The following is a 72089-nucleotide window of genomic DNA, read 5'->3' as shown; positions in this document are numbered from 1 at the left end:
AGCTCCCTCTATCAAAGTATGAACCTGTGTTTGATCTGTTCTATAAATTAATTAAAATTTTCTGTGCTGTATAATAATTTGGTGCAAATTAGATGGAAATGAGATAAAATATTAATTTAGCTATCTGGGGAATCTGCCTGGAGGGTTTTTTAGTCTTCAGTCTGGCTCAAAACGCCGTCCATATGGCAATTATGTACAACAGTGTTATGAGAGGATTGGGCACATGCCTAGTGGCAGAAAGAAGCCTTCCTGTGACATACTGCTGCCAGGATCTGATAGGAGCAGAGGGGGGATAATGAGGCTGTTGTAGGGCTTAAGAGCACAGCCTGCCCCTGGGGTAGCATATCTTCACAGCAGGGGCTTCATTGTTGCATGCGCTCCCAGCGATTAAATTCATTTTCATTCCTCTCCGTAAACTTTATCAGTACTTCCGCTGTGACTTTGGACGACTACTCCTTTCACGTTATAAGTCTAAAATGTTCTTCAAGCCTCTCTGCACCACGCTGATGGTCTCACTTTGTTTTCCTGGATTCGTGTATTTATTTTTGTATGTTATAGATTTACCGTTTGTCTAAGTGGTTTGATGTAGTCAGTTTAGCTTTCAGCATTAGATGGCAGTGTGAAACTATTTTGGCATGCAGGGCTATAGAGAAATGCGAAAGCAGTGCTCTTTCATACATTTGAGGCCCATTGAAACGGCAGACGCATAGACTGTCGGGGGGCGACATTGGCTCAGGAGGTAAGAGCAGTTGTCTGGCAGTCGGTTCGATCCCCTGACCGGGGTGCGTCGAAGTGTCTCTGAGCAAGACACCTAACCCCTAAATGCTCCAGACGAGCTGGTTGGTGCCTTGCGTGGCAGCTAATCGCCGTTGGTGTGTGAGTGTGCGTACCATTTAGCATTTGCTGTCAATGTCACGCAAGCATAGTTTGAAAATGACTGTGTGCAACAGTACCAACAGGGGGGGATACTGCACAGGGCCGTCTCCCATGACGCTCTTCTCAAATTTTCCCTGGAAGCATGCCTGACCTTGTTTGTTCAGTTGACTGAAACTTTCAAGCTACCCCTGGGAACTTCAGGCCCCTAGGCAGAGCATGAGGAAAACACACAAAACGCAGGATAAACATATTCTAAATGTTATTTAAAACAGCTACGAGGACGTGTCACTGCAGCAAAACAGAGGCAGGAATATTATGCGTGTCAGTAATGCGGAAAGACAAAAACAAAACAGTATCAGAATGTGGTGTTCAAGAAAAAGAAAATGCAGCATAGGAAAAATGAAAGTGTAAATGTTTCAGAGTAATTTGCTTTCTTTGTGGCAGAAGCGAATGGAGCTGGTTCTCAGAAATGAAACTAGTTTTCAGTCAATTAGTTGGCACTAGACATTTGGTTCCAGCATATTGGACACACACCTGCAGTATAAGCCCCAGGCAGAATAAAACTTCAGAGAAACCCAGATCAGGCAGAATAATCGAGTGGCTGTGCTAAATTGCATGTGGGCATTCAATGGAGGTGTCTCAAAACATCTAAGCTATGTTCCACAGCCGCATTAATTTCTACAGTGTTAAGAGTTGATGTAGAAAGGAAAAGCATTGCAGGGCTCGATTGCAGAGAAACATAATGATTCCTGTATTTTTTGCACACTGCTTTAGGTGCAGATACATTGTGTATCCATTTGAAAGTTGCTGGAGAGTATGCATTAACAATTCTGTCAAAAGAAAAAAGAAAAAAGATTGTTTGAGTCAATGGGGGTTTGCATGATTTTCATAGGAACAGTAAGAACAGTAAGAACCTTCATTCAAGGGAGCTTCAAGTCAGTAATGGCACAGGACTATCAATTACTGCAGAAACAGTACAATGTTTAAAACTTATGCATCAAAAGATGAGCAAGTAGACATTCAGTGACCTCTTTATTAGCTTTTTCTTGACTTATTAGGTGTGTTTGTATTCTACTGCTGTAGCCATTCCAGTTCAAGGTTTGATGCATTGTGCCTTCATATTATGTTCTTCTGCATACCACCATTTTAACACATATTAGTTAATGTCAGCTTGGCCATTCTCCTCTGACCTCTCACATTAGGCATTTTTACCAACAGAACTGCCTCTGTAAACTCTAGAGACTGTTCCGCATGAAAATCCCAGGAAATCAGCACTTTATTTGAGATAAAAGTAATTTGATCACATGTCTTCCCCATTCTGACGTTTGGTCTGAACAGCAAATGAACCTCTTGTCCATGTGCCCATGCTTTTATTCATTGAGTTCCTGCCATGTGATTGCCATTAGATATGTTCCTTAATGAACCGGTGTGCAGATGTACCTAATAAAGTGGTCACTCAGAGTGTTCCCTATATATATTTAATGCGCTTAATGACCCGATGAATTTTTGTTCAGCGTCAGCATTCAGCCATAACATTTCAATGAGCCAGCATTATGGACTTTCTTTCCTGTGTTCGGTTACATCATCTAAGAGGCTAGAATATGCATCGCCTGCAAACACCAGCGGAATAAGCAAGCCTGGCTTCGCTCACCTCAGCAACCCTGTGAAATTCCTCCGCTCTCGTCCTGTTTTGACGGTGGATAGGAGGGCAGCGCGGCCAAGCGAGGAAGAGCAAACGGAGGAGCCCGCCCCATGTGGGTTGAAGCCCTCCCGCTGAATGGCCGTCTGCAGTTTTCCCATTAGCACGGAGGTGTGGGTTCGCAGTCCGGATGCCGGGAGACTCGGGTCAGTGCTCACAAAGCCCTGTTTGTTCCCCGGGCCGGAGGGCTCCCTGGGTACCTTTGGCTCAAAGAGAGAAACCGAACACAAAAGCAGTTCAGTGACTGGTTACTGGAATTTCTCTTTGAACATTTATTTTCTGCTCTCCCCCTCCGTGTGTCCAGTGGAAACATTGATAGAGATGTGGCTCACCTCAAAAGAACAGAAAAAGCAAACAAATACTTTTTTTTAACCAGAGGACACAAGGTCACGAGCCTATGTGGAACTTGTTGGATTAAGATTTCATTCCATTGCTATTCTATGTACTTTTTAAAAAGACATTATTCTTTTTTGAGATGTCAAAAGGCCATTTATTGAATTTGATGTTGTCAACCCACCTCCCAATTTGTTCTTAGAATCTTTGTCAATGTCAGTGTGCCTCTTTTCTGGTCTTGTGAGAAGAAATTTGGAGGGAAAGCCATCTATTGCCCCCTTGCAATGTCCAAAAATATAACGAAAAAAAGTATATGTCCTTGAGGAGGAAGAGTTGTGTGAGCCATCAGGAGGTCGTGGATATGTCATGCTTGTCACCATCTGTTAAGTGAAGGTCTAGGAAGAGTATTAATATTATATAGCCTACGGATGTTTTGGGGCTGTCTTATCAGCTCTTTCTACCCACCTCTACATGGAATCTAAAAAACATCCCACTGCCAGCATATGTAAATATGATGTGCTTCTCAACCTTTGGTGAAATGCACTGATTGACATAGAGACAAATGTCTTTTCATTGTGTCTTGTCACAAATGTCTTGTCTTTTCATTTCACCTCAGAGAATGTTATGTGGGTATACAGAAGCTTAAGTCTAAGCAGTGACTACGTTCAACCCCAATGTCCCAATCCCGACTAGTTCACAAGGGCCAAGTTTAATCATGATTGAAATAATTCAGTTCTGCTGAACATAGTTCCACGTACTGGATGATGTCAACATTGTGGCAATTGGGAATTTCCCAGGCAACATGATGTCCTATGAGGTGTGTTGTATTAAACTACAGCCTGCTAACATGATATTGCAGAGAAATGACACTGACATTCTCTCTTATACCACTGAGAGCTGTATCATACAGTATGTACTCAGCCCAACTTATTAATATAAATATAAATCACTGAAAATTATTATTCCATTAAAGTTATTTATGAAGCTGTCCATGTTATTTTAGAACCATGGCACACTCTGGGAAAGAAGCAGTATTGCTAGCTTTTTACTCCATACTGATATTCACTGTAATCTTTTGCAGGAAGTTATCTGGCTGGCTTACATAAAGCTTGAATTTAAATCACGACCATGTTTCAGTTTTTGTCACAACTATTTACATTTACATTCATCATATGTGAACAGACAATTTCATGTCTTTTTTATTGTCAGACTCTTTTCCTATTCCCCTTCTTCACATTATTCATCCATGAAGATTGTGGATGGAAAGCCTGGGAGAGGAATAGAGTGTTGGAAGGACACAACACTCTTCATAAATTATACCCCCTCCCCAGTTCTGAAACAGTCCAACACACTATAAACAAACCTTTCAGAAGTGAAAAGTGTCTGGTTCATTTGGATCTGGCTTGTTTGATGTGTCTGCTTTAGTAGATACACTGATTTCTGATAAGGCTACTTCAAAGAGGCTTACTCAACCCACCACACGAGTCAAAACTGGTTAGGAACAGTCTGCTGAACAGTCCAGTTTTAAAGATGACATTAATCGCACATGTATTTATTCCTTCAAATTAAGTTTGGTTAGAGTTAAGAGTTTAAGAGTTTGGTTAGAAGCAGTAATAATCCAGGGAGTCCCTCCAGGCATACCCAAATAGGTCCAATATGAGTGAACAGCCTATGACAATCTTTCAGACCTGTCTTACCCAAAATACTTTACTCAGTGTGAACTGTGTCTAACAGTGACACTATTGTTGTCAATTTACCTGAAAGGTATGACACATAGTGTTAGTGTGGGCCTGTGTGATCAAAGCAAAAAAGAAATCTGAATTTTGAATTATAAGAAAATTATTCAGTAATGATTCTGCTCAGAATAATCAGCTTGTAGGGTTGTGTGGGCCAAAAACAGCAATGACACCCAGGAAAAAAAAGGAAAGTGGAATTATCACTCTTTAGCTGTGATCCAGCTCCATTTGAATTATTAATAGACAGCTTCCTAAAAAATGGCTCACTAGTATTCTGGCATCACTAATTAGCAAATAAATACACATTGGCCTGGTTTCAATCAACATTTGTGCTCTCACAGCTAAATGCAAGTTCACATTTTTCTTCACAGGTAGTTTATTTAGTGAGTGCAGCATTCACCAAAATTTACTTTCTTTAGCGAGTTCAGCAATCACCAAACTATACTTTTAAACTTTGTTCGTGAAGAAAACCACAACATTTGCAATCACGTCAAAGTCATCTTCAGGACAAATGTTGGTCGGTGTGCTTACTATTTATAATCATTTTCAACAATTACATAAAAATAATGGTCAAAGTACAGTCCTACAATACTAGATTGTCACTTGTGGCATCAGATGTCAACGGCAGTTTGCTGCTGCGTGTCAGCTTGATTGCCGGTTATGCTATTGCATGACAATCAAGCTGCAGTGAGGATGGCTCCAGTGACAACCCGTGTGCGTGTCTACTGTTTTTCACACATTCCCTACGAAGGAATTACATTTTCAGACAGTCCCTGGAGTGCTGAGAAGGACCATCTCCAGTTCATTCATTGAATTATCGGATACCGCTGCTGGGAACCTGCCACAGCTTCTGTAATGTGGTCTGGGCGGGTGATTATAAAACCGTCTCACCTGGGCGGGAAGAGATCTATGGGAAACAAACTCGGCGAGTGAGGGTGGAGTCCTTCTGCTCGCTTATTATTTCAATTAAACCCAGGAGGTTCAGGAGGGTGCGTAGGGGGAGGGGGGGGGGGGGAGAAGCAGCATGTAGTGCTGCTGTGTTTCCATTACTCCCATCTGCACCAGTGGACTGATGGCACATGCTTGTTTAACACCACAGGAATCCAATGGGTTGTGGCTGACTGGTCTCCATTTTATTTTGACTTATATTGCTCTTTTTATCAGTAGGGAGACATATACTTTATTGTCCCAAAGGAAATTTGTTTTGGACACAACCTGCTGTATAAAATAACATGTAAAACACAAATACAGTCATCAACCCCAGTTGCACTTGCCCAACTCATGTGGATCCAAAACAGCATGCATAATTACATATAGAGCACATGAATAGCACATGAATACATTCATATGAAGCAGATTGGTGCAGGTTTTTATGGTGTTTAGGGGACAAAAGAGTGCTTATAATGGTGGAGCCAAGACTGGGGAACCTTGAAAGGTCTACCTGAAGAGAGGAGCTGGTCCTTGGTCAGAAATAATTTTCTGCCTGATTCCTATGCCTGACTCCTATAATCTTCAAGGCTGTCTGTATGATGCGGGTGATCTGAGCTTTTAGCTGACAGGTTGCCAAACCATGCTGAGATTCCGTAGCACAGTAATCTCTCTACTACAGCATTGTAAAACAGAAGCAGCACTCTGGTATAAGCCACAGATTCTGAGCTTGCACAGGAAATGCAGTCTTTGTTGAACCCTGGAGCAAAAAAAGGGAGAAACCCAGAAGAAGGAAACAATATATGGCTTTGGACACACAGCCTTTTCACTTTCTGGTTGTGTGTTTTGATAGAACATCCCACTGGCCTTTCTTGCTTATGCTATCTGGGCCACTTTGATTTTCTTTCTTTATTTAACACGGACAGTACATATTGATCAACATGAATATTTTGCGATGCGCATGATTTTGCCAAATGGATAATTTCCATCTGCTGTCCCTGGGCAGACTTATGTTAAAACATTGATACCAACACAGACCAGACAAGAAGCCATAGTACAACATTAAAAGCACATAAAAACAAGCACATGGTTCTTGTAAGCAGGCATAAGCAAGACAGAAGCAGGCACATGCCAAGAAACAATGGAGCATGCATATATTGTATACGTAGATGGTATTACAGCATTAAAACTTTAAAGCAGCACAAAACAATGCATCACGTTGCCAGGCAAAGATAACAAAGACGCCACAATGTAACACAACATGTGTAGTTTAGTACTGACATAACAGACCAATATGGAAAGCATATGTATTTGCACGTCATGTTGACAGTCTTGATTATCCAGTAACCAAATGTTTACATTTCTGGTGAATGTGCCAATGTCAGTCAGGTCTGTCAGGTCTGAAGGCAGGGTGTTTATATTTGGTGCTAAGAGAAGGCTGATTGACTAAAATCACTTTTTCTTTTTGTTAATCACTTTTCTTTCCTAGTATGCTATCACCTCTTGTGGAGGCCCTAGTGGACCTATATGCCATCTCGTCACAAGTTCTGGAGCAACACCATTAAGGATTTTAAAAATGAAATATGCATCTCCAAATTTCACCAGATTTTCCTAATTTCGGAGGTCAGGCTAAATTACAGTGATGGTGTCTGTTCTACCATTGAATATCCAAATCAATGCATGTCTACTAATTTTGCTTTCAGATCTGAGAGATGTTATACTTTAGAGTAGTTCATATGCGGTCAACATGGCGGTGCAGTGGAGAGCACTGTCATCTCACAGGAAAAAGGTCCCAGTGTTTAGAGCCTCCATTTTCTCCCCATGACCATGTGTTTTTTTTATCCAGGTACTCCAGTTTCCTCTCACTCAGACATGCAGGTTAGGCTAATTGGAGCGTCTAAATTGCCCATATGTATGCATGACTGAATGGTGAGCATGCCCTGCCATGGATTAGGTGTATTCCCATCTCTCAACCAATATATGCTGGGCCCCAGCCAACCCCCTCTCCACCCCCCACCCCAACTCTGGCACACTGACCTGGAACAAGCAGATTAGATAATGGATGAAATATAAAAAAAACTAAATTGCATCAATCTCAATCCCTTGGACACGAGCATACCTTAAAGGCTTACACACATCAGAATTCTCTTCCTGGTTTCAGTTTCTAACACGCCCATAAAACACAAAGAGCAATGACAGTAAATAACCAGTAAATAACTTGATCTAGTAGTTGATAACTAATTAATAACTCATTTTGATGATCAACAGGGTTCTAAAAATGTTTTGGCTCAGTCTCAAAGAGGCAGATTAGGCGGGCTCAGAGGTTTATTTTAGCAACGTCATCCAATAATTATGCAAGAACATACATCATGTGGAAAATCATTTAACAGCTTGAAAAAATAGCAGTTAGACCGAAGGATATGCATACTTCCACCAAAATTGCACTTTTTTTGCTTGAATCAGTATGGAACACAAATTGAAAGCTCCATGATAACATGAAACATTCAAAAAACACAAAGATATGCATGTGGGCCTTCAATTTAATTCCAAGCCATGAGATTTCTCAGGAGGCCTTGCAATCATCAAGTATTAGTCCACTTCAATGAAGCTGGAGCTCAAAATAATTACCCTCATATGAGCAAATCTATTGCTGTGATAAGACTGAACATGGTGAGTTTAACTGCAGTATCACATAAATATGAATTTGCCACCAACAGATGAAATCCTGTGACAATCTGTTAAATGTTTAATTCATATCTGATGTTCATCTCTCCCGCTGATCAAAAAGAGATGTGTGGCCTCAGTTAAAACCCAAACAATTTTTTTCCACCCACTTAAAGCCTCTTTCTGACATCAAAAGAAACACTGTAATTACCTCTATGGATAGCTACCATTTCAGACCGTGCAGTCACCATAAAAACAAAATCATATTTCACATTTATTAACCATTTCTTGTGCTCTGAATGCGATACATATCTTTTTGCTATACAATCTTCACAACAAAAGTGCAACAAGCATTTGTACATACTGTATATACAAAAAACTGTGGATATAAGAAGAGAAATGCTAATGCAGGATTTATTAAATATATACTGTTTACACAGAATATTTTTGTACATGTATTTCCTTCAGCTGAAACTAGCATTTTGCAAAAAGACAAAATCCTGATAGAAATTAATAAAGTACAGCCAGGAATAAAGTAGGGCTTTATTAGTACATCAAAAGCAACATTTTGGGGGAATTATTATTTCCAGACATATAATTTTCATCATAATAAGACATTTAATTATTGTCCTAGCCTTTGTGTGCTAAAAAAAAAAAATCATGGTCTTTTGGCTTCAAAATGAAAAACACCTACATCAGTATTCAGACATACGTACGCAAATAGCTGGCACTTACTCATTCCTATTTACAGTACATTCAAAACTAAAACAAAAAAAACATTTAGAATGACATGATACTTCAAGGGATTTGGCCTGATGTTGTGAGTAATTTGGAGGTCTTACACAATACCTAATATGCGAGCCACCCACCAGCGGCAGGGCATAATGACCCTGCAGGCTACTCTGCAGCCTCTGTAGTCATAGGGCCAGGGCCAGTAGCCGCCCAATGGCTCACATATTCTCTGGCAGTGGGTGTGGCTGCGACGGCACTCTGTGCAGCAGATTCCTTGATGGTCCAGCATCGGATCGAATACCATGGTCCCGTCCTCTCCCTCAGCATTGCGCTGTTGGAAGCAAGGCAGAAAGCTTTGGTCACTGCTGAATAACATTGTGTGTGTGTGTGTGTGTGTGTGTGTGTGTGTGCACGCATACATGTTTGTGTTGCTTTCATTGCTCTGAATAGACCTAACCCTATAGTTGTTTCTGCTTATTTCCAACCTGGTATAGTGAGAACCAACAGCAAAAACAACACAAAACATGCAAACACAACTCAGGCTATATAATAAAAAAAAACAACATCCCACATGCCTCTGTATGATCTGCGCTCCCGTATTGTCTCTTGCCGATGTCTAGGGGTTATCACAGACAATAACAGATGTGACATAGGGGGTTGTTTCTCCCACTGAAAAGGAGGCCATTGAAAATGACTTGGGGTGACAACCATTGCCTCTGTGGATGACCTTAGCAGCTGAGCCTCTGCGCACAGCTGCTCCCTATAGCAGGCTTATTCTAATGGAGCTGGGGCAGAGTCTACTGCCCAGAACGCAACATGGCATTGTAGACCACTGAACTCGCATTGTCACCATTGCTTGGGGCTGGTGACTTTCTGCCTTATTCGAACGGACAGTCTGAGCAGAGAGCTTCTAAAATTGACCCCAGAAGACTTTCTATGCCTCTGCAAACTTTTCTGGAGTAGAATTCAGTGCACCAATGGTGCTTTTAAACTACATGTCTACAGACAAATATCCACGAACCTAGGAACGAGTGTTGCGAGCGTTGCGATATTTGTAAATTCGGCAAGCTTACTAATAGCTTGCTTGTTGCTACCGATAACGAACTGGTATCGTTTTATAACTAGATACGTATTCTTCGTTTGGATAATAAGCAATAGTATACAGAGTTTCAGTGATCGCTTGTCTGGAGTGCAATTTCGGCAGCTACAAGTTCCTTTCCTTCTCTTTATGTGTTCAATCATTGCAGTTGCATCGTTTGTGGTACACTATTATACCGTATATAGCCAGCTAGTTCCATAGCCAAATAAGTCGCTTGCTCATAATATAGTTGGTTAGCTAAAGTGAAAACTTAAAAAAGAAAAAACATATAAATAGTGTTGTGCAGCACGCTAAAGTCAACATTTCATAAAGTCACTGTCTAAAACAGTGCATGTTGTGGATTCAGGGTATTTGTTGCTGCAATTCCTTTCTTGACTGTTAAAAGTCTGAAATTACATTGTACCTTTAAGGTAGACTCTTTAACAGAGTCTGTGTTGAAAGTAACACAAAATGTGTTGTCCTTAACTTGACATGGAGGTGTGTTGCAAAATAACAAGTTGTATATAAAATAACATGTTTTATTTTCAAGTTTTAGAGTAGGCTACAGGCAATATGAAAAGCTCTCATCTGATTGGATGTTTTGCATGTTGCTCGAATAGTCATTGAACACTCACATGGTAGGGATTCTCTGGGTTGTAGGTCCTATCGTCCTCATCATCATCATCGTCGTCATCCTCACCCGTAGCTCTTTTGGCTGTTGCATCGAGCCCGCGGGTCACAGTATTCCTTTCCTCCGCTGCCTCCTCGAATTCCTGCATGTCATAGCTGTGGGGCGCCGACTGACGCTTCGCCCGCAAGACATCCCTGCGTTTCCTCTGTCCGTCTGAGACCACAGAAATACGAAACTATGGAAGGCGCTTAACTATACCCTCCATCTGCCCTTTCCCTCCTGCTCGGGCCAAATCTGCTTGTGTTGCAGTCAGATGCAACTTTTCATCTCATTGTAGAGTGCAGGGCGTGGGTTTTTTGACAGTGACAATTTTTGTTGTTTGAATTAATATGAATATCCATACTGTTAAACAGTGTAGGAATTACAGCCCTTTTTATATACAGTCCCCCCATTTTATGGGACCAAACGTATTTGGACAATTGACTGCTCAGATGTGTCTTGGCCATTACTTCATGCACAAGAAAGCTAATAAGAAGTCTAGAGTTGATTATTTTTGTGTAATTTTGGTGTCTGTTGCAGTTTTTGCTCAACATTAGGGCCAAAAAGTGTCAATGCTAGTAAAGCAGGCCAATGTGAGGTTTGAAAAATCAGAATAAAGTCAGACTAAAATCAACTGCTTGATATATTGTTATGATGACTTTATTTCATGCTATGTTAATATTTACCCTAAAATGCAGGGGAAATGTATAAAATGGGCTAGGCAGATGTCCTAATATGGATAAATACCCACAAATTAAAGCTGACAGCAATGCACCTTATTCATATTGCTTCATTTCAAATCCAATGTGTTGGAGTACAAAGCCAAAAAAAAAAAAAATTGTATCACTGTCAATACTTACGCACTCTATTTCACTGGTGTGTTATGGGACAAAAATGTTTTTTCTACAAATGTCTGTTTCCTTAACTGTCCTGTCTGTTTTAATCAATATGTGTGTATTTATTGGGATTGTGCAAAGCCCAATCTTCATATTACGCATCACACATATTTTAGTACAAATGCTCAGTGTTAAATCAACTGATGTTGCATTTTACTCTGCTGGGGTACGTGTGAAATGTCTCCTAGTTGACCAATACAAATTCTGGTAGTTTTTTCTGTGTGAGTAGGCCTCTGCGTCAGGTCATAGTGGAAGTGTTCTGAGTGACTTACCTGGTTCAATAAAAATAAGATATGTGGAATTACCTTTTGGGTATGTGGGGCGGAGCCAGAAGATGGGGAGATCTCCGCAGAGGTCCAGGATTTTCGTGCTAAGGAAACTGCTGTCTTTCAGAGGCTGGTCCCCCGCCACCCAAATCAGGGACTCCTCATCAAACTTGACTGGCATGATCTCATCTTCCTGTAGGGAAAGGAATGCACCTCATGTTGAGCGAGTTCAGTGATCTAAAAGCACTGGTTTAAATAGGGCCAGTGTTTTGGCTGCAGCATTGGGATGTGTTTGTATGGATGGGTGATCTAATGATTTCCATGTGTAGATTCTGTGCATGTGAAACTGGATTGAATGCTGGTATACAGAACATGACTCTCACATTTGCATAGCGCTGCATTTGCTTGTGTCGTGTGTGTATATATGTGTGTGTGCATGTGCATGTCTTATATTTTACAGTAAAAAGAGCAAAACTTAATAGAAAAATAATGGAAAGTGTTGAGCATGCTATAGCAAACAACAAATACTACCTAAATATGTACACTAGTTAGTTCATAGATACTGGCGTACGTTTAACTTTTTTAAGTGACAGGAATGTGTGTGAGAATTTCATCCAACTTACCAAGTCAAACATCATTGCCTCTTTGTTCAGTGTCTCCACTTCTGGTAGGTGAGCTTTGGGTTGCGTTTTAATGTAGCACTTCTCCCCTCCAGAGAACCGGATTCCTGTGATTCCCTATGACAACAGTCAGCAGAATTAAGCTCTGAAATGTCCAAATGTGCCATCCCTGAACACTCTATTTTGATGTGGGAGAGAGCAGGGGAGGTATAAATCCTCTCTTCTCAAAGTCATATGCTGCCAGCAATGACTTATTTGCACTATGATGCAACATCTGAGCTGCCATCATTCAGCTAGAGTTGTATTCTCTGTTTGCACCCTCCCGATCCATGAAAGGAGTCGCTTTCACATGAAGAGAGCAGGATTATTCCACCGATCTGAACCTCCCCCTCCCATGCTGATGCTTATCCCAATTGTAGACTGCTTTTGGGGGTAGCAGGCCACAGTGGGCAGCGGAAGGACTGGAGCTCTTTGAAATGTTCAAAAGTAAACAATTTCTCATAGGTCTGTTTTAATAATAACCTAGTAACATCTATTTTCTATTATATCTCCCTGTTTTTACACACACCCACACGTACGTGCACACACACACACACACACACACACAAACACACGCACAATTACAACTGAACTAGTATATATATCCATATTCACAGTCCTGCTATTTGTTAGAAATATGAATTTTAAATATGAATAAACTCACAATGTGGAAATCGTGAACTTCCACGGCTTCCTCGTCCCCGCTTCCAGTTCGGAATCTCTCCAAATTATTTCTGGCATCAATCTCCATGGAACCTTCCTCAACTTTTCCATTGATGCTCATGCTATAGTGAACGTTGTAGACCTGCCGAGGGAACCGCCACAGCATGTAAAACATCATTATTTTGAACTTAGTTTGATCTATTGCATTCACAAATCGCGTTCCACTTCAACGAATAACCTGTTAATAATAGCAGCGATTTTAAATTGCGCCATAATTCAATGAGACACTACACAGGCTACTTAGAAGAAAAGGGATTGAAAAGGGGGAAAGTTGATAAGTTTGGGATAAGCATGAAAAGAAATAGTTAGGAAAGTTTTGAGTTTGGGTTAAGAGGCAGATTATGGAAGCCTAATGAGCTCACTTTCCGACCCCACGATAAGGATACAGTCCCCATAGACCCAATAAATGCAGGAGGGAAGACCGGGAAACAACCAAACACTTTTAGGTTTTCGCTTCATTAAAAAATATATATACGTATATTACAGCAAATATTTTTTCATCCAGAAAGAAGATACATGTCTTTCCTATGACTATAGACCATCAGCACAGTTCTAGGACATTCCTGCCAATTACAGTTCAGTTGAAAGTAACGGCTGTGAAACTGTTCCAACGGGGCAAGTTTAAACAGCTCTGGGGCAAGTTGAATCAGTGTCTGAAATGTCGGAAGACAGACTGGAAAATGCTTTGTTTTAATACAAGTCAAAGGTTGGTGAATCCAGCATTTCTTACTGGTTCCATTTTTCATCTGATAATTGTCCTGTAGAAATGGTCTATATTTTGTGTAGACTAACCGCATATGGCAACATTAATATGTAATGAATGTCTGGGAAGAAATGCATGAATTGCTAAATAGGACCAAATAAGTGCATGGTACAAATAGAATATACAACATTACAGCTGTGGCTGATGCATTTATAATAGGTGGGGGCAGGTTGGAACACAGCGTTCCAACATGCCCTGGCTGTGCTAGCTGTACTGCATGGCTCACAGTCTCTGCTTGCTAGTGAAATGTGCCAAAATTATCCTGCTTATATATACTGTATTATACTATACTGCATTCTTGCGCCAATGCAGCTATGCAAAATACCCATGTTTCAACATGCCCCGTGTTGGTTTCTGCCCCAGTCTCCACTACTTTGGAAATTCTCTTACATGCTTGTCGTTGATTTTCCAGAAATAAAAAGCACCAAGTGCTCCGAAAAGCAGAAGTGCAGCTCCCGCAATAAAGACCACTGCTCCAATCTTCAGAAGACGTCCACTACTAGATGGTTTCATCGTTACCGCCGTGTATGCCTTTGAAACCAAGAAATGAAATTAGTTCGCAAATGCATGGCGGCATGGACGGACAAAAAGAGTCAAATTATTCGTAAACTGCCGACAGAGAAGGATAATGTTGATTTGTATGCCGATACTTGCAAAAAGTTATTTGGAAACGCGTCGCCATAATTGGGTAAACTTAAAACTCCCACAATGTGCATTGATTTCCCTCATTTACTTTGGAATAACCTATACTTATCTTCAGAAAATGACATGGTACATATTTGGTCGTTTGAAGAAAACTGCTATATGGCGAAAGTATTTTAAGCTAATTTGCGTTTCTTTCATGGGAAAACGTTTGCTAGTTTCCCATCGCATAATGTTTATAATTTATAATCTGCATGTTGCTATTGAATAAATTTCAACTACTTACAGGTGGCATACTCTGTTCCACATCCTCTGGTCCAGCCATAGCTATGGGGATTTTCTCTGAAGTCTCTGCCATGGCTCCGTGAAGACTTCTGGTCAGAGCTGTCCCCTTGTTCACTTTCTGAACCTCCCCACTAACGTGAGGAAAATGCGTAGTCGACACAGACTGTGAGAATCTATCCCTGAGAAACGAAATGCTAGGTTCGTTCGCCCATGAGGAATTTACCCTCCACTTTTGTGTCTCTGGTATGTTTAGGAGGAGGGATGCGTCTTGTACATCGTCATGCAGGTGCCAATTTCGTTGGCATAGCATTTAGATCATTGTAAGGCCGCCCTTTCATGATTCTATTTTCAGATTTGTTATAGCGCAAGATGTTAAAAATTAGAAATCGATTATTTTCCACATCAAAGCATTGGGACTGACTGGCACACAGTCACAATTGATATATTTTGACACATAGACGGTCTGTGTAAACAGGGAATTTGGCTCTTCCCAAATTAGTGTTAGTGAAAGGTCACACAGGGGTATAATGTCGGCTACATTTCTATGCCTTGTCATTATTATCCAGATATGTTGTTGTCCTTATTAGTCCGCGCTTATTTCCCCATGCTGCTCTTCATTTAATATTTAGAAACGGCGCTTGTTGAGCCAAAAGACACATTTTACAATGTGACCTTTTAAAAGCAAGCCAACTGAAACAAGTGTGCATAACGATATGCAATCAATGTCCTGGAGAAACATGATGCAGTTTTCTTCTTTCATCTAATCTAAATGTAAGATTCATGCATAACAAATAACAATCAATTCCTGTGTTCCCATCCCAATCCCAATTTGTGCATGAATTTTTCCACACATATTGTTACCTAAAGCTATCATATATTAGTGTGACACAATTTTGTTCCTTGGCTGAAACATAAGTGTATTGGCTTCTCATGGTGTGTCGACAGTTGAACTCACCAACTGACAAAATTGTAATTGTTTTACATATAGGTTAAGACCTTACAATGAAGATCTTATTCATTAAGTAAGCCATTTAAAGTTGGCAGTTGAACAAGCTGATAATCAATGCAACTGTATCCCATTAAACATTCTGTTTTGCCTGCATCTCTGCCAGCCCAATATATGGTATATATACGCTAATTGGCACTTTTTAAGGAATGCTATACTAATACTGCGTAGGTCCTCCATTTGCTCTCAAAACAGCCTCAGTTCTTTGTGTCATGGATTCCACAAGATGTTGATAACATTCCTTTGAGATTCTGTTCCATGCTGACATGCTTGCATCATGCAATTTCTGCATATTTGGCAGTGTGCATGTGCATTCATGCTGTAAATCCCAAAGGTGTTTTATTGTATTCTGATGACTGGGAAGGCCACTGAACATTGAACTCTTTGTCACGTTCACGAAACTAGTTTGAGACAACTTTTGCTTTGTGACATTATTATACTGGAAGTAGCCATAAGAAGATGGGTACATTATGGCCAAGAAGGGATACACATGGTCAGCAACCATACTCAAATAGGCTGTGGCATTCAAGCGATGATTGATTGGTATTAATGGGCCCAATGTGTGCGAAGAAAACATTCCCCACACCATTACACCACCACCACCAGCCTGAAGACAAGGCAGGTTGGGTCCATGGATTTATACTGTCGGTGCCAAATTCTGACCCAACCATCTCTATGCCTCATCAAGATGAATCAAAACAGGCTATGTTCTTCCAGTCTTCAACTGTCCAGTTTTGGTGAGCCTGTGCCCACGTTGTGCATTCTGAGTTGCTTTTCTGCTCACCACAATCAAACAGAGTGGTTATCTGAGTTATCGTAGCCTTTCTGACAGCTCATACCAGTCTGGCCCTTCTATGTTGACCTCTCTCATCAATCCGTCCGCTGAACTTCCGCTCACTGGATGTTTTTTGTTTTTCGCACCATTCTGAGTAAACTCTACAGTCTGTTGTACCCCAGGAGATCAGAAGTTACAGAAATACTCAAATCAGCCCATCTGGCACCCGCAATCATGCCACAGTCAAAATCACTGAGATTATTTTTTTCCCCAGCCTGATGGTTGATGTGATTGGCTAATTCGATAAACACAAGAATAAGTAGGTGTACTCAGTAAAGTGCTTCGTGAGTGTATGTGACTTATATAACTTATGTAACATACATTGACACACTGCATGTATGTGCATACTTAAACCTCAAACACAGGTTTTTTTCAATAGAATATTGAAAAAGAGTATCTTCTTTAGGGCCTGTAGTGCCTTTTTCAATGTGAGTGCATTTCTGACATGCCTAAATGTAACTAAGAATGCAATTAACTTTTTGTCATATTTACATAAACAATGGTTGTCATACATAAACAATGGAATTTTACAGATTTATTTAAAATTGTTGTTTTTGCAGGTATCACATTTATATCACAATTAAATTGACCCAACTCAACTTGATCCAGGTCAAGCAATATAAACACCAATTATCTTTTTGTAAAGATGTTAATTTTATCCTTCAAATCAATAGCGCCCCCCACTGTCTGTGTATTAACATGCAGGTAGGTAGATGCAAAGGAACTATCATGTGCTATCATGTAGATGGGCTGAATGTTGCTAAACTACATTCATTCATAAATATAGAGTGATTTGTACTGAGAGTCAAGAGTAAAATGATATTTCAAGCTTTATTTATACAAATATAAAACAAACACTGTCACATATTGCATTCCAAAATGTTCACACTGCACAGTAAAATGTTCAGTGTCAAATAAACTTTTACAGTGTTTTTATGAGTCCACTATGGCCAAAGTGAACTCATATGAACTCTGTGTGGGTGTTATCAGACTGATATATTTTTTTATAGCCTTAAAGGCCCATAAGCATGAAAATGAATTCAGGCTCCTTTAAATAGTAAGCATGCGTTTGAAAATTGCAAATAATACATTAGATTAGTTTACATATATTTAGCCTTTCATTGTTGTAAAAATATGCTCTGTATTTACAAAATCTTTAAAATATACATAGTATGTTTAATAAAGTCCGACTGCATACAATCAAATAACGACTTACAGACATTTTCAAATGTAAACACACAAATATTAACCTATATTTTTTTAGTAAAGACAAATACATCAGTTAAAACCCTGCTTCGTGGCATCATTTCCTATTTATTCTCAGTAATCTTTTCATTATTGATTATATTAGACGTGATTGTTGGAGCATTGCATTGTCGGCGCATACACTGGGATTGTAATCTCGTTCATTTCTTGTACCCTGACAGGTCGTGGTGTAGAAACTAAAACATAATCGTGTTCCCTGTGCAGAACCTTCTCGTAGACGCTCTGCAAGCCCACCGTCTTCGGTATGTGTGCCTCGTAATAGTTGTCTCGTCTTAGACTGTCACGTGGTAGCGATGCCGTCTTGTCGAATGCGGGGAGTTGCTGTCCGTGAGGAGGGTGATTGGCGTTGGGGCTCACTGCCGATGGGATCCAGCATCGGTCCGAATGGCCGAGGACCTTACACTCACTCGTGCACCCCCACAGACCTGGCAAGGGAATGACAAAAACGCATAAACAAGTGCCATAACCTACTGAAATGGTGGACACTTTCAGTCATCAGGACCAGATGCTTTAACCCTTGTGTAGTCTAAACGTTCTGTATACTCCCCTTCTCCTAAGGGTAAAAAATGACCCGCCTTCACTAAACCCTTAAACTTAAGCAGCTTAATTTAATTTATATTTTTCAAATTTATTTTGCATGAAGAAACAACCTGTCACTCATCATAAATAACTTTGTTGTCAAATTTAAAGTTGAAAAAATAGCATTTTGGGGGTTTTCTCAGATGGTAAACATAGTGGCGGGTCATTTTTGACCCTTAAGACAACAAAAGGGTTAAGATTCCAGTTGCCTTTCAGTAAACAGCTAACAAAACAAAATAATCGAATAATCACAGAAATTATACTGAAATCACACAATACTAAATGCCATGGATGCAGCTCCGAATTCTCAGGCCTGGGACAAAACATATTGAGAGCCCCCCAATATAATTTGCAACAAGTTAAAAATAGATACACCCCATATCCTTGGGCCCAAAATGTCCCAGTTGTCTCCAACCCTGCCTTCCCTCCCCCGAATCTGCTGCCCTGCTAAATGCAGTCTAACTAAAAAAATATATGTGTATACATATGCATTTAAACAACATTAGCTCTGGAGATAAGAGCAGTTCTCTGGCAGTCAGAGGGTTGTCGGTTCAATACCGCCCTGGGTGTTTCAAAGTGAGCAAGACACCTAACCCCCAATTGCTCCTGATGAGCAGGTTGATGCCTTGCATGGCAGCCAATCACTGTTGGTGTGAATGGGTGAATGAGAAGCATCAACTGTGTTAATGAATTGTAATCCTTACCACTTTGAAGATAACCTGGAGGACCGTGTTTTTTGAGTCCGTCTCCACTGATGTCAGAATCGCTGTCGTTGAAGTCGCTGTCACCTTTCCCGCTATCTTTTCCACTGAACTGAGGGTCCCTTGCTGAGATCGTTGTATACGAATTCCCCTTCCATATTGTTATTGGTCTGACAGCTTCCTTTCTGTACCCAGGTAGTGTGGAATAGCCCTGTGGAAAGACAAAACATAAATATAGATATGGCATGACATATAACATCAAGATAAAATGATCCATGTTATCTCTAAAAGCTGAGTCAAATAGGTATGGAATAAACACTATAATAGAATACTATAATAGAATAATAGATTGTCAATATAGATTTCTTTCACAGCTTTTACAGTTGGATACCTAATGAAAATAAAACAATGCGTATAATTCAGAATGTAATAAGCAGCAACAAACCTCAAATTTTGAGACCCTTGTCCTATTTTCAGACTCATAGACATGCGTAGTTTGGCGGTCCTCTTCACACAGGTTACTGGCGGCCGCGTTGGAATGCGTCAAGGGTGAATACGGTCGGACTTCAAACATGTCGGTGCCGTGACCAGAGATCAATGAGTCGCCGTTGTTTTTCGCTCCTTCCAAGTGCGGTATGTTCACTTCGTCTGGAAAACCGCCACTATCCTTCTGTCTTTTGCGGCGATTGCAGGTAGTCGCGATTAAGATTATGGCCAACAAAAGGAGGGAGCAGCTCCCAGCTAGAATGACAATGATTATGATTGACGTGTCCCACTGCGCGGGGTCTTCCGCAGTGTTTTGTTTGACCATGGTGTGGTCGATTGAGGGAACCCCAGATGTGACATTGAAGTGAATTGTAGCAGTGGAAGCCAATGAAGGTCTCCCGTTATCACTCACAGTGACTGAAATTGATAGGGTCTCATTAACACTGAAATGGATTTCATGATTTAAATGGATTTGCCCCGTGACTTTGTTAATGGAGAATAAGTCGTCCGCCTCCTCCTTGGTAATAACGTAGGACAACTCTGCGTTTACACCCTCGTCTGCATCCCTAGCCTTTACCTGGGTAATAATGTAACCTGAAGGTGCATTTTTTGGCAGACGTATTTCAGCAGATCCATTATTCAGGACGGGTTGTGTAATGGTGGGTGCATTGTCATTTTGATCAACTATTTTTAGATTTATGACAGTGCTACTGTGCAGAGGAGGCACACCCCCGTCGATTGCCTGGATTCGAATATCCAGCTGCTTCATGACCTCATAATTGAAACTTCTCAGTGCGTAGATTGAACCTGTAGCTGGATCAAGAGATACGAATGTTGAGGCTGGAGATCCCATAATATGAGTATCCGAAAGCTTGTAAACCACCTTACCATTGTGCCCCAAATCAAGGTCCTTAGCCACAACTGTGGTGATGTACGCTCCTGGAGCATTATTTTCTACCACCGAAACTTCATACACTGGCTTGCTAAACAGAGGGGCGTTGTCGTTCTCATCACTTAACTTAATCGTATATTGGGTTATGGTTCTGAGCGGCGGGGATCCCAAATCTTCGGCTACTACGGTTAAATTATATTCGGCTATCCTTTCTCTGTCCAATGGCGCCGTTGTAACGATCATATAGCTGTCTTCATAAGCCTGCTGAAGTTTGAAATGGTCGTGTCCGTATAGCGTGCAGTGAACCTTCCCGTTAGCGCCAGAGTCTCTGTCCGAGGTGCTGATTAGAGCCACAAAGCTGTCTTTGGCTGCAGCCTCGCTGATGTATGCGAAGCCGGCTGTGGTGGAGGTCATGGGGGTAATACTGATTTCTGGGGCATTATCATTCACGTCTTGTACGTGAATAATTATTTTACAAATGGAAGGGGTGGGATTGGGACCTAAATCGGACGCCTGTACGTCTAATTCGTACGTTCTCTTGTTCTCGAAATCGATGGGGCTTTCAAGTGTTAATCGTCCGGATTTACGGTCCACTTTGAAAAGTTGCTTGATTTCAGAAGATACCTGATTTCCAAATCCATAGACAACGTCACCGTTTAAACCCTCGTCAGGATCAACTGCGTTTAAATCCAACAAAAGGAACCCAGGCGGCGAATTTTCAAGTAGATCAATTGAGAAATTGTTCTGGTCAAAAATCGGTCTGTTGTCATTAAAATCTAGAACTTTGATATTTATCCGTGTGGAACCAGATTTGGGAGGGTTCCCGCCGTCGGTAGCAACAAGCTCGAGGGCATAGAAAGACTGGGTCTCCCTGTCAAGCTCTTTCATTAGCACCAGCTCCGCATATTTAACCCCGTCCGCTCTGATCAGCACATCAATTGTAAAATGACTGTTCACTGAAATTTGGTAGCTCTGAATATAGTTTGAGCCCACATCCTCGTCAACGGCAACATCTAAGGGAATTCTGGAACCCACTGCTGAGTTTTCAGAAATTTCCACGGTAGATTCCTTGTTGGGAAACTCGGGAGAGTGGTCATTGATGTCCTTGATTTCCACTTCGACGTGTATTAATTTGAACTGTTCTTTGGAAAAGCTAACAACATCAAAGGAAAGGAGGCACAGAAACGTGTGCTTACAGATTTTCTCTCTGTCAATCCGTTCCCCCACTGTAAGCTGTCCATCGCTTTCTCTAAGTCTGATAAAAGAAGCGTTGAATTGTTTCATCATCCTGAAACTGATCTTGTTACCCAACGAGGGATTTATGGAGATATCCTTGGCGAGATTTCCGATTACCGTGTCGGAAGCATCTTCTTCATAGGTTTGGTATTTCATCGTTTTTCCCTCACAAAAAGTCAAGACAACCAAAGCGTACACTAAAATAAATACGAACGCCCATCTTTGCTGTATACTTAAAATACCTATCGTTCTCGTCGGAACCATGTTGTTATTGAACTAAACACACCATGTAGCTTAACCTTTTATCAAAACAAAGCACTTGTCAAGTTGAATTTGTGCTCGACACACGCGTATCGCTAACCAGGAAAGAAAGTCGCAGCATAAAACGCGCTCTTCCCCGTTCCTTCTGCGAAGCCTTTCACACAAGTCCAAAACTTGGAGGGGCGGGGTGGTTTATAGTGAGCCGCATGCAAATGAGATGAAGCGTGACCAATCCCCCGCTTTGAAATTAAGAAACTGGGCTTTTAAGAGCTCTAAGCCTATTTCAGAATTCCTTGAATGAGGAAAGAACTTGGCAACGGGAAGAACAATACAATGCCTGTTTTCATATTTTATATGGGCCTAATTTGCATTCGCCTTTAAATTATGTATCTCTATGTCTATAATGTCATTATTGCTAGGCCTATTTTTCATTTATTTAAAAGAGACTGTCACCGATCATTAAGGCCTATTATTATTATTATTATTATTATTATTATTATTATTATTATTATTATTATTATAGTAGTAGTTGATAGTTAATAGTAGTAGGCTAGTGGCAGTAGGCTCATGATAATTAAAATTAATTGTGACTTTGAATGACTGAGATGGTAAGATATTGCATCTATGTTTAATTTTCGGACAATAATAGCACACACAATTATGTTCTTTTACATCCTTATACAGCGATAGGCCTACTCATCAATTGTAAAACTTGTTTTGTTAAAATTGGGCTTGAGTGATTTACTCGTCTCGTGGTCGGGGCTACAATTTTCTATATAGAGGTGTCTGCTGTTAGGCAGTTTTAACATGCATGTCACTGCTAATGCGGCTTTTCTAACCTTTCCCGCTAGCAAGTGAATAAACTCCCGTTTCCAATAGGATTTAGCCTAAACGCCAGAAGATTTAGGCGAGATTTCTATAGTCAGATTATATCAAAGGCGTATGAACCCCTCGTTAGCAGTAGCGATATAATAGCATAGTGGGGTATCCCATTGGAGGCATCAACGTCTGTATTATTAGAGCATGGCAACCTATAAGGAGAGAAACGTCCAACTGTTTCTACAGAGCACAGCTCTTAAATTGAATATAATGAACGAGCGCCACATGCTGCTATTGTGGCACTTCTTTCAGCTCTTATCACTGCTGTATCTCTGTGACTAAACGAATTAAGGGCGCTGAATTGTGCAAAGATTTCGAGTTGGTATTATAATGCAGATCGTCACAACTATATTTATGGATTTTCTGTTTTGCTTCCCGGAGGAGGAGCACTTGCCGCCAAATACGGCAAAATATCAGTTGGCAGGAACTAACTGCAGCTAATGAGTCCATCTGCACACCCAAGAGGCAAGAGTAGTTAAAATACCTGTAACCGAGACAACCAGGCAAAGGCCGTAGTGCTTTGGAATTGGAAACGAAGGTTTTAATTATTTATTTATGTATTTATTTAAGGAAGTAGCCTAATAGATTTTGAGAGTCTCGTATAGTCTCGTGATTTGGACTGTATATCGACATCAAACGATGTCATAGGCATTGTAGCAGTTCCAAGAAGGAATGGAAACCAGTCTATATGTGAATGCAGTATATAGGTTAATGAGGATTTTACAAATAAAATAACAAATAACTCCAGATTCTTCCTGACAATGCGTTCGGCGTTCACTTATTGTACCATTTGCCTTCTTCCGACAGATGTCGCTTGCAATATACGAGGCTACAATTTAATAAAAAGATTGCTATCAAAGAAAGAATACAGTGCTGACTCTCCTCCGGACGAATGAGATTGCTTGTGAGAGATCTTGTGCTTATTATCTCTTTAGAATGGCAGGCAGACTTTCTCCGACTGAGTTGCCTTTTGTGAACTGGCTTTAGAACTTCAGCACACAGCAATTCCCTCACGTGATCACTGTGTCAATCTTGCCGTCTGCACGCGAGTTGTACAATAGTACAATTAGACAGAGCCAGGGACATCTAGCTTTTATTCTTGGAGTGCATTTGCATTTTTCTTAAAAATGGGAAAAACCCCGGCCATTGTTGCGACATTTGTTCTCATGATTGCCATGCGGTGGCGTCTAAGCTGTTAGTAGTTTTTTTTTTTTTTTTTTCTTGAGAAGGCTAAGCCTTTTGGTATGATAACGAGCTGATTCCCCCCTTTGTCGCCATGATGAGTGATGGGGCAATAGGGCTTATACGACCTATCCATGAATGGATATTGCGTTTTGGTGAAATCGCCCGTATTCAGAATCTTGCGTAGCCCCACTAACCTCTGCATACTTAACTCACGTGCCACCACACCCTACCCTAATTGACCCTTTCCATACAGCAAATTGCGGTGTTTGTGCGAATTAGGGTAGGCTACTTACAGCACTTTAAAAAAGGTAACCTATACCCCACCTTTTATGATACACTTGTGGACTTCTAAATATGCACTAAGCAAAGCAGCAATTGTTGTCAGCTGTTAAGACATATTCTAGCCTGTTTAATTTAGTCAATATAAAACTATATTTACGAAATTATAAATCAAGAAGGGAGTGGGCAATATATTTGACAGTATGCTGATGCCAGGCGAAATTAAAACATTTTTAAAATGAAATCCATCTGATGCCAGCTGACATTCAATATTGACATGGTATTGATAAGTTCATATTGTCACAGAAAGGTGATTAAAATGTCAATCCACATTTCACTTCAAGCTACCTATGTATTTAGTGTGAAGAAAAGAAAACTCCTGGCTGGAGTATAGCTTTTTACTACAACCATCTGTTGCATGCAAGTGGGAATACTTGGCCAGGGAAGACCCAACCAGAAGACATAATGCCATGAATAAGCAACCACATTTAAACAGTCTGGAAGTGTAACCCAAAAATCTGTCTGAAAAGCACACCCTCTTTTCTTCCAGTTCATTTCCAGCATTATCCAGAGAGACAGCTTTTTGTGTTTTATCACTGCAATCTGTGCTGACCACCCCGCCAGGTTGCTAATGATTTTCCAATGATGATTTAAGTTCTCAGATTCTTTCATTCTTCTGCAGCCTGTTGAATTGTATCACGCTTTGTCTAATTTTCACCTCATTGATTTCATTGCTTTGGCTTTTTTGTGAATGCTGCAGTAGGGACAGGAGGTCACAAGTTAAACAGAATAAAAGAAAGATAATGTATTCGTGGAAAGAGTGTGATTATTTGTAGCTGTTTGCCGAAACAGAGTGCCTGACCATTTCATGTGAAAATAGGACATTTTGCCAGTCCAGTGTATTTGTAATGTTTTAATTCTTAACAGTAAGTGTCACGTAAAGCATATCCTCTTTCTCATAATGGGTTAGGCTGCTGAAATTAGGCAAGTTGTGTAAGTTAATGACCAAATAAAATGTAAGTAATATAAAATTGTATATAGGCATATGTGTTATTTTATTATTATATATACATACATACATACATGGCGGCAAGGACGGTGCTGTGGGTAGCACTGCATAGCAAGGAGGTCCTGGGTTCGAATCCCCGTCAGCCGGGGCCTCTCTGTGCAGAGTTTGCATGTTCTCCCCGTGTTTGCGTGGGTTTCCTCTGGGTACTCCTGTTTCCTCCCACAGTCCAAAGACATGCAAGTTAGGCTGATTGGAGAGTCTAAATTTTACATTTACATTTTACATTTTAGTTATTTGGCAGACGCTTTTAATCCAAAGTGACTTACAAGTGCATAGGTTCTACCATAAGTCAGAGCATCACATCCAGAAACTAGCAAAATACACAGGAAATGCTGTTCTAAACATAGTTGTCATTAGAAGTGCATATTTATTTATTTATTTTATTTTTTTTGGGGGGGGGGGTTAGACGAGGATAGGGATATCAGAAAGGAGGGGCAGGGGAAATCAGGAGGGAGGACTAATGTAGAGTTTGAAAAGGTGGGTTTTGAGTCTGCGTCGAAATAGGGGGAGGGATTCTGCTGTTCTGACAGTGGTAGGCAAGTCATTCCACCACTGAGGAACCAGAACGGAAAACAGGCGTGAACGTGCAGCTCGACCGCCAGGTGCACGTAGAGAGGGAACCGTAAGGCGACCAGAGCTGGCAGACCGGAGTGGTCTAGCTGGGGAGTAGGGAGTGATCAGGGATTGTATGTAAGGTGGGGCTGTCCCCTTAGCAGCCTGAAATGCCAACACTAGGGCCTTGAAACGGATGTGTGCGGCAATAGGAAGCCAGTGGAGGCCCATAGGTGTGAGTGTGTGAGTGAATGGTGTGTGTGCCCTGCGATAGACTGGCGACCTGTCCAGGGTGTATTCCTGCCTGAGACCCTGTTCAGGATAAGCGGGTTAGGATAATGAATGAATGAATGAACATACATACATACACTCAGTGAGCACTTTATTAGGTATTCATTAGACTTCTTCTGCAGTAGCCTATCCACTTTTGAGTTATGATGTGTTGTACAGTACTGTGCAAAAATCTTAGGCACCTGTATAACATTCTGTACAGATAAGATTCTTTCAAAATAAATTCAATGAAAGGTCCTAAACGATACATACGATACATTTTACATTACATTTGAGTAATTTGTCAGAATAGTTAAATACTGAATCAAATCAATATTTTTGTGGCCACCCTTTGGCGTTAAAACTGCATCACTTCTCTGAGATAGCCAACGCTGTCCTGCAGTTTCCCAGGAAATCAGCAGTTTCCGAGATACTCAAACCTTAGTAGTCTTATTGGTCTGCCACCAATAATTCCATAGTCACTTAGATCACATTTTTTCCCCATTCTGATAGTTTATGTGAAAATTAACTGAAGCTCTTGACCTGTATCTACATGACAGTTTGCATTGCACTGCTGAATTGGCTGATTAGATAATCGCATGAATAAATAAGTGTAATAAAGTAACAATGTTCCTAATAAAGTGCTTGGTGAGTGTATACACTGGCTTCAGAAAGTATTCAGACCCCTCCTACAATTTTTTGTACACTATATCTGCGTCCTCTTCCTGGCAAGAAGCAACTTCCCTCATATAATGCAATTAAAAAGTGAATGATCTGAATGTGATACTGAGCTGTTGACGGAGGTGCAGGCAAGCATAAAACTATAGTTTGGTCACATAAACTATACTGTAGGCTATCCAACTAAACTAAAGATGCTGCTTGGTAAGCTGTGATATGATGGCTCTTGGAAAACGGTAGAGACTCATATGAGATATTCATCCACATGCGCAAGGAACTCTAGCCAGTCCCTTAAAAATCGCCACTCATTGTTAGGTGAGCAAAAGTATTGGAACATGTAACTCACAGGTGTTTCTTGTTGCCCTGGGGCTCACGTTTTGTGAGGATGTTTACCCACTGAAGGAACAAGTTTTCTCCCAGGATAACCTTGCACGTTGCTTGATTCATGTGTCCTTGACAAAGACAAATCTGCTCGATTGCAGCCTTGCCGAAGCCTCTCCAGGTCTCCATCTAAACATTAGACAACCAGGTGCTGGGTAAAGCTGAAAATTGGACTCATCAGTCCTCTACGGTCCAATCCTTATGGTCTTTTGCAGACCTCAGCCAGGCTCTTCTTTGCTTCTCATTGATGAAGGCCTTTTTTCAGCCCTTCGAACCGTCCTCACCGTGAACTTCACCCCATCTGCCATTTGTCATTATTTTTGCAGGTCTCTTGATGTTAACCTATGGTTGTTGAGTGAGATTCGAATGAGTTGGCGGTCATCCCAGTCAGTAGAGAGTTTTCGCCCTCTGCCGGTCTGTAACACTGTCCCCAGTGTCTGCTGCTTGACCTTGTTCTTATGAACCGACATCTTTCAAATTTTAAGGATGGAAGCAACCTTATGCTCACTGTATCGCTCTGCCAGTAAAGCCAGAATTTAACCCTTCTTTTCCTTTTGTTTTCAACTATTGGCATGGTCAATAGTTATTATTTGATTCCACTCTGATGATTCCATATTTGGTACTACTGGCAGTTTTTTTGCCATCCAGCTGGTCCTTTTGCAAGAGTATAGCGATGACCACAGCAGTGGTGTTACACCTTTCCTCATTATATAAGATTTGGTCCAGGTGATCACCTTATCAGTACCTCATTATATACCTCGTCATGCGTATTTGGGCAAAAAAAAATTTTTTGGAACCCGTGAGGAAGAGTGGTGAAGATGATTTATTATTTCTTTTCAGTTTGTGTCGCCGTATGAAGAGACCAACACCAACACAAAATAAATAATAAATTCTTTAATTATTAGGAAATTATTTATTACCCCCCACGAGTTCCGGGCAAAAATAATAAGCTAACACAAACTAAAGTAAAACCAGCTGGAAAGTCAGCTTTCCAGCTTGGAGCTGCCCACTTTCCAGCCAGCCAGCTTCGCCTCTTTCCAGCAGCGTCTTCCTACCAAATGTGCATGACGAACTCAAGAATAAACTAAATTAAATAAAAACGTCACCACCAAAACTAGCACTCCGGAGTGATCTCCCGGTCTCGGCCCCGTACTGTGGAAACAGGCATACTTTAAGAACCTGGGCTGATTAGTTAACTCAACCCAGCTGCATGTGCTCTCTCTACCAGTAAGCGGGACTGCAAAACTGCTCCTAGGTTAGACCACATGTCACAGATATTGTGGTGTTTTCCTCGCTAAATGCCGTACAATAGGTGACCACAGCATGACGTCTATTATTCCCCAAACACCCACAGACAAAGCCTGGGCTATTTATTTAGGCCTAATGAAAGTCTGTACTTGTCACCTATGTGTGGCTGGGAGCATCTGCTTTAACTATCTGCTTTAACTAAACAAACATAAGCCTATTCTTCAACAAAAATGACAACAAACTATGCAAAACATGGACTAAAATTGAACAGATATGTTATATATTCTTGCATTGGCTAATTATTTTACTCCTTTATTATATGCATAGCATTCATTCCCTTTAATAGTAGGCTCATCAAGCAATGAAACAAATGCCACAAAATTAGCTGCTATACAGAAGGACTGTTGGAAATTGAGATTCATGCAGATTGTATTTTTAGTGTGCATCTAATACCATAAGGACATCTCATTGAAGAGCTAGCATGTTTACAATTTTTGCTCACTCAAAAACTCCACAGCCACAACTATTTCTAATGCGACAATGTTTTGCCTTGGCTTGCTTGTTGTGCGGTCCCCTGTAACCTTATATAAGTTTATGTCTGCCATACTAGATATTAGTATTTTTATTTAGACTCTCAAGTTATCTTGTCTCTATTGTAAAGTAACACACTTTTTTCTGTGAATGAACATCTTGTAGTGAATCAGGAGAGTGGATTATTGTTTTGACACCCCAGCACTCTGTTTCCAGTGTTATGCAGTCAGAATAGGCACTCACAGTTTAGTGCATATTGTACCTTTTAGTTTAGTAAGTGGTGTTATGAACATTGTGTGTCAGTATGTATTTTGACAGGCTATGAACAGCCTTGGATGATATAGAAATTCAACATAATAGTGCATCATTACATGTACACATTATGAGAGGAATTATAATTATTTCCTTCTAATACAGTGGTGGGAAATTATACCAATGTTCGCGATTTGCAAAAAAATAAGACTTCATGCAGTCCTATACAGAAATCCTAACCCTGATGTATCTTAATCAAGACGGTGAAAAACAGTTTAGACTGCAACATTCCAGTTCTATTGTGTTCCAAATTTATCACATGGTGGTATGGATCTTTCAGCAAATGATGTCATTGTATCTTTGCAATTTGACAGGTGGGAGCTATATGCACTTTTATCACAAGTATTTTCTCCCTACAGGGATTAAAAATGTGATAATTGCTCACATTCTTCTGCTAAAAGCAATATGGCAGCCAAGGCTCACAGGGTAAGTGCTAAGAGTATTCTGTTGAAAGGGTGGCATGCATTTTACAAAAGAGACAGATGATTATGCAAATTGGTCCTGAAATATATCCCTGTAGTCCCTCCTGCTGGGTACATTTGCCATGGAGGTGCTCCTGGCCACAAAAGTGCAATCTGTTCATCAAATGGGAGACCATTATTTATCTTTTAGACTGAGGCACATGGAAACAATGTTTAATCACCAAACATAAATACTGTGAATCTTCTAAATGGTGAACAGGAGGTGTGCCATATAGTTAAGAGAACTAAACCTGCCATGTTGATTCATTTCATTGCACATCAAGTAGTATGCTATTGCATCAATTTAATAATGTTCCATAGTATTGCTGGAAAAAATATACCCATATGTATGTTTTACTCAAACCCAAAATTCATGAAAATTATAATTGCCATATTAATATAGGAGATGTAAATGAGCTGATCAATTCCAGGAAGTCTTTCAGATTAAGACCAACAGTGTTCTGCTGTAGAATATGAAATGTCTTTTCTTTGCACAGAAAGATTGAAAGACAAAAACGATACCATTCATGTTTCATAAAAATGCAAGTTTTCTTTTCATATGTTATCAGTTGCTATTCTCAAAATTCCATTATCAAGGGTGACTTTAATTAATAGTTTATATTATATATTGCTCATACTGTAGTTCCTTTGAAGCTATTCAGGTTAAGGTGATAACAGTGGCTATTTCTTTAAGTAGCACAACACACAGTCACCATATTCATATCCACCATTCCAAAGAGCCCTGAGGGGGAAAAAAGCACATGCCTCAGTTAGCATTGTTGACTTAACATATTGGGTCAAAATAACACAGTAGTCAATGCTTAGTTGACAGTAATCCACAGGTCCAACTCCAATATTCATCAACTTAATTCAATGTACAATAGTATCCAGAGACAGCATATGGAACTATAATAAACAAAATGGGCAAACAGGTTCAAAAACATTTTCACCAGTATGGTGCCACTCCATTCAACATAATAATGATAGTTTGCGGAATCCTGCAGAATTCTTCTCAGCAGCAAGGTTACAATGGACCAAAGTCTGTTCTCCTCAGTAACTAGCTGTCTGTAGGTTTGTTAAACTGTATTGTGCTCCAAACTTTAGCGGTAGCAGTGCCTTCATTCAGAAGTGACAGAATGAACAACTGTTGGGTCTGTGGTGCTGAGGTGAACATATATTTTTGCTTGGCTTAAGGCAAACTGCCATTTTTTTCCTACAGGACACTAGTGAATGGTGGAGGGTGCATGTGCTGTCCTAATACTGAAAACAAAATGGCAGACAATCATCAGGTTGAGGAAATAGTCCATTGCAAGGGTTAAAGACTCTTTTCAGATGGCAGAAACATTTTTATGGCAGCACAGGAAACTGAATGGGTGTCCTAGGAATGGAGAATGACACGTTATGCTCAGCAGAAAGCCGCTGGATGCATTCATTACTCACACCAGACTGGGAGACCGCAGAATAATCTTTGGCCAATGGAGCATTCTCCGATTCTGAAAAAAACGATCAAAACAATTTTTCCATTTAAGAAAAAAAAGAAATGTAGTGCCAGAAGACACTTTCTCCAGCAGTTCCATAAGGTATGCCAACCACTGCGCGCGAGTCTCATTTTTTGAGCCCGGTACACTTTCTGATTCTAGGGGGAACCGCAGAAGTAAATCAATGTTTCCCTTTCCCTTTATTCAGTAGTAGTCAAAGCACGTGAAAGAGGCAAGGGAAGAGACAAAGAGTAGACAATTTATCGAGAACTGACAGAAGGAGGCTTGGAGTGCTCTTGTGTGACACCCCAACCGAGAGAAAAAAAAGCTGTAAAGTTTTTTTTTTCTATTCCTCCACGTTTTCCCAGGATGAATGGACTTTTCAGTGTAGAGAAAGCGCAGGGATGAAACACAAAGCGAGGCTCATCTCTCAGGGCTGAATTGTGAGAGAAAATCCTCAGGCTGTGCAGAGAGTGAGGGGTGGGGTGGGGGTTTGGCGATGGCGGGGGGGGGGGGGGAGGGGGGCTGTCTGATTAGACCCTGGGCCAGTTGCATTCTGGGTTTACCGCACCAACATCAATCCTCATATCTTTTCTCCCTCCAAAGCCTTTGAACTACTGGAGACTGTTTTGTCACTGTGAGGGCTGTTTTAGAAATTCTTAGACAAATGCTTAGGCATGTGTCTTATTGCACATTCAATGCGCAGCTCACTTTTTTCTACTTCAAATGGAGATTTCTTTTTAGATATGAAAAAACAAGCGCTGACATTAAAATTGACATGAGATATAGTTCCGTTCCTTCAGTAAATCTGATATAGTTTGCTCTCAAAAGCCTGTCTGGAAGTCATGAAAAAAACATAATAATAACAGGAGATAAGATGAAAAGCAATTAGAAGCAGTGTTTGAGAAAGCCATCTCAAAATAATCCCATCGGAAATGCAGTTTGTTAAATGATAAAATGTAGGTTACAGTGACTGAAGCATACCAGGTCAACGAGACACAGGAGGGAAAAAGCCCTTTGGAATCTTTTATTGCATTTAATCAGTACAAGTATCTCCTGCATTTTTAATGCATCCGTATGTACACCTACTGCAGCGTACACAGCGACTTCCATGTTGTCCACGGGGAGGGAAATGAAAACACCTAGACACCAAAATCCCATCAATGCCTTCAAGGCATTCCATGTCTCGTGTTTTTCCTTGACAGCTTTATCATGAAAACTTAATTGCATTATATTCAGAATAACTAAGCATGTGTAACAATTCTGTTGCCTTTTGCATGCAGCTTGAAGCTGTTACGATCAACAGACTTTGGATCTGGCTGAGCTTCTATATATGTATAAACTATATTTGCATCTTGTCAAAATATATAGATATGAATATTTTAAATGGAAAGTATCCTGACATTCTGGGATACAGTGTCCCTTTTCTTGTTTTCCTGGCAGTTGAAGTATGTTACACTACTTTACTATTATTACTGAATTAACCTCAAATGTACAGTGTTGTCTTCAAACTGCATCAAAAATAATGCGAGCATATCCAAATTTATTATACCAAAATTATTGTAAACCTGGAAATGGTGAAGAAAGCTTTGTCCTGAGTTGTTCTGAAGCTTGCTACTCTATCTAAAAGGCATCACTTTAAAGATTAACTATGGGGAGATTTGCATTCCCTTCTCTCCTGAAATAAATATGGCCCATATGCAGCTCCTGTTCAATGATGTTAATACACAATATCCCAGAGTGGGAAGCCACTAATGAGCCTTTGAGTCCACTCTACCTGTGCTGTGCTGTCATCCATATTTCAATGCACTGTCACAGTGATGTTTGCATACTTATCTCATAGCTCAGAGCCAAGTGCAGTTTGTGCCTGAAATCTGGACCACATGCCTATGTAAATTATTAACACATAAATTATGTTTTTCTTTTACACTTTGCATAAAGTCGATCTGTTTGTCTTGTAGGCCATTTTCTGATACTGTCTATGTTTGGTCTTTAAGTTGAATTGAAGCTCCAGGTCAAGATAAAACCCACGCATAGCTTTAACAGGAATCCTTTTCCATAGTCTTACTTCTATATTGTTCTGTGTAGACAATTAAACATGGGGTTCTGTAATGAGTGTCGTTAAAATGTCTGTCGTCAAGAGGCAAAGCAGGGCAGGGTCAGTGGTCTTTGAGCTGTTGGGGTGGTACCACTCTGTGTTCATTCACAGTCCCCAGAAGGACCAGTGGATCTAAACATGGATATCAAATGATGGGTGCATCATTTATTAGTTAAATTGTTATTTTTTCTAAATGGTTTTTGCATGGACCAAGCATTTTGATACTTTTATCTAGACAAGCCATCTCAAAAAGTGTCACCCAAACATCTGTCTTCTCCCGTCCCTGCCCCCAATATGTGTAAAAGATTCATTTTATTATATTGCCAAATTGTATTTTTGTGTGATGTTGAAAACTCTTTACTTGTATGTCCAATCATCTGGATCTAAATATACAGACAAAACTATGCAGTATATTTAAAAGTATAAAATAATGGGTATTGGCAAAGCCTGATGAGGAGTGGCCAGCCCTTTCATACAGTGTGACTTTTGTGTACACCACCCGGACGTATAACTGAATTAGTTCAGTGAATGTTTTCCTGGATTTGAATAACCAGTCACAAGGTAGGCTTGTGACTTGCTTACCATTAGCACATGTAATGTATGTAATGTATGTCTAGTTTAATATAAAAAAAGAATCATGGGGAGTAATCATAATCATGTTCGACATACTGAACAACATCAGAAATATGCAGGAGAAACTGGAACCCACTGAGAGTGTGATTTAAGCCACTTGGAGAGAATGCAAAAGCAAAACTACTTTTGCAGCAAGGCTTCTGTAGACTGAACCTCAGTAGGCAGTGGGGCACGCTCTCCTTGTTGTTAAAACACAAAGACAGGATTGTGCCAAGCGGTAGTGTTTGCAGACAACACCGCCTCTGGTTTCTCGACAGAAAGAATTGCGGTCTGGGAAGGGTGGTCTCCTGCCTCCACTGCTACAAATCGCTTGTGAATCTTTCGAGGTACGAGTGTTAAGCTGAGCCACATCTATTCTGCCAGGGTGACCCTGCGACCCCCAAGGGGGGGGGGCACAGAGGGGGTGTGCGAGGTTTGGTTCACTCAGCCGGACAGAGACACAAAGACTGAGGGACTGTGAAAGGGGCCGCATTCTCAAGAGGTGAAACAAAATGGTGGGATGGAGGGGGGGGGCTCCCCTCCTAAATCATCATTCGAAAGTCATTAGAAAGCTGGCAATGGGGAAAGGCACAGATTGCAAGGAGGCGACACAAAACACCCCGTTTTGCCCCTCACACAATGACAGTAATGAAGTGGAAAGGAAGGGGCGGGGCGACAGTCGACCACGTTTCCTGCAGCACCGTCCCTAACCCACCCTCCCGTATTTATCAGCGGCTGTGTAAAGATGTGTCAGAATTTTATTCATGCGTTGTTAACCATTGTCAGTGCTCGGCAACATTTTATCTGTCTGACCTCGACCCCAGCCATATGTCGCATTGGGCCTGGGAAACGGCATCTGGGGCCTAGCTGTTTTCTGTACAGTACGACAGGCCTGACTGATTTCAACTGTTACCCTCACCTTGTAAAGTTTCCTTCCCCCTCCACAAGGCATTTTAAAACCCCCATATGTTTACAGCCCTGTATTTTAAAAGTTACATATGTTCCCCCTCATCACACCTGTATACAAATCTAATGCATTTTTCAATGTTCAATCTTAGTTAAACCCCGGCAGTTTGTCAAGAGAACTTCAAGAGTATCAAAGATGTTATAACACTGATCTTTTTCACCGTGTCTACATGACCTGTTCAGAAAGCAATGCAGCAGTGTAGAGCGTATATTTCCATATTTATATTTTAGCCCCTTTATTAAATGTGCTACTGATGTGTACGCAGTCGTAAGACCAAATAAAACAGCGCTGCGATAAAGCGACTGAGCTCCCGGATTTGTGTTTAAGCGCGGGATGAGACAGGGCGATGATGATCCCTGTGGAAGTTGCTTTGGATAACAAGTGTCAGCCCCGCAGATCTTCATTGGAAATACAGAGAAGGGAAGGTGCACATCAGCTATGCTCACAATCTGTCCGCGCTGATCCCAGACCCTCTCCGTCAGGAGCTCGCTGTTTAGAGCGCCTCTGCCTCTTCGAGACGGAAAGCCCAGATATCCGAGGTGCTGTGTGCACTGAGGCCATTTCACAGGAGAGCACGGAATTTTGTTGGCAGGGAAGGGATGAGAGCCGGGTTGGACACAGAATAATTTATTTCACATTTCTGTGGAAGTTGAAGATGGGAAGAGCTGCTTGTGATGCTAAGCTGGAAAATCAGATTGCACACACACACAGAGGGAGGCTTTATTACACTGCAGGACAGATTACAGATTACTCTAACAAGCAAATTCCCCCTTTCCTAACCAAAACGTATATCCAAATGTGAGAGCTTAATTTTCCTGATGGTTTTTGCCTTAAAAGTGTTTATAACATGGATTTTATTTTCATTGAAACACATATTTACATGTACTGTTAATGAAAACCTCAGTGAATTTCAGAAAATTCACTGAGGTAGTTCACCAAGCGCACAAAAACTCAGTAGTATTTTGAAAGGTAGATCTGAAAACGCAGCATGTCAAACCCCTTTTACCTGGGTTGTGTTTTCCCCCCGGAACGCACCTAGCTGCCCTTTTAAGATGAACGCAACCATCAGTGCTAATGAAGAAGAACAATCCCTCAACCCGGCAGTTGAATGTGATCAGCGAGGGCTGGCGAGTGAGCAGCCTTCCCTCTGTTGGGATGATTTAAAAGGAAGAGAGATGAAAACAGGCAACGGCTCCCGCTCCAGCTAGCCTTTTATAAAATGATCTTTGACTTTTCTCTCACTTGAAGGGGCTTTGACTTCAGAAGCTTGAAAATATAATTGGCTGTGAATAGTGGCGCATGGCTGGAGGTAGAAAGGAGGGTGAAACGGAGGGAGGGGGAGCTAGAGGCGCGGGAGAGGAAGGAGAGGAGTGATGAGGAGTGACAGAATGCCCCTCCTCCGGTTCACGGTTGGCGGCTCTGTCCGCGGTGACACCGGCTCCCAGCAATGATGCAAGATGTGACATAAAGGTGCGTCCAACCGCGCGGTGCGAGGGCCAGCTGGGGATACCGGGTGTGCAGCCACATGGAAACCGCTCAAGGAAAATAAATGTGCCAGCAGTCCTCCAAATGAGTGAGCTTTAAGCACACCACACTCCTCGCTTTTGTGCTGGGAATACAAGCGGATTTAATATGAGGTGGAATACTATTTACTATACATCACGATGTCTAAGCTCGCCGCTTGTGGCTTTGGTGCTACATAGGGCAAAAGGGGTTCCTTCTCCCCCACTTTTAATTACGTGGGGGAAAGGCCACCCCCCCCTTTCCAACTGTTTTCCTTGCAACATATTATTTTTGAGCACTTTATTAGAATATTATCTTATAAATACCGCAATTCCTTAAAAAGACAGAAGGAAACAGTAAACTAGTGACACCCTCTGGCTTACATTCATAGTTGGCTACAATGCAGTCTGTAAGTATTTGGACAGTGGTATAACTTCTGTTCTTTTGGCTATGTACTCCAGAACATTGGAATTGAGGGCATTTACATCCATATTGGGTGATTCTAGTTGGAATGACATCCCTTTTTAAACATAGTCCCCCCATTTTAAGAGACCTAAAGAAATTGGACATTTGGCTATTCAGCTGTTTCTGATTAGTCGGGTGTATTCAATCACTTCCTTATTGCAGGTATAAGAAAATTTTCTTATACCTTATCTAGTCTTGATTCTATGATTTTCTTTTCAGTCTGTTATTGGCATTTGTCAACATGATGTGTAAAATACTGTATTTTTTACTGCATTGCTGTACCTACCCGTTAACCTACCTCTCCTTCTGCTTGTGCCCCCCTCAGATAGCAACAGGTCGATAAGATTGTAAAAATTCGTTGAGGTCCATTGATTTAAGTTTTTTCTTACCCAACCTCCATCAACAAGTAAAACACATTCCACAATTTCACATGCCATTTATTATTTAAAAGCAGGCCTGCTCTGTGGGCTTGTCTTGTTCCAGAGTCTATATAAAACGGAGATAATAGCATTCATATGTAAAAGTACTTTTGTAGAAGTATGCAATGGTGAAACAAACAGCAATTATAATTCCCCCAGAGAAATTCTGAGTAGAAAATTGTTCGCTGGACCCTTGCCGGGAAAAGGACACTGACATTACCTTATTTCCTGTAGTATACGGACTTCCAAAATACAAAATACATGCTTGCTTTGAAACTGTTACAAAAGAAGAAACTGTTATCGCTAAAGCAATGGCATCTTAAAATAGGTTGTACAGATATAACTGTGAATTTTTGCGTTTTCAAGTGATATGTCATCTTACCATAGTGATAATTGTGCCGGGAAAAAAAGACGAAATAGGTTTGTTATTAAGAAATAATCAGATTTGAATAATTTGTTTTTCATGCCTGAAAATGAATAGTTGAATTGCTTATGTAGGGATGGAGTAATCAATACCCACAAAATAACTTTCCAATGGAGGTGATATCGACCATTAGATTTTCAACTGGGAACAGTTCATGCAAGGAAGCATTGTACTATGGGTAGAATACAAAGGATGCAAAGGATGAGAATATCTGGTGCTTAGAATTGCAGAAGCCAGGTTTAAATATTAAAATTAATTTCCTTCAGTGCACAGTGCTTAAAACAAGTCTCACGGCTCACAAGCTCAGAGAGCTGTTGAATATATTTATTTGGCACAGCTGATAATAAATTTGCTGATGGGAGTTAGGAAAGAAGGATCTCAGTTTGTACATTATGTCAGTGGAGTCAACACGCTCCCTGTTGAAGAAAATATGAAAATTGGCTAAATTTTAAATAGAAACTGGAAGGATGGAGTTAAGGGCCTAACATAGATGCAGACTTGTTTCTGTGTCTCCTGATTTGTTTGACTGCTCACATTGGGAAAGCCAACGGAAACTCACTGAGGATGTATTTGAGCAGAATGGTAGCATGACTGAATTCTACCAGAGAAAGTCACAATATTATGCATAATAATTTCGCTGTCCACCACAATGAAACAATCCTGCCAAAATTGCTTATACAGTATACTGCTGGGTATGGGGAATATGACCTTCATACCCATTTGAGGCTCACTTAGCTTGATTAATGATTTGTTTGAAATTATCATTAGTTTGCCCAATCATACCTGTAGATCAGTGGTTCTCAACACAGAATCTGGCAGGACTGCAGTATCAGTATCAGTATCATTGCTGCTCAGCAATTAATTGAGCAATTAAAGCAGCAGGTTACACAGTTACCTCACCTCACCTGTTATTTTGTATCTGAATAGGTACTACTTCTAAGGAAAAGAAAAATTAGAACCAGTCCACTGCTCAAGTCCAAAGTTCCCTTTCCCTTTGCTCAAATTTCCTAAATTTCAACATCACTTTCAGAGTTCAGAGAACTTCAGTGTTCCGAACTACCTTCAATCCCGATGCATTCAGTTCTCAGAGGTTCTACTATACTTAAAGAGATGATAAGTAACAATCTCTTTCTTTACTCAATGCTGTCAGATTGCTTTTACATTCAGATTTAGGGACAAAATTACACAGATGAGAGGACTTATACCATCCCAGGAAATGTGATGAAATGTTGCCCTGTGTGTTACAGGCAAACAGAGAAAATGGACGTGGTCTTCAAAGTAGATCTCACCTGGTCTTTGTCCCCCCTAACCCCAGTGAGCTATGATGTAACATGTAGATGTAAAATGTCAAAATAGGATTGGTCAATGCAATTTATTTGCATTTATTTTAATTATGCTGAAGCCCTGATTAACTCCTAAGAAAACCTTGGGCGGTTTTGCTTGTTTTCTAACCCTCCCCCCCGCTTTTCTACTTTCCTAACTCAATAATGTATGCAAATGTGCACAAATGCAAACATACAATGCACACATGTACACACACACAGACACACACACACACACACGTCTCTACCCTGCATAAGTTCTTCATAGCCTGTTCCTGGGAGACCAAGAGGGCTAAAACCTGGCAAAACCTGCTAGCCTCATCAGAGTGAGTCGGCACTTACATTGACAGCTTAGACTCAGCATCACCTTCTGCCCCACTGTGTTCTCTCACAGGGAAAGGAGATTTTCCATTTTGCTGGATCTTCACCTCTTAAATACCTCCAAGCACAAAGCTGCATTGTCTGGGTTGTTAACACAATTCCATACTGACTAGCCTTCATTATTATTAAATAGGTGATTGAGAATAAAGCTTTTGTTCAGCTGGCAAACATAAAGATGTTATGCTTTTGGGGGAAAAAGTAAATAGTCCCATAATACTTTTTATATGATTATTTTTGTACCCTTTTATTGTATCAATTTATGACTCATTTATTATTCTGTGATTCTCTTACTGGCATTCTAACTGATTCTCCCATATATTATGTCCATTATACTGCTATACATTATAACTCCCCAGAGACCTCTTTGCCAACTATTTCTTCTTATTCTACATTATTCTTTATTTTTATGCTCTTGTAGACTTAAATAATTAAGAAAACATATGTCCTTAATCAAACACCAATTTTACCGTGCAAGTCAAATTAAGCTTTATGGTACACACACACAAAATGAGTACTACATCTAATTTAATGAATGAACACTACTTTAACAGCTCATCTTGGTTGCCCAACATGATGTATGCATGGGGTAGTAGGCTACACAACAGAAATTCAGTGAAAATGACTAAACTGAGACAATGAGGAGTTAAGGGCCAGATTTACTAAGGCTTTTGTGGTGATTTTCAGGAACACATATGACGCATTCTGCCCAGGCAATGTGTTGTATGTATCAAACTGGCGAACGGGAACTGCAGTAAGAGTGCAATCTATGCGAGGCATTGCAAGCCGCTATTCTCTCCTTATGCATATACATTTAAGGGTGGACCTCGCAATTAAAGGGTGGAGATATTATAAGTGTGGCTGATTATGTATTCCTTTGAATTTACTAAAGTTCACACAAGTAACGAGGGTCGATTTGTGCATGAAATATATCTGCCTCTAAATAGCAGCCGTAAACTAAGGTGCAAGCGAGAGAGAGACATACTGATCTCTGCAACAAAAATCACACTATTTCATCTCCAAGAAATCGACAAACAGATTCTTAATATTAAATATTAATGAATTATTGCAGCCAATAATTAAGGCTTGGTGTTTGTCACAGAAAATATTATATCTCATGCAAAGCTGTGGGAAATAACGTGCTCAACCATAATGATAGTAACAAGTGTTTGAAGTTTCAAATAATTGTTGCCACTAGTGACAAATATGAGTGGGCAGAATTAATTGACATGCTGCTATGCACTTTTTGTAATGTTTCTGTATTTGTTCTGTATGTTTTCATGTTTATTCTTGTTTATTATTCATTTTTCATAGTTACCTGGTTTATGTTTTCCATTTGGTTTACAGATCTCTATTGTCCTCCCCTGTTATGTCTGCGTCTGAATGTTTACCAGTCTAGTCACCTAGTCACTTCTAAGACTCGCGATTCTTACTTCCTGCTTTTTCTTGGTAGTTAAATGTTGTAAAGCACGATTCTTACTAACTACTACTAATCTAGGTTTTGTACAGTACTAATCTGATTAATACACTTACTGTCTGTCTAACTAACTAACTAACAATCACTTTTATTGGGTAGTTTAGAAATATTCACGTAACTAACTCACTAACGCAATCTCTTAGTATTTCTGCACTGTTCTGTAACTCCGCCTCCCTATGCTATCCCTGATTACTTGTTTAGTTTCAGTGAAGTATTCGCCCCTGTCTCTAACTATCACTACGTCTTCAAACTATGCAAATGTCTACTCCCTAATCCAGAGCCATATGTTTTACATGTTTTGTTTCGTGCATCCAGTCCGCGTTTTCGTCTCCCTCCCATTATTATGTTATTACCCTATTATGTTTCCCCACCTGTTGTCTATTTGTTTAGCCCACCTTTTTCTCTGCCCCGCCTAGATTGTCACCTTCCCTCTTGTATTTAAACGCCATTCTCAGTATGCTTCTTTGTCAGAACGTTGATCATAGTAAGTGCCGATTTTGTGTAAGCCTTATTATTGAGATTCTTGATAGACACCCCTTTGCCTTGACTTCCTTACCTGCCTTGCCCTCTTGTTTTGTTTGCACTTCTGATTTTCTGGTTTGTTTTTGCCCTTCTGTACCTAAGCCCTGTGATTTTCTGGATTTTGACCTCTTGCTTGTTTTTTGACCATTCTTTTGCTTTTTTGCTTTTTTTGTTTTTGGCTGTTTACTGGATCTCTTGGCTTTTGATTAGTGAACATTAAAACTACGATTTTGGATTATCCTGTGGTCTGCGTCTGGGTTCTCTGCACCGTACATAACACTTTTATCCATTATGGAAAGACATGCTTTTTGCCTTTAACAGAGCATTGTTAGAAACAGAGCATGCTCAACTGCCAGTTAGTTTGTATTAGTCATCCTCCAAAACACTCACGCAAAATAATCAGGGAAAGACTTCTGTGACAAACAACAAATAATTGCGTTTCCAGGATAAATAAAGTGTGTCATGGAACCTCCGACACAACGTTTCCATTCTATCCCGGCAATAGTCAAACTAATTTCAACGTTACATCTAGCATTTAATTCAAATGACAATAGCTGGTCACGCAATTCACACTGCATGTCAGCACAAAAACCATGAAGTCCAAGGACTGAACTGTCTGTCGACCTCAGTGATATAATTGTGGCGAGGCATAGATCAGGGCAAGGAAATAAAACCATTTATAAAGCTTTGGGTGTTTCCGGGAGCACAGTGGTCTCAATAATTGTGAAATGGAAGAAGTTTGGAACCACCAGGACTCTTCCTAGAGCTGGTCGTCTGGCCGAACTGGTTAACCAATCAAGAAGAGCCTTGATCAGAGAGGTCACCAAGAACCCATTGGTCACTGTAACAGACATTCAGAAGTCCTCTGCAGAGATGGGAGACCATCTCAGCATCAATTGGAATGTTATTGTAATGTGGCTAGACGGAAGCCACTCTTGAGTAAAAAGCACATGACAGCCCACTTGGAGTGTGCCAAACAACATTTAAAGGACTCTGAGAGCATGAGGAAATAAATTCTCAGCGGCAGGGTTGGGGAGACTGTTTAGAATTGAGCGAAGGATGAATGCAGCCAAATACAGAGAGGTCCTTAAAGAAAACCTGAGTGCATGCGACCACAGATTGGAGGTTTTCAGTATGACAGTGACCCAAAGCACATGACCAAAACAATGCTGGAGTGGCTTTGGGACTGTCCTTGAGTGGCCCAGCCAAAGCCCAGACTTAAAGGGAAATATGCCTTTTTTCCGACTCAATGGCGGCACTACCATTGGGCCAGGGTGGGCCTGGGTCCACCCACTTTGTTCATAGGCCTGCCCAGCTTCTGTAGATTTTATCTTTGTTAAAAAATTCAAGAAAAATTATAATGTAGCAAGGATAATGTAACAGCTGAACTCACACAGGAGAGTTTAGTTGTTAACTTCACTTCAGTGATGTAGGGAACATACCCTGAATAGGAAACAATTTTGAAAATGCCATGTATAGCCTACCAACATACAATACCTCAACGGTGGCAACTTAAATCACCATAAAAAAAACACATAGTTAGAACAAGGCAGTTTTAACAGACACAGCCGTCTACGACATTAAATAATTAAATAGTAATTATATTGACTTCCACGTTGTCACGTTTCAGGTCTGTCTCACCATGTTTTATGTTGATTTATGTTTTTTCATGTTGTCTTAGTCACGTAGTGTCTTATCATGTATTATGTTAGTCTAGGTTCGTCATGTTGTTTAGTTTATTTCTTGTTACGATTTATTTTCTCGTCATGTCTAGTTATGTTTCGTTACGATTATATTACCTGGTTATGTTGAGTGATTATCGTCTTAGTTTCGCTTTGTGTTATGTTTCGATTTATGTTTATTGTTACGTTTACTGGTCGTTGTTATGCATACACTTTTACATGTTTTTCCGCAAACCTTGCGTTCCGCCTTTTCTCTCTCTCTCTCTCTCTCTCGTTCTGTCCTTCACTCCCCTAATGTTTCTATTTGTCTATTTACTAAAACTACTAACGCTAGATCAGGATTGGGTAGAAACTAACAAGACTAATCATGTGTTCATGTTACCTTACGTTTCTCGTGCATGTCATTTACTAATTTACTAATGCTAGGGCAGGATAGGTTTATTACTAACGATTACTAATCTCCTTGTTAAACTTGTCATCCATCGCACCTGTTTTCCATTTCCTTGCTACGCTCTAACTAATTGTCTACACCTGTCTACACCTGCATTTATAGCCCAGTCGCGCAACTGTTCACTGCGAAATTGTCTGCCTCTGTTTACCACGCAACTCTTGAGCATTATTTACTGTTTGATTACACGTTACGATCCACGCCTGTTTACCGACCATTGTTTATTGATTTCTGTTTTGTGACCATCGTTTGTTTTTTGACTTCGTCCTTGCCTACCGTTTTTGTACTTTTGCTTCGCTGATTGTTTCATGGTTTCAACTCCCGCTTCGTCCACGACTACGCCTCTGCCTGCCGTCCGTCTGTTCATCTGCCCCGCTGACAGCTCTCCTGCTACCGGACCTCCCTGCACGTCTACCGACTACGAGTTTGCCTCTTCCCTCGGCACCGTGCTTTTTGTTTGTTTACTTTTTGTTTGGCTGGATCTACGTGTATGGACTTTGCTTGTGTTGACTACTCTCCTGGGATTCGTCCCGAATAAAGCCCTGAGGGGTCTTTATATTACTATTGTTTCTGAGTCGTGCATTTTGGGTCCAACCCACACGCACCCGTCTCACACGTTAACACCTTTTAATCACACGGCAGCGGACATGCTGCATTTGAAAATCAAACCCCGCTGCCTCCTTTTGTGAAAATCGCCAACAGGTAGGCAGTCTTTTAATTCACTAATGTACCGCATTTCTGTAATAATGTTTAGGCTAAATGAATGGATTTACATAGGCTGATTATAAATAGGGTGACCATACGTCCCGTTTTTCAGCCTACTTTCAAGTGTCCCGACTTATTCTCAAAAATGACTTAAATGTCCTGTATTTTCGTGCCTGGTTATTTGTATGGTTATTCTGAATGTGTAATAGCTCTGTTATGGTCATTTAAAGCACAATAGAGTGAATTTGTGTTTGAAAATAGTCTATGTATACAACTTGCTACCAAACGTATCAATCATAATTTTGTCCATCTCGCTATGCCGTCACTCTAAGCAACAACGACCACAATTTTTAGTTGAGCGCTGAGACGCTGAATTAAGTACGTCTACTAACTTAGTGTAGGGGCGACATGCAGTAAGAGCAGTCGTCTGGCAGTCGGAGGGTTGCCGGTTCGATCCCCCGCCCGGGCTGTATCAAAGTGTCCCTGAGCAAGACACCTAACCCCCAAATGCTCCTGAAGAGCTGGTCGGGGCCTTGCATGGCAGCCAATTGCCGTCGGTGTATGAGTGTGTGTATGAATGGGTGAATGGAGAAGCATCAATTGTACAGCGCTTTGGATAAAGGCGCTATATAAATGCCTGCCATTTACCATTTAGTGTCCTAGTGTGTTGGAATAGGCTCCCATGCGGTTCTGCATGGACGCAGTGTCAGGTTCACTGAATGCACTTCTAAACTGACCAAGAAACTTTATGAACCTAGGTTTTCATCTTCCCGAACAAAATCCGAGGCGATCATTTGTAACGTATAGCTCCATTATCAGAGCAAGAACTGCATGACAATTTGGAGAAGTGCTCATTTCTAACACTGAGCACGGACACATCGAATCTCAAGGACACAAAGCTATTCCCTGTGCTCATGCGTTATTTCATTCCCAGTTGCTATCATTGCATTATTTTCTTTGCCGGGCGAAATGTCTGATTTGCAGTGTGAATTTCTTGAACAATTTCCCTTCCTATCTTTGAAAAAGGCTCACTGACATGTTGACTCACCCTCTGTCTGTGTTTATAGTCCTTAAATTAGGGTTTCAAAATATACAGTTGTTGGCGCGACACTCTGTATCAAAACATTGTATAAGTGTACAATAATTAAAGCTCAGTGGTTGAAAATGGGTTCCAATTGCCTCAGTCAATGGCGTTTCAACGTCAGCGTGTTTACAGAGAGGGGGGAGGGATAAACAGTGTTGTGGTTTGAAGGTGTTTGTTGCTGCTATTCCTCTCTTGACCGTCAGAAATTACCTATTGTACCATTAATCGAGAAGCATTCCCTTTAATGTCAGTATTTGGATTAATAAAGAAGAGTTACATTAATCTGGTGTTAATAATGTGCAAATTATAATGGCCGCTATGTATTTAAAATGGATTGCAGTTAGATATGTTAGTTTCGATATTATGTCCCGTGTTAGGGTGCACCGAGGGGGGAGGACAAGAAGGACAACAAACTACAGTGATGAGGTGCTGATGGTGTATTATATTTACAGGTGCGATGGTGGAGGTGCAGAAATATTTACTGTGACGACAAAAAAAAAAAAAAAAATTCGAATAATGGTAAACTAAGAAGAAAAACTGTACAACAAAAATGAAAATGAAGTGTACTTGGCTATGCCTGAAAAGTAGGCCCACGACACAGCGACTCTGCATACAAAACTCAACTAAACTCAATCCACCAAGCTATAAATTCCGCGAGCTATATAGGCATAGCCCAACCCACCTGCCACCTTCCAAGAACCCAAAAAAAATCTATTAACAAAACAAAACAGAACATAACAAACATGGCCATGACAATAATAATAAACAACTAAACACACAAGAACAACAGAGGGGGTACTAAATGGAAATTAAAGCAATAATACTGTTAAAATTCCCCCCCTTACACCAACAAACAGTTGGTAGCTTCCGCTAACCCCCCTCCAGAAATACCACCTGGTTCCCTCCGCTTCCTGTTTGGTAGTGGCTTCCATCGAAGGGACCGAGGTAAATGCAACTTCATTCGTAACAATTCTTCCAAGTTTTAAACAGTAAAACCCTCAATAAACATTTTAAAATGCACTCGCTGTTTGTTGTTTTTTATTACCGTTACCGATGCCGGCAAAAATTTAAAGCGCTAGTCCATGACATCCCGTGTTCCATCCCTGGGAATATGGTCACCCTAATTATAAGCAAAAATGGCTACAGCAAGAACAGAATACATAATTAGGCTTTAGGTTTACCTTAAGCCTGAATGCATTATTTACAAAAGCCAATGTATAGGCCTAATGGGTGCATGTTTATGACTGTCATTTATTTATTTTTATTTCTATTTCTAATAAACAGGCCCGCCCATGACATTTCTAGGCCTGACCTATCATGGAATCCTGGTGCCGCTCCTGCCCCGACAGATGTTTGATTTTCATTTTTATTTTTGTGCGTTCACTGGTTCTATTTCCATGCTAGCATAACGTGTAAGCTTAGCATAAAGACTTGAAGCCTATCAGAGCCAGTAGCCTTCCTCCTTTAAAGTGAAGAAATACACCTTACAGCAACCCAGAAGCTGTCTTATTTATTTATTATTATTTATTATTTATTTAAGGTTCCATAAGTATTTTAAATACATATGCAGGGAAAAGTCTGTAGGAGAAGTTAGATGGTTGGAACTATAACTCACGTGTCCTACTCTGTCTTCTGTTGGTTTAGCACAGTGATCTGTGCACCTTCTCAAGGTAGAACTTCTCCAAAAACAACGTCTCTCGTTTTTACAATTTTTTTTCCCACACATGTACAGGGGATGTTGAACACGGCATTGACCCATGCTTGACCTATTCACACCACACAATGGTCACAGGAAAGTCTGCTGTTCACGCCTGACCCGGGACTTTCCTAGGTCTGCAAGAGGAATGTCATTGACTTTAAGTCATTGCCTGATCTACAGTAGCTGCTGCGTATTTTGCATAATGTTTGTGAAATACAAAAAGATAGATTATTGCCTGAATTGAGGCTGACTACAACCACTAATGTAACATCCATCACATTTCTGAGGAAATGTTTCTGTAAAAACATTTGAAATAGGATTGTATTCAAATGTATATGCAAAGATAACTTTCTCCGAGGTGATCTTTGATCTATAATTGGTTCCTTTTTTCTAATCAGCAGTATCTTTTTTAATGTTATGGATATGAGTTAAATAAACTTCATAAAATAAGAAGACATTAAAGAATGTATGTTAATTCCACGTCCCATTATTTGAGTTCTTTTGGGAAAAACACCGCAATACTTTAGACCATTTAATTTTAGCATTTTGACTGGGTTTAATGATGTCTAGCTTGCTAAAGTACCTACAGTCAATGCGTCAACATGGCTAGTGTAATGTAATAGTGTACTGTAATTGCGAAGGCAACATTTGGAATGAAATATTGCACTGTTCTTAGACTATTTCTATTCAGGAAACTGCAAAGTTTCCCTTTTACACCGAGGTGAAAGACAACATATCACGTGAAATTCTAACATCCAAGACTGAATATTGTCTTTCTCTCTGATAGTTTGTTTCATCCACATACCAGAGTGTATATACTTTTTGAATATTCAGGGCTTTAAGTGAATAGAATACAATTAAAGAACAACACATTCGGTAAAACCAAAATGATAAAAATACTCTGTCTGAGAATCTGCACGTCAAGTTCTCTGTTTAATTACAATTCTATAATTGTGGGAGGACAGTGCCAATAAAAAAAATGAATTTGTCCCCATCGTCCTGTTTCTCAGATCTTACGTTGTCACGGTTTGCTCTTTTCAAGGTTGACTTGTGTCAGAGTGCTGTGCACAAGACCTTTTTCTAGAACCCTGCATGCATTACTTCTTAAAAATGTGCCTAACAGTCGATTGTGACCATTTTGAAATCTGATAAAATGCAAGCTTGGGAAGTAGATTGTCAAACAATGTGCATTTCAGATGTGTCACATCCATAACGCAATGGCATCACATCCATAACGCTGGTATCTATATATATATAGAGAGAGAGAGAGAGAGAGAGAGAGAGAGAGAGAGAGAGAGAGAGTTATATAATATTATATAATATAAATATTGTAAAAATGTACATTTCTATTTAGAAAGTGTATAGAACCCGATTTAAAACAAAACACCATTGCCATCATATTAGCGGAGGTTCCTTGAATGAGTGACCTGAAGATTTCTCCTTTCACATCAAAGCCAAGCTATCCCATGTAATTCCCAGGTCCTGAACAGGGTTGTGGTCCCTGGTCAGAAAACCCAGGTTGACCCTTTCACACCAGTAGCAAACACAGGACATTCCCGGGTCGTTTCTTCTGTGTGAAGGGGGTATTAAGAAATTCACAAAGGGCCTCTTATCTGCTTTTGTTCCAAGAAAGCATTGAGTTGTTTGATTCATTTTTAACTAGAGCCCATTTCCACTGAAAACCCATTTTGAAAGAACTGCTCTTCATAATAGTGTTGAGATCTGATTAACCTCCTCTTGCCAGCACAGTCACAGTGCATTGCGAGTCTTTCAATGCTACAATGGAGGCCTATATTGCCAGCCGAACGCGAATCATTCCTTGCACTGCGGGAGCCAGCCAGGTCCTAATCCTTCGACTCTTCTCCAGTTCACACAAAGAAGGAAAACCTTTCCAACCGAGTACCCCCTCAAAGCTAATCTCTGATTCTCAGTGCCACAAAGAGACAAACCCTGCATTTTTTATAACACTGCTTTTCCAGTAATGTTTAGAATAGGACTTTATAATGCAAATAATATTTGATTGCTGTGCAGCAATTTACCACAACTACATGAATATGCAAATATTGAGACACTCTTGGTCTATACCAGTTAAATATATGCTCTCTCCCTCTTTGAGAACTCTCAATCTGGAAGGGGATTGGGGTGAGTAGATCATCTATAAATCCTTGAAAGTATTTGGTCGTATTTTCTTCAGCAGTTCATACTGAGGCTGAAAAGTTCCTGAAGATACTTAATATGGACCACTCCCGACTTTTCTATGAGTTTCTTCCAGTTGCAAAATCAGATATATACAGTATGGGGATTGGGTATGGTTGGAGATGGTATGATATAGACAATATGATAAAACCCATTAGCCCATGTCGCCTCCAGTTTCTGGTTCCCAATGCGTCTGAGTGAATTAATCAATTTTCAGCATGGAATGCACTTCCTTTTATGTCTTCATCCGTCAATCAGCTGCAAATGCTACGCATATTTAGAAAGCTATGGCTCTCTGGGCTTGTATTGTGAATCAAGCTAGTCAGTAAAAGAAATCACCTTTCAAAATAAATTCCACCCAATAACCGCTACAGAAACTATCGCAAATTAAATATCCAGCATTTCTGAGAATTCAATTCAGCGGAAAAGAGTGAGTTATTGTGATACATTAATGCATTACATTTTAATAATATTAACTGTCTGAGTAGTTCCTAATTGTTTGTGTACAATTAAATGGTAAATGGCTGGCATTTATATAGCACTTCATCCAAAGCACTGTACAATTGATGCTTCGCATTCACCCATACGTCGGTGTGTGAGTGTGTGTATGAATGGGTGAATGGAGAAGCATCAATTGTACAGCGCTTTGGACAAAGGCGCTATATAAATGCCTGCAATTTACCATTTACCCATTCACACACACACACACTCACAGCAATTGGCTGCCATGCAAGGCACCAACCAGCTTGTCAGGAGCAGGTTAGGTGTCTTGCTCAAGGACAGTTCAACACACCCAGGGCAGGAATTGAACCAGCGACTCTCCGACTGCCAGACAACCTCCTGAGCTCTTACCTAATGTCGCCCAATTATAGTTTTATTTAAATACATATAGCCTATCATTCAGAATATAGAGGCCCATATGCATGCATATGTTTTGTGATGCTTTTATTCTACTCTGTTACCCCTAAAACACTTGCTTTTGCACTCTGTGGATCATATATAGGCAATAATTCACTAAACAAGCAATCATTGGCAACTAAGCCTACTAGAATATAATCCTCCCGTCCAATAAACATTGCCTATTTCAGGAAACAACACCTATATGACACTAACATTACAGATTTGGTAATAAAACAATTGTTGTTTACTTGTTCTAAAAAGATTGGGTTTAAAGCACATGACCTGGCTTCTGAAAATACTTTGTTATTTGATGTAGGCGTATATTTTACTGTTGCCACCTTGGGGTTGATATAGAAGATTTTCTCGTATATCTTTGTACATCCCATGACAGTTAAATTCTCACCATGTTATTATCAATAAACTATCTGTAAAAGGAGTAAAATCTGCCCAATTATACTAGAGGTTAATACATATGGGTTTCATGTCACACTATCATTGCTATAAAACATCATTTTCATACATTTGCCTACTTATAAAGTTGCATGAAACTATATTGATTGAATACAACACAAATACAGCGAACAACAGATTTTCAACTACAGATATTAATTATTTATTTTTGCAAATTATATTACTTGCAAAAGCCCCACTGTCAATAATGAGAATGTGACAGATCTTTAAATAGTTTACATGAGTGATCTATGAGTGATATGTCCTGTGATACAATTTGGCTGCATTATGTTCCACATTATGTTGCCCCAAAAGCTTGGTATATTTTTTCCTCAAATGTCTTTTTTCCCTGCGCCTGGTCGAGGTGCCCTTTGCTGGTGCCAAATTCTTCACCTTATGGGAGAGATTTGTTCACACCCTCACAGTTGCCAGTTGGCTTGTGGTGACTCCTGATGTGTGGGAGGCTTGTGCTGGACTATGCAGGCAGCAGGCCACACACCAGACAGAGGGAGGGAGGGGGGAGCTCAGCCAAGCATTGCAGCCATCGTTCCTGCAGCCCCCAGGATCCAAGGTGGTGGTTCAGAATTATCAGATAGGAACCGAGAGAAAACAGGTCCTGGCAGAGTTTACTGATAAAGGAGATATATGAGATTAACAGCAGAAAGTATTGGTGACACGGCTTGAGAGAATTCCCTGAAATAACAGATATAAATAAGCAAACAGACATGTTGGGGTACTTGTATCTGTCAGTGTGCATAAGTTCATACAGTTCATACACATAAAGCAAAACAAACAGAACATATCACAATGAAAATTCAAATACTTGGGCAGAAATGACTGGGCACAGACATTTAATATCTTTTGTTAAATCACCAAAAGGACCATACTGATGAGACTGGATGGTGAGGATGCCTGCTCCCTACTGCCTTTGTTAAATTCCCTTCTTCATTTCCCTCGACCCCTCCATGTTATTTAACAGTCAAGGTTTACATTTTGGCATAACCCAGTGTGGCAACTAAAGACAGCATTTCAAAGCTTCCAGGGATGTGGGACAGCGGCCATGTTCTGTATAACTCCGGCTTGAATACTCCGCAGAGTATCTCACACACCCACTAAACAAAAAGACAAGAATTCTGTTTGTCCTTTCTGAAAGGAGGTTCCACATTTATTAATAACCAAAGCAGACAGCAGTGGGTGAAATTTGGGTTGTCGGAGCCAGCCTTTGAAGGAGGATGCAGTGGGGAGTCTACGATAGGGAAGCAAGCAGGGGCACAGAGAGGCAGCCAGGCGTGATTTCATTCAGAATGCTAATGTGTCTTTTGATCTTCCTCCTGTTTTCAAAAGACTTAATATGATCATACGCCAATTCCTTTTTTTCTGTCCCACTCAATTTCTCATTAGGTTAGGCCTTTTGGGGCCTACCAAAAAAAAAGCATGCATACATATACTGTAAGCACACACTGTCTATTGTACTGCTTTTAATTTAACTGCTCTAAATCCGCAGAGAAACAGTTGCACAGATATTGAATGTCTTTTTCAAGTTCATTCTAAAAGGCTAATTAATTTTACATAAGAAATTAATATTGATATTTACGAGTTGTCTCATGCATTTCATTACAATAATTGGTCTTTGTTGTACAAATCCATTTCAAGTTTTCCTTGACACACAAAGTCGTATTTGTAATCTAGCATTCTACAGGAAGTATCTGCAAAGGGACCTGCTCTGCATTTTGTTTTTAGTTTATTTCTCCCTAACTAAGTAAACAAAATTAATCTGCTATGGCTTTCATGTACTATTAATTGGTGACTTTAATTTTGAATTGCACTGCTTTAGCAACCATTTGTTTACAAAGCCAGAATACAAGAGTAGGCTGCAGTAGATGTTTTACATGAACTAAAATTTCTCAAAATATAACGTTTTGTCTTTATTCTAAACATGTTGCATAATGAAATAATTTCCTATATGGTGTGGATATGAGTACACTGTGTAAGGCAACCGTCTATTGCTTCCTCCTAAGCCATTACATATTAAGGATAAAATGTTTAAAATCATGAAATATAATGAATATGTAAAATAACACATTTCATTAATGCTCATATTTTATATTAAGTGACCTTTCATACCTTGGCCTTTACATGTCACTGTAAATCATTTGTGTTTTAGCAACTCTAACACTTCATAATAGTCTAGTAGGGACCAGAAATCTCAAAATTCACTGCCGGAGTTGATTTTTACAGTGAAAGATTGGCTGTGCAACTCCCTTTCAATGTTTTTTTTAATGAACAAGTGGTGCATATTCATATTATATCGCAATGCCTAGTACAGTGCAACAATGACAAGCATTGGGGCAGCTGTATTCAGTCGAGTGAAATGTGTCTGTTTTGCCCCTACTCCTCCCACCCCTCCCACCACCCATCACCAGAAGTGTCATGACACCTAGGGCAGAGCCAGTCTGTCTGTTCTGACACGTCTACATCTGCTCAACACACCCACCCATTTGTTTCAAACGCAGCCCACAATCTGGCTGTGCCTAAACCTTATCTGTCTCACAGACAACCCAAATGGCTAACATTAAATGTTGCCTCAACTGTCACTGTTTTGGCTCAGGGTTGAGGGGGGTTAGATTAAAGGAGAAAAACTGATAAGGAGACCAGACCTAAAAACAGACTGACAGAGTTATCACAGTGGTGTTGTATTCCACTTTTATAATTATTTATTTATTTATTTTCAGCTGTGCATATAAGAATTCCTATTGACGATTGAACCTTCTGCTCTAATCGGACATTCCTAGCCTAGAGACATTCACTGCTGATTGCCTGTTGCTACTACACTGCCTTGCACAGGATGTCTGATAACAGGAGATCAGAGAGCTCAGCAGGGCTCATGCGATTTCTTCCAACAGGAGAATTCCTTGGCTTTGTCCCAGCAGTAATCCAAACATTGGATCCATCTTGAAGGCATTGGCTGCCTGTAGGGAGATCTGGCACATGTCAGGAGAATAATTCCCATTGTTTGAACACATTTCATGTTGTTCCTTTACAGACCATTTTAACCATTTCCATGCCAATTTTACATTTGAATTGTGTGTGAGTGGGTTACATGTGATGCATGCATTTAAAGTGCTAAATGTGTTAGGATTAATTTTCAAAATAACGAACTGTTTGACATTTAGAAAATAGTAGGTACAAATACTGTACTGAGGCTGAGTATGTCGCCAACTTATTCTATTAGCCTTGACTTTCATTAAAATATTATATGCTTATACCAAGGCATAAAGATCCTTATCATTTGGCTCCAATAAAGGCTTTACCAAAATCATACACATGTTTTTGGTTTCCCTTGATTGGCTAAATTAATCCACCCAATGTAATATGATCTTGTAAGTAATGCTCACAGAGTGTTGGTTTCATGTATTACACATTATTTATCATGTACTATAGCAGGTCATGAGGCATGTATCTTGAAAGTGGCACTTCATGGATTATTATTTATAGCTGGCAGTGGAACCTTAGTACTTTTGTACACCTGCTAAATTGTCATTGTAATTATTAAACAGAAGTTAATACGTGGTTTTATTGTTTTGAACGCCCATAAAACCACCTGATATGAAGCCTAAAAATGTTCAGAAAATGTGTTTACAGCTTAGGCACAAATTGTCTTGCAGTCTAAATATGTAAGTTTACCTTTATGGATGTTTTCACATTACTCTGACATAATATAACAATCAACTTATTTAGATTTCCAAGAAAATGATACAATGACAGCCAGAAAGGAGTTTGGACACACCACCATGCAGGCAATCATATCTGGCATGTGAAGTTTTAACTTTTTTATTAGTAATTCTGCTGATGCCTGTCGCATTATTATTATTATCATCATTTTTTTAGTAAAAGCAAAATGTGTCATGGTTAAAATTATAAACACATGATAATTTCAGTTAGTGAATATTGGCAACCATTTGCAAAGTAAAATGTTCTGTGTTAAACCAGGTCTGATAGAGTGTAGAGAGGCCTACATGTGATTCCTCATAAACTATGAGGTCAAATTAACACTTTGTATTGTACTATTACAGTCTATCAGCATTTGATGGAAACCAGAGTACAAACTCAAAGGAGCCAAGGAGCTTAAAACTAATTATGAATCAGGATATCTTTTGTCTTTATTCCAGGGTTTTCTAACATTATTTTAATAAACGACTAGTTTCGGGATGCTGCATGAATCAAGTTACAAGGTTGACAATTTCCATATAGAGACGTCGTGGCGTTAAAACGCATTGCATGTTTCAACATAGACCAACACGGCATATAGCCTACATTCTGCTTGTGGGAAATGAATCGGTAGCGATACATTTCAAATTGTTTCGCTATTCTTGACTCCATTTGGATAGAACAAACTTAACACTTCACAAATTAACTACACGAAGTAGTCTACCATTCGGCCCAGCACGGAACAAGTGGCCTACCATTTGGTGAACAACAAGGAGATCATTGGTCAGTTGAGTAACTAATTTGCATAAACCACGACTTAAATCCAATGGGAACTGTCACCTTCAGTGATACAAAGAAGTTTGTAGCAGCAGCTCCTTGCGAGTTGGGAACAAATACTTTAGATCGTCTTTGTATTTATTTGTCGAGGTCATTTATTTTTCGTTGTAGGCCTAGTAATCCATTATGATTTGGCGAAAAATTAGATTAGGAAATATATGCATAATACTGTTGACTGTACTCCGTACAGTGCAATGTGCGACAGTGAAGCTCAAGACGTATGAGGAGGATGCTCCTGGAACGGAGATTGGGAATTTGTCTCATCAGTGGAAGATAGAACCGGGTAACAACTACACTGAAACAAGTTTTCGCTTTATGGAAGAAGCGAACTCGTCAGTGATTCACTTGGGACCTTCCGACGGACTTCTAACAGTTAAAGAGGTCATTGACCGGGAGCAGCTCTGCGCTGAGTCGCCTCGATGCCTCATGAACTTCGACATTGTCGCTTTCTACAAGGAAAAGTATGAGCTGATTCACGTGGAAATCGAGGTGAAAGATATCAATGACCATTCACCGCATTTTCCGCACAATGAATCAAATTTGGAAATTTCAGAGAGTGTCGCTGTGGGCACAAGATTCCCATTAGACATTGCAGTGGATCAGGATGTCGGTAACAACTATATTCAAACTTATGAAGTTTCTTCCAACAAACATTTTGGAATTGAAGTACGGACCAGGGAGGACGGAGTTAAACATGCTGAGCTTGTGTTATTACAAGTGATGGACAGAGAAGCAGAGGAGTCATATTCAATTAAAGTGTCCGCAACAGACGGCGGAAGTCCTCCTAGTTCGGGGTCCATGAAAGTTCATATTACAGTACTTGATTCCAATGATAACAGTCCGTCGTTTGAGCAGAGTTCATACAAAGTCGAGCTTCATGAAGACGCGCCCATCGGTCTTCTTCTGTTAAAGGTGAAGGCGTTCGACCCTGACGACGGTATTAATGGCGAGGTTGTGTATGGGTTTGTCGAAGATTCACCGTCCGAGATTAAGCGGGTGTTTAAAATAGATGCTTATTCTGGCTCTCTAACTTTAAAAGCTGCAGTTGATTATGAGAAAAGGCGTTCATATGAACTAAATATTCACGCCTATGATTTAGGCATAAACTCAGTCCCTTCCGTCTGTAAAGTAATTGTAAAAGTAACCGATGTAAACGACAATGCGCCAGAAATCCGCATCAAACCAATGACATCGACGACTGACGAATTCGCCTACATCACAGAGGCCGCAGCTGCAGAGAGTTTTGTGGCTTTGATCAGAACCTTGGACAGAGATTCCGGTTACAATGGGAACGTGCGCGTTCGTTTACACGGGCACGAGCATTTCAAGTTGCAACAGGCGTATGGCGATGCCGTCATGATAGTGACCACAACAACTTTGGACAGGGAAAAAAACCCTGAGTACAATTTGACAGTGGAAGCTGAAGACCTAGGATCACCCCCCTTCAAAACCATAACACAATACTCAATTAGAGTGAGTGATGAAAACGACAACGCTCCCGTTTTCAGCAAATCAGTTTACGAAGTTTCCGTTATCGAAAACAATTCTCCAGGCTCTTATATTACTACGGTAGTGGCACGCGATCTTGATATAGGTGACAATGGTAAAGTCGTTTACAGATTAATAGACAGAGACGTGTTCGGAGGAGTGCCTTTATCGACCTTCATCTCTGTAAACCCAGTGTCTGGATCTTTATATTGTGCAAGATCATTTAATTATGAATTAGTAAAGCTCTTGGAAGTGAATATTGAGGCCACTGACAGAGGTTCCCTGCAGTTATCAAGCACAGCCACAATTAGAATCAAAGTTGTTGATCAAAATGATAATTCGCCATATATTACGTATCCCGTTTTACACAACGATGTTGCTGATGTGCCTATCCCTTATAATGCACCGTACGGTTACCTTGCTCTTCAGGTCAAGGCTCGAGATGCCGATGAAGGCCCAAACAGTCACCTTACCTTCCGTATTTTGGAGGATAAAAATCGTTTTTTTTCTATGAAGAAAGACAGCGGTGAAATAGTTCTGAAATACGGCCTGACAGTCATGCCCGGAGAGATCCTGGAAATAAAGATTGCAGTCACCGACAAGGGGAGATTGCCGCTCTCAAGTAGTGCCATTATCCGCTTCCTTGTCACAGAAATGCAGCCTTCTGAACACCACATTACAGTCGTGCTGCCGCCAAAGGACAACGAATATTCGAGCCTGGACATTTCTTTCGTAGTTATTATCATGCTTGGTGGGGGTTGTGCCCTGCTGCTCATAGCAATTTTGAGTGTTGCCATCTCGTGCAGAAACTGCAGAAACAACGTAGACAAGAAAAGTGTCAGGTCTGGTCTTTTTGAAAGGAGCTCTTTAGATATGCACATCTCATTGAACTCAAATGGATTATCCAAAGCTCACTGTCTGGTCAATGACCAAACTATGTCTTCACTGGATGAGTTGACCTGCGTTTCTGGGGAGAGAAGTGGCGACTCTGAGACTAAGGTAAGACTATTCACCCATATAATTGATGGTTTCAATATTGCTGGCAGAATGCACAATTAAACCTTAGTGGAAATTACTGTTATGTATCATCATCCTAACCCAATCATTTTAATTCCTCAGGTTTTCCTCCCTTCAAAGTCTTTTGGTCCAGAAAGCCTTTGCACAAAACCGTTTGAACAAGAATCCCTGTGGTCGGGAGAAAAGAACCGAGCACAACACAGGTAAGACACATTTCTACATTTAGATGTCTAGGCATACTGTCTTGCTGGCCTTGTGCTTTTATCTGAAAAAAAAACAAACATTTCAAGACATGACAAGCAGAATTTCCATTTGAAAAAATATGATTTTATGCTTGATCTACGCAGAGATCAGTGATAATTGAACAGCCATGTCTGCAATATCTATGTAAGCTAAGTATGATTACTGTGAATGCAGCATATAATCACAATGTAGATATTTGATGTGTCAAAAAAATATCATGTTCTGTTTGAAATATTTTGTCCAATTTTAATTAAATGTCATCTCCATGCATAATATTTGAGGATGTGTAACAGGCGAGTCAATCAGATATTTTAACTAAGGATTCACCACAGAAAGAACATTTGGCATTTTCATGTGGGCTATAATGAGTGCTATTACCACATCTTGTTATAATTAGTACTGTAATTAACAGTGTGCAGATATAATATTCTAAACTGTTTAGTGTTAATTCCACTCAGTTAATATGAGAGTTTATATGGGGTGAATCAGTATCAAATGTAGTCATGTATCAAGTGTGTAAATATATCAGAGATGATTTAACCTTGAACATTTTACTGTGGGTGGAACAAGTAAAAAGTGACTTGGACATAGAGGTTTGATGGTTATTCAAATTGATACAATTGTAAATTGCACCAAACAAGAACATACTCAGGAGGTTCCCCGGTTTACTTTTATCCTAAGCGACTTACAGTTGATTAGACTAAGCAGGTACCAATTGCTCCTGGAGCAATTTGGGATTACGGGCTTTGCTCAAGGGCCCAAGAGCTGTGCTAATCTTATCATGGCTACATCAGGGCTTGAACCACCAACATTCCGAGTCTCAGTCATGTACCTTAGCCACTAAGCTACAGGTTGGTGGTTTTAATATTCCTTAGTAAGCCTGAACTGGCCAGAACCCCCTTTTTAGACACACTTTATGTGACGCAACATTTCGGTATCTGATGTATGTACTTATATTCACAGAGGCACTGGGAGCACAGATCAACTGAGTGTAGAAGACAGTGGAAAAGGAGACAGTGACTTCAATGACAGTGGCTCTGATATCAGCAATGGATGCGGACAGAATCCCAAGACTTCTTGTCCATTGGAAAACAGTGAGTTTTTGAGTTCCACACTTTTGTTATAATGTCTGCAATATGTCACTTTCTAAAAATGCATAAATCTGCACTATAATCATATAAAAACACAGAATTGACACACATTTACACTTCTTTGAACAAACCATGACCATGCTTCATGTTGATGTTAAATTAATTTGTCTTCCATTTCAGGTTCTTTTCAACCTGCCAACACCATCACTGTGGCTCAGCAGGAACGATACCGTGTAATCCCAAATCACAACACTGCCCCCTGTAGGAATGGATACACAATAGCTTTTTCCCATGCACCAGTCTACAGCGCCTTTGCTTATCCTGCTTCCTGGAGAGACTATGGCTATGGTACGAATGTTCCCGATACAGTAGGCTCTCACCAATCACAGATGCTTCTGAGGGCAACCACCGTGTCTTCCCACTTCTACCACCACAAGAAGGAGACTGAGATCCAGCCAGATGACCAGTCCCAGAAGAGCAAGGCTCCAACTGCACACACTCTATCAGAGGTTGTTTAAGCTCCATTTAAATGTAAAATCAATCTCATTATGTAAGTTGGCAACTCTGAGGTGAATATTAAGGTAGTCATTCAAGGTATTGCTGTGTGCTGTGTTCTACACAGCAACTTTCTCTCTCGGAATTAATCAGTCAATATTGCACTACCATCATTTCAAATACAATCACATGTGCATACATATTAATATATGATAAATTATTTTTGTCACACATTGTACATAACCTGTAACTGTAAATATTTATGTTCATAAAATGTACATATGGATTTGTACTTATGTTTTTGTATATATTTCCAAATATAAATATAAATTAAAAAGTTTAAATATTGTGGATTGCATGGTGAATATTTTTTGTGTCAAGTTATGGTTAGGCATGTTGACATTGAATGATATGTATAGAGATTAAATGATGAAGATTAAACCATTCTCATTTCGCTTTATTTGACCTTTAGTATAAGTTTACATGGTTTTATCTGAAACTTGAGTCAATTGAACTCAACACAACTATTGGAATGCCACGCAGACACTGTGGCACAGTGGATAACACTACAGCACGCAGGTCGTTGGTTGAAGGCTGGGGCTCCTCTCTGTTGAATGTTCAGAGTGGGTGTCCTCTGGTTGAAAAGTAGAATCATTCAGAGGATTTTCAGTGCTTGAAATTCCGTGATGAAAATCATTAAGGTTCAGCAATTTACCTCACTGAATATGGGCAGTTCTACCAAGTTGTGTGGATATTTCTCTAACAGGCTGATGGCAAAGAGGTGTAGCAAGAAGTATGCAATATAACATTATGTGTACTTAAACAGTTTGTGAACTCAATTTGAATGTATTGCCCAATTATTACTACTTAACATGCATTGGAAAACATAAGTGCAAAATAAGCAAGTACAGTATAATGAGCAACATAACATATGCAGAAAAAACAAGACAAACAAAAATAACTGTTGGTGGCTTTTAACAGAAATCTCTTGAGTGCAGTTCTGCAGGAAGCATCAATTATGGCTGCCAACTATTGGAGCTATCTATAACAATAATGTTGTGAAGAGGCCAACAATGATATTCACTTGACTATCAAAAACGTTAATGTTTTGATTTCAATGAGGGTATGCCAGTCATGTTCAGCCAAGTGTCTGTAAAAGGATGAAATGACAATTTGACAAGTGCTCGCAAGTACCCAGCCATCCCAATGAAGGTTCACTTTGTCACAACCACATAATCTGACAGTTCACTTTATTCATGGGTGGCAGAGATGCATTTATGCTAATTTGATTTAAAGTGGCTTTTAGCTGACTAAGTAGCTAAGAACATACTTTAGCATATGGTTAGCTAGCCTGGGTTTATTTCACATTCTAAAAGAGAACACATTATTTACACTTAGTTTTACCTCGTTGCTGTAGAAGGAATGATTACACTTTTGCCAGACTGAACTGAGTTGAGAAAAAAAAGCAAGCGTCTGAAGCTGATTTCAATCACATGCAGCAGCTGTGGTTAGCTATCCCTTCGAAATTCTACAATACCCACATCCTTCATTTTCCATTCATCCTTTCAGGAAAGGAATATGCCTAATTCATGATCTATAGCCCCAATTGTGCATGTGAGGGTTGATTATACAGCCAATCAGTTAAAATGAATGAGATGTCTGAACACGTGCTGTGCTTAGAAACAGAATCATAGCAGGGGAGACTGGAGAACAACCCATCATTTTTAGGTTTTCACCTAATTAAAAGATATCTAAACACATTAGAGCAAATATATTTCATCCAGAAAGAAGATATATGTCTTTGCTATTTATTATAGACCATCGGTACTGTTCTAGGACAAATAAACATGAAATTAAATAATAAATAAATAAATAACTGTATGGAAAATGTAAGCAGGAATTTAAAAATATGAAAATGTTCTTGCTGGAGGCCCATTGATCCCATACATACTGCTAAAGCAACACGTTTCCTCAAAGTAAAAACTGGAGAATTCTTGACTGGCCACTCCTGATCTAAGATCAATTTAATATGCTGAAGAGAAAACTTCAAGGCAGCTAACCCCTGAAATAAGTAGGAGCTGAAGACAGTTGCAGCACAGGGCTGGCAGAGCAACACCAGATAAGATACTCAGCACCTAGTGAAGAGTATGGGTCAGAGACATCAAACAGTTATTGCATGTAATGGATAAGCAGCAAAGATCTAAACCCGGCTACTTCAATTTATATATAACGTGAATATTCCCAAACATTATGGTGGCCTGAAATGTATAAAACGTACTGCAATTTCTACAAGGTGACAGCAGAATGTAAAATCTGAAATTGTGGAGTACATAGCCAAATCAAGAAAAAAATGTCTTTGTCCCAAAAATTATGGAGGGACTGTATGCAGATGTATTGCTATTCCTCTATCTCCATCTAGTGGCTGTTACAAAAAGAACTGAATTCATTTCATCCTGGATGTAATGCCATTTGCTTAGCAACTGATGTTACACCTGGTGACTCACAGTATACAGCTGGGTGCATCGAGGAACAGCACTGCCCAAAATTGACTTTTGAATACACCTGGTTTAACATCATGATGAAATATCACCTTTGAAACATCAAAAGAGTGATACCAGCCAGAACTAAATACATTATTTGCCTCAACAACTAATATGAAAATGGAAGTGAAAATACATTTTCTTGCATATAAATTATAAAGTAGTACTTGCTATCACTTGTAAGATATCCTTATCAATAATGGGTCTATTACCCTTTATACCTTTTAAAAATTCAAAAGCTAACACTCATGGGCCTATTTTCAATGTACCTGCAAATCAATGTTGTGCTGTTTAATTTATTCTTAAAGGTGTCACTTGCGAACTTTGGGAATTAAGAAATACAAATTGAACAGTTTTCCAACTAAAGAGTCTAACTTTAATGAGTTTCCTACTGATTAAGATCACTGGCAGTGCCTAGCATTCAGACAATTGCTTCCATTTTCTGCAGCAACCTGATTGTTCTGTTTTAATTAACATCAGGATTACCATGGTGATAAATGTGTGTAGAGGGAATGAAAGTAAATTAAATGACTCATAGATGAGAGCCGGCCTTGTTCAATCACACAATTTTGTAGTGTTACTTCCTGATTATTGGAACGCTTGCATGCTAATAGATGTTAATGGAATTGATGCTGAGAAACCTGCTGTCATGATTCTCCATATTTAAAATGTAAAGAAGATAACCATTATCCTAAGTCGAGAATGATTTAAAGACACATTTATGTCTTGGCTTTCATTCATCCATTTAATCAGTTCAATGTGTATGATTAATCACTGGCAAGAATATATTTATGCATATCCAAGAACATCACACATACACATTCAGCATATTTTGTTATAACACAAAGGATAATTCATGTTATTGGAACAAATACAATGTCTCAAAACAAAATGATACTGGGTAGACAGTCAAATATATGAGGTTAGTGTTGTATGTATGTGCATAGTGTTGTATCATGGGTAATATCACAGTTACTTTCCATTCAATACTGTACATAAATAACTACCCTTAGCTGAAAAAGAACCTTGAATCATTATGCTCCATGATACTCATCACAAACCCACTTGTGCCTCTGGGGATGATAATAAATCACACGTTTAGTGGTACAGTAAAAAGATATCTGTCATTACTCAGATCCGGTCAACATTTGTTGATTTGTTTATCAATGTTTAATACAAATCTGTCTTTAGTGATGTATTTACAGTTGTAAATAGTACAAACTATAGAAATTATAAAGCATGTACATACATACATACACACACACACACGCACACAAGATATGAATCTCAAGAAATGAATCACTCTGTCCTCAATCATTTACTGTGATAATCACTTTTACCACCAGGGGAAGCCAAAGTATTTCAGTGGACTGCAGTTGTGTGTGAGTGTGTACATACATACATACATTTCTGTATCTGACCTAACGCAGACAGGCTTACAATAGCAGACCCTTAGTTGCCTGGTAACCTGTTTATACAACCATCCTACACCTGTGTTCCACTTTTTTAAAAGTCTGCAGAGAACTTAAGTTAGAGAACTGAGTTTTTCTGGTAAGACAGATGGTAAATGGAACTGATGATTTGTAACCTACTCGATGAAAGAAAGTGGAGCGATTTATTTCTTTTGGAGAAAATGAAAAGCCATGTCCTGGCAGAATAAGAGCCGAATCAGAAGCAGATTTCTGGATCTTCAGAATGCTGGCAACTAGATATGTTCGGCTCGGCAAGAAGAAATTGTCAGTGCCATAGATTTTCTGATCAGTGTTGTGGGAAAAGAGGTTAAATTAAATCGAGGTGCATGTAAAGCTTCTTCACACTGGTCATGAATGTTCATGAGTAAATTGGATGTTACAGGATGCACAGGTATACGTTATTTGAGTAGGAACTGTAGATTGTCATTTTCATAGGGAGATTGCCTGGGCATATACTGTCAATTCCTATTTCATTGGAAATGCTGTGTGAATATTGTGTGAGACTTCTTCAACTGAAGCAGGTCAGTACTTGATAGTGTTCAAATCAGTTTTTACAGATTCTGCTTTGACATTTCAGCTTTATAATATTTTTGTAGAGCGTGGTTATTTTAGTGAGTCCACATCAAAATGAATAAGAGATGGATTTGTGAGAAATTACCATGCTTTTGTAGATCTTAAATCCTTTGAAGGCAGTGAGCAACATATACCTGGATGACGGTGTAATAAAAAATGTCAAATTAAAAAATTAAAATATAAAACATTAATTTTAAATTCCTCTTTTTCACACTTGTAATAGATTCAGATTGAGAATCTTTTCAGTAAAAGAGTATGTTCCCAACTAGGTTATTATCTGCTCTGTGACCCATTCCATCATAAACAGTCACGACAGCCAAATCAATGTTTATGTAAAAATGTTCCTTTTTGACTGTTTTAAGCTTTCATTGTTATTTTGTAGAACAATATATTGGCTTTCATAATCGGTATGTCTCCATGCCAAATTCAGAGTAAAAATATAGTTTTCAAGCTTTTAAATGCAAGTTGTCAACGTGAAAGTAACACCAGAGTTGTGCATCGTTTGGAGGCTAGCCTGCTTGTCACCGTTCATCAGTCACAGACAACCATGTCAGCTGCGTTCATGGTCTGTACGCTTTAATGTCAAGAGTAGCCTAAATGTTCAGAGTAAAAATATAGTTAAAACGGTTTATATATAAGATGACAAGTTACAGCCCCAGAGTTTTGTTATCCTAGAGTCAGTACTAGTCTCCCAGCCTTACATAACTCTGTAAAACTTTGAAGCCGTTTTTTTATTGAGAACATGGTTTGGTGGCACTCAAAATGCTCAAAAACTCCCTTGATATCTATATAGACTCTAAAACTAATACGTTTTTGGGTCAATATGACAGGGGTCAATATGACTTTGATAGACCAGGTCACCTGTATTATCCAAAACATATAGTTCTCATATAGTTCACACAATCTGCCATGTGGAGAATTCTGAATGAAGCCACCCCCAACAGTGCTCACCCTAATTCCCACCCAATGTCACATGTTACTGCAGTCACCACGATGGACCCAAAGTCCAGGGTCCAGACATAGGCCATGACTGAATAATGATGTTGTGCTGGTTGGGTCAGGTACTGTTTCCCAATGTGCTATTGGGGCAAGACCTTCAAGACCCTCTGTCATTGAGTACATAACAACCACAAATCAAGATGTCACAACCCCCCCCTCCCTAGAGTGAAAGGAAATGAGAAAACTAATATGGTCCATCAATTAATCTAAGTGACTGGGCTGTCTAATTAGCTTGCATGCTGTGTGCCTCATGTTCCCCCATTAGTGGTTTGTAGCTTGGTTGGGCAGGGTTGGCATCTTCCTCTGAAGTCTACATATGGTAGAGACCAGCGTGTTGAATGTTGACTTTTTTATCTTTCCCAGGGCTGACCTTCTCACTCTGTATTGCTTATACATTACATTCCATATACTGTAGTTTCATTTCATTTCTGGTCCACCACATCATTCAGTAAATTATTTACAGCATTACATCTTATTTAATGTCCATCTCCATATAATCAAATTTTTTATTCAATATTAGAGCAAAAGGTTCTTTGTTAATATATGTATGTATATACTGTAGAAAGGTTGCAATCAATACCAAATATAGATATTATTCATTTTCCCAAGTTATAAAACCGGATTTTAAGAATTCTAACGTGCCAATCCGTCCTTCAAATATGCAAATATTCAAATTTCAAAAAATCTACTATATCACCAACATCTCATAGATACCACATACATTACACTGACATATATAGTGACTGATAAAAAATTATGGCATACAGGAGATAGCATGAATAATAGTGTACATGCAATGTTTGCATGATCAAGTATACTTCAATATGACCAAATGTGATATATTTTGGAATAAGTATTACATTCATCATCCCTGGAGACTTCATAATACGGTGCATACTGTCAAATAAAGTGCTACCAAAAATATCTATTCCCCATGGCCAGAACTACAGTATATTGTAGGTGTCGTGTTGTGAAAGCACTCTGGTGTCTGCAAATCAGTGGAGTGCTCTTCAGCAACCTACCTTATGCTACTGACATTTAGGACAAAATGCCAGATGGAAACACCCATGCTGGCATTCTAAAGCACAATATGGGAGACTAATAATAATAACTAAACACTTTTTTGTTTTCACTTAATTAAAAAATATACACAACATATCTGAGCACATATTTTTCATCCAGAAAGACGATACATGTCTCTGCTACGACTATCAATACAGTTCTAGGAAATACCTGTCCATTGCAGTTCAGTTGAAAATAGTGGGACTGAAACTGTTCCACTATTCAGTCTATAGGGCAAGTTGAAACACCTCTGGGGCAAGATTAAACAGCACCTGAAATGTCAGAATTTTTTTTGTTTGTTTTGCTTTAATACAGGTTGGTGAATCCAGCAGTTCTTACATCTGATAATTGTCCTATAGAAATGGTCAATATTTTCTCTGTACAAACCTCATATGGCAACATTGATATGTAACAAATTCCAGATTTATTCATAACTGTAGATGAATTTTTCAAATTGTCCTTTCACTCACGCGAGAAGCAGGTTGCTATAATACATAAGTGAAAACAAACCGATCATTCTTGCGCAAGTGCTATTATGCTAAATCCCCATATTTCAACATGCCCTGTGTTAGTTTGTGCCCTGGTCTCCACTACTGTAGATTTTTTGAGTAGCGTGTGTCTGCAGACTCACTCACTCACTTTTTGGTCTGACTAATCAGAAGGCTTGAATTAATATGAACCCGACCAGTTCACCATCTAGAATCAGCTGTCAATCCCTTTCTAACCTGTCCAATAGACTTCCTGTTACTCACTATTTATTATTTTATTTCCCCTCCTCCTGGTAAATTCCATGATAGTTGGCCGGCTGCAAAGGACGGACGAACAGTGAACGAGTGTGGATGAGAATCATGATTAATGTATGCCGGCCGTTTTAGACAGTTAGCCGTGAACATTATTAGCTTGCTAAACAATGGAATAGTATGCCATGGTTCCACTTCACTGGGTGACTTCTCATATTTTAGCGAGCACAGAAAAAGTCCTAAAGTAATGAAAAAAGAACCACCGGAATACTGTAATAATGACATTTTTCCGACATAGCTAGGCACAGGGTGTTCAATATTTAGTCTCTGATAAGTATAAACATGTATTTAAGTATACCTAAAGTAAACTTAATTCATGTTTACATGCATCGCCTGATTCTGCAGTGTAGGCTATTTGGTAACTGATAGTAAAAGTACAGTATTTTCTTGTATTAATGTATGCAATAATGTAGGCTATTTCATTCACTGCCATTGTCATGTTTTTTACAGTTTGCATATTGCACATATCATAGAGGTATGTAATATCATATCGTGCAAAATCCTTATAGAGAACAGATCATCAAATAACAATGATGACGAGGACAAAAGACTCAACAGAAACCTAACAAAGAAGTGTTCCACATTAAATTTTGGATTAATAAAATCTCAGTGAGAGTTTTAAAATCCCAAAATACCATATTGTGGGAAATCCTGTTATCAGAGAATTGATAATCAAATGACAATGATGACAAGGACAAAAGGCATAACAGAAACTTACCGAAGAAGAGTTGAATATGAAATGTTGAATTCATTAACTGGTTGGGTTAATATTTTATTGGCTCATAATTTGATCCTTGTAATTGGTTGAACTGAAAAATGAAGCCTTCTGATTGGTCAGACCAAAGTCTCTGGATGTGATATACATACTTGGATTTTTCTAGTATCAAACATGTGGTTTTTAATGCTATTTTTAAATTCAGCAATTACAGTAGATATGTATATTATACAGTCCAGTGAGAATTTACCACAAAGATATGAGAGATCACGTTAATCAGCGAATTCAACTAGAAACATTTTGCTGTATAGTAGTAGCAAAGGCTAAAATAGTGGTAGTTATTATTAGTAGTAGTAGGTATTAGATATAAGTACTGGTAGTTTGTCATTTATCAGAGCCGATTAGCAGGCGTTAGCATAACTGTTTCTAATTCTATAAAGTGTGGCCTTCTGAAGAACAATAAAACGCAGTAAGAAGCCCTTGCATCATAGGTGAGTCATAGGTGAGATGGAGGGAGGTGGCATGAATGAGAATTGATGCTTCAAGGGGTGCGTCTAAAAAAAATGACAGGAGATGACGTGAGACATGGCAGGTCTTCATTTGGAAGGCAGTTTCTTCGACCTCTGGGGAGATACAGAGGAGAATGATCAAGACTTCCAGTTTGGCGAAGTAAGAGATTAGAGGGATATTCAGCCAGTTCATGCTGATCTCAGGGGAGCAGAAGAGGTGTGAGAGGAATGATATTGTGCACTGAAAATAAAGAGCACCAGGATGGTAAACTCAGTGGTAACCAAGGACTGGCATGTTCAAATGAAAATGAGCAGCAACAAGACACTATTGATGAGAACTGTGAAACAGAGAATGAGAAATGCTTATGAGGATTCTGCAGCGGTGTTGGCTATTAAATGTGGCTCTACCCTTGTAAGTCATCTACCTGTGGTGGCTTAGTATGAAACTTTCAATGTCCCAATTATAATATAACATCATGGTGAGAACAGGCCACTCGGACCAACAACACTTGACATTTTCCTACCAGTAAAGGGTACCTAGTGCTCACAGTTTACCTACAAACTACATAGTATTTATCACTGTATCAAGCTTGGTTTTGAAAATGCCCTGATTGTCTGCCTCTACTACATGACCTGGCAAGCTATTCCACACAGTGACTCCTCTGTGTGAATAATTAATTTCAGATGTCTGTGCGGAATTGACCTTTCGCTAATTTCCATCTACTGTATGTTTCTGATTCTACTGCAGTGGAAACGTTTCCCTACTTAAGTAAGCAAATAACCCAAACCAATTTGCAAGTCTTACTCCCTCTAAACCGAGTTAGATAATCTGTCTTGATGCTGGGTTCTGCATCTATAACTATAAATGTAGTCACACTTTCTTACCAACCTCCGCTGAATGCGAGAGAGGTTTTTCTGCAGTGAATAACACAGACAGCAAGCCTTGCACTAGATTGCATGAAGGAAGCCTCTCGTCGTCGTTAGCTTTTTGTTGACATTAACCAACATTTATCCATATTCAACCCAATGCTAACCCAATTTGTCAGATTTTGGGTAAAAGCAGGCCATTGGCTATCCACGTCCTGGGTCCCAGGACAACGTCAAAAGCTGGCTAAATCGAAACCACTATGGCCACCCCCCTTAGTTGAGTGGGAGATCCCCTGACTGCCATCATTTGCACACTGTCGACAACCCTGAACCTGGTGAGACACCAGGTGGTCTGTGTTTTGTTTTCTAAATCCGATAGGAGACCAATGCAGACCAGAATCCAGGCGAGGTAAGTCAACTGTGTAATCTGCTGCTTCGATTGATCAGTGGTGATCAATTAAAGTGTGGAGTTTGAACAACAACCTGCACCTGCAGTTCTCCTGGCTCAGGGTTATATAGCCCTGATATAGACAAACTGCAACAGTCCAGACTAGGAGCTGACTCAAGCCTCCACTGTAAATGGGACACATTCAAGGATTATTACAGTACAGTATGTTAATAACTCAAGGACAATAGTGATGTGTGGTTTAGGAGTTCTAACCTCTCTCACAAGCATGCATACACATTTTGTTTCCTTTTGAATTGTGAATTTGCACAAAATGGGAGAGTTAGAGGTAGAGAGAGGAAGAGCTAAACCACATATTTACTTGGGCTATGCAGGGTCTGAAAGAGGGATTACTTAAAGGTACACTAGGTAAGATCTTTGTGTTAAAACATTGTTACAAGGCCATTGTAAATCCCTTCCTATTATTGAAAAAGGCTTACTGACATGTTGACTCACCCTCTGCTTGTGTTTATAGTCCTTAATTTCAAAGAGTACATTTGTCAGGCCATTACTATATTTTTTCAGCACACATATCTCTGGTTATGGGTATGCACTTTGCACTTTGTTGTACGTCGCTCTGGATACGAGCGTCTGCCAAATGCCAATAATGCAATGTAATGTAATGTATCAAAACACTGTACAGCTGTACAACAATTCAAGCTCATTGGTTGAAAATTGGTTCTATCTGCCACAGCCAGTTGGCACTTTTACTGCTTATTATCTAAGTGAAGACTACATATCTAGTTATAAAACAATACCAGTTCACTATCAGTAGCAGAATGAATAAAAACAACATGCAAATTAGCTGTAGGTAGCTTGACAAATTTACAAATATCCACTTATGATGAAATATAGGCAATACGAACATAGTGATGCATCGTGCACAAGCGTTGTGCCTCAGGTGGATATTTGTAAATTCGGGAAGCTAACTAGTGATAGCTGTTTTGCTTGTTACTGATAGCTAACTGGTATGGTTTTGTAACTAGATAAACAATAGTATAGAGTTAAAACCTACAGAGTTTCAATGATCGCTTGTCTGGAGTGCAATTTGGGCAGCTACACGTTCCTTTTATCTCTACGTGTTCAATCATCCCTGTTTAGCTAAACCTTTATTTCTCTCAAACTGTAAGTTACAGTTGCATCATTTGTGGTAGACTATCATATCTTAGTTATATAGCCAGCTAGTTACATTGCCAAATAACTTGCTTGCTCATAATATAGTTGGTTAGTTAAAGTGAAAACTTAAAAAAGACAAAAAATATAGCTTAACCTTGCCAAAACTGAGCTTCTCTACATCCCTGCAGTGGAAGTCCTCTCCGACAAGCGACCTCTCACTCACTGTTAAGGATTTTGTAGTTTCCTCCTCCCATACGGCAAAGAATCTTGGGGTGACTCTTGATAACTGCTTCACCCTGGCTCCACAAGTATCCTCCACTGCCAGAACCTGCATGTTCTTTCTCTACAATATATGCCGTATCCGTCATCTCCTGACAGAGAAAGCCACCCAGCTCCTAGTCCAGGCGCTCGTCATTTCCCGCCTGGATTACTGCAACTCCCTCCTAGCCGGTCTCCCAGCTTGTGCCATCAAGCCCCTCCAGCTGGTCCAGAATGCTGCAGCCCGTCTGATCACCAGTCAGCCCAGGTCGGCTCATGTCACCCTGCTCCTCATTGGCCTCCACTGGCTTCCTATTGCCGCACACATCCGTTTCAAGGCCCTAGTGTTGGCATTTCAGGCTGCTAAGGGGACTGCCCCACCTTACATACAATCCTTAATCACTCCCTACTCCCCAGCTAGACCACTCCGGTCTGCCAGGTCGGGTCGCCTTATGGTTCCCTCTCTACGAGCACCTGGCGGTCGAGCTGCACGTTCACGCCTGTTTTCCGCTCTGGTTCCTCAGTGGTGGAATGACTTGCCTACCACTGTCAGGACAGCAGAATCCCTCCCCCTATTTCGTCGCCGACTAAAAACACACCTCTTCAAACTGTACCTTAGTCCTCCCTCCTGATTTCCGCCCCCCTTTCTGATATCGCTATCCCTCTTGTCTAACCCCCCCCCAAAAAAATAAAAGAAATAATAATAATAATAATTGCACTTCTGATGACTACATGTTTAGAACAACACTTCATGTGTATTTTACTAGTTATGGATGTGATGCTTTAACTTGTGGAAGAACCTATGCACTTGTAAGTTGCTTTGGATTAAAAGCGTCTGCTAAATGTAAATGTAAATGTAAGTGGTGTGTAACACACTAAAGTTAAGATTTCATAAAGTCACCTGTTCGGCAAACATTTTCTTAATAGAACACTATGAAAATACGGCAGGTTCTGTTGCGTTCGTCACTG

The 72089-nt window shown here is 39.9% G+C and overlaps 3 protein-coding genes across 3 annotated transcripts; 1 reads left to right on the top strand and 2 right to left on the bottom strand.

Moving 5' to 3' along the window:
- Positions 1-8194: 8194 nt before the first annotated feature.
- LOC133125074 (leukocyte cell-derived chemotaxin 1-like) lies at positions 8195-15022 on the bottom strand. Its single transcript, XM_061236782.1, has 7 exons — positions 14951-15022; positions 14413-14553; positions 13201-13341; positions 12501-12614; positions 11917-12070; positions 10681-10889; positions 8195-9298 (listed from the first exon to the last, which is right to left on the bottom strand). Exons 1-7 carry the CDS (start codon positions 15020-15022, stop codon positions 9074-9076), a joined length of 1056 nt encoding a protein of 351 aa, XP_061092766.1. The 3' UTR covers positions 8195-9073.
- A 2580-nt stretch (positions 15023-17602) lies between these two features.
- Positions 17603-22214, bottom strand: LOC133123449 (protocadherin-8-like). Its single transcript, XM_061233915.1, has 3 exons — positions 19782-22214; positions 19340-19547; positions 17603-18481 (listed from the first exon to the last, which is right to left on the bottom strand). Exons 1-3 carry the CDS (start codon positions 22212-22214, stop codon positions 18138-18140), a joined length of 2985 nt encoding a protein of 994 aa, XP_061089899.1. The 3' UTR covers positions 17603-18137.
- A 7786-nt stretch (positions 22215-30000) lies between these two features.
- LOC133123448 (protocadherin-8-like) lies at positions 30001-59787 on the top strand. Its single transcript, XM_061233913.1, has 6 exons — positions 30001-30021; positions 46498-46585; positions 55621-57917; positions 58038-58138; positions 59142-59272; positions 59450-59787. The coding sequence occupies exons 1-6, from the start codon at positions 30001-30003 to the stop codon at positions 59785-59787; spliced, it is 2976 nt and encodes a 991-aa protein (XP_061089897.1).
- The last annotated feature ends 12302 nt before the right edge of the window (positions 59788-72089 follow it).

The sequence above is a fragment of the Conger conger genome, chromosome 3 (genome assembly GCF_963514075.1).
Source record: "Conger conger chromosome 3, fConCon1.1, whole genome shotgun sequence".
In the NCBI taxonomy this organism is placed as follows: domain Eukaryota; kingdom Metazoa; phylum Chordata; class Actinopteri; order Anguilliformes; family Congridae; genus Conger; species Conger conger.
The sequence above is the reverse complement of the archived record's forward strand: the minus strand, read 5'-3'. Positions and strand labels throughout refer to the sequence as shown.

Excerpts from the sequence above, each read along its gene's own strand:
- LOC133123449 (XM_061233915.1), bottom strand. The coding sequence starts at position 22,214 with ATGGTTCCGACGAGAACGATAGGTATTTTAAGTATACAGCAAAGATGG. Across the intron at positions 19,548-19,781 it reads CAAGGGTCTCAAAATTTGAG|GGCTATTCCACACTACCTGG; the intron begins GTTTGTTGCTGC and ends GTCTTTCCACAG. Across the intron at positions 18,482-19,339 it reads TCCAGGTTATCTTCAAAGTG|GTCTGTGGGGGTGCACGAGT; the intron begins GTAAGGATTACA and ends TTCCCTTGCCAG.
- LOC133123448 (XM_061233913.1), top strand. The coding sequence starts at position 30,001 with ATGGCAGCCAAGGCTCACAGG. Across the intron at positions 30,022-46,497 it reads TGGCAGCCAAGGCTCACAGG|TTGGTAGCTTCCGCTAACCC; the intron begins GTAAGTGCTAAG and ends ACCAACAAACAG. Across the intron at positions 57,918-58,037 it reads GTGGCGACTCTGAGACTAAG|GTTTTCCTCCCTTCAAAGTC; the intron begins GTAAGACTATTC and ends TTAATTCCTCAG.
- LOC133125074 (XM_061236782.1), bottom strand. The coding sequence starts at position 15,022 with ATGGCAGAGACTTCAGAGAAAATCCCCATAGCTATGGCTGGACCAGAG. Across the intron at positions 12,071-12,500 it reads AGGCAATGATGTTTGACTTG|GAAGATGAGATCATGCCAGT; the intron begins GTAAGTTGGATG and ends CTTTCCCTACAG. Across the intron at positions 10,890-11,916 it reads CCGCCCCACATACCCAAAAG|ACGGACAGAGGAAACGCAGG; the intron begins GTAATTCCACAT and ends CTGTGGTCTCAG.